Raw genomic sequence first — 72,089 nt, forward strand, 5'->3', positions numbered from 1 at the left:
ATACAATGAAGCCTTCTTAACTGTGTTAAAAAGAGTTCGTCGATGTGATTCTGTGGTAAAATTTTTAAGGTATTTGAAGCTCATTTGCCGAAGTTACGGAGGTTCAAAGCTTGAAAAGTCACGAAAGAAGTGTGTTTGTGCACATAAATTACTCGTTTTCTGGAAAACTCACCAAGATACAATGAAGCCTTCTTAACTGTGTTAAAAAGAGTTCGTCGATGTGATTCTGTGGTAAAATTTTAAAGGTATTTGAAGCTCATTTGCCGAAGTTACGGAGGTTCAAATCTTGAAAGGTCACGAAAGATGTGTGTTTGTGCACATAAATTACTCGTTTTCTAGAAAACTCACCAAGATACAATGAGGCCTTATTAGTCGTGTTAAAGTGCTCGTCGAGGTGATTCTGTGGTCAAATTTTGAAGGTATTTGAAGCTCATTTGCCGAAGTTACGGAGGTACAAATCTTGAAAGGTCACGAAAGATGTGTGTTTGTGCACATAAATTACTCGTTTTCTGGAAAACTCACCAAGATACAATGAAGCCTTCTTAACTGTGTTAAAAAGAGTTCGTCGATGTGATTCTGTGGTAAAATTTTAAAGGTATTTGAAGCTCATTTCCCGAAGTTACGGAGGTACAAAGCTTGAAAAGTCACGAAAGAAGTGTGTTTGTGCACATAAATTACTCGTTTTCTGGAAAACTCACCAAGATACAATGAAGCCTTATTTGTCATGTTAAAGAGATCGTCGAGGTGATTCTGTCGTCAAATTTTGAAGGTAGTTGGAGCTCATTCGCCGAAGTTACGGAGGTTCAAAGCTTGAAAAGCCACGAAAGTTGTGTGTTTGAGCACATAAGTTACTCGTTTTCTAGAAAACTCACCAAGATACAATGAAGCCTTATTTGTCATGTTAAAGAGCTCGTCGAGGTGATTCTGTCGTCAAATTTTGAAGGTAGTTGGAGCTCATTCGCCGAAGTTACGGAGGTACAAATCTTGAAAGGTCACGAAAGATGTGTGTTTGTGCACATAAATTACTCGTTTTCTGGAAAACTCACCAAGATACAATGAAGCCTTCTTAACTGTGTTAAAAAGAGTTCGTCGATGTGATTCTGTTGTAAAATTTTAAAGGTATTTGAAGCTCATTTCCCGAAGTTACGGAGGTACAAAGCTTGAAAAGTCACGAAAGAAGTGTGTTTGTGCACATAAATTACTCGTTTTCTGGAAAACTCACCAAGATACAATGAAGCCTTATTTGTCATGTTAAAGAGCTCGTCGAGGTGATTCTGTGTTAAAATTTTGAAGGTATTTGAAGCTCATTTGCCGAAGTTACGGAGGTTCAAATCTTGAAAGGTCACGAAAGATGTGTGTTTGTGCACATAAATTACTCGTTTTCTAGAAAACTCACCGAGATATAATGAAGCCTTATTTGTCGTGTTAAAGTGCTCGTCGAGGTGATTCTGTGGTCAAATTTTGAAGCTATTTGGAGCTCATTTGCCGAAGTTACGGAGTTTCAAAGCTTGAAAAGTCACGAAAGATGTGTGTTTGTGCACATAAATTACTCGTTTTCTAGAAAAATCACCAAGATACAATGAAGCCTTATTTGTCATGTTAAAGAGATCGTCGAGGTTATTCTGTGGTCAAATTTTGAAGGTAGTTGGAGCTCATTTGCCGAAGTTACGGAGGTTCAAAGCTTGAAAAGCCACGAAAGTTGTGTGTTTGAGCACATAAGTTACTCGTTTTCTAGAAAACTCACCAAGATACAATGAAGCCTTATTTGTCATGTTAAAGAGATCGTCGAGGTGATTCTGTGGTCAAATTTTGAAGGTAGTTGGAGCTCATTTGCCGAAGTTACGGAGGGTCAAATTTTGAAAAGTCACGAAAGAAGTGTGTTGTGCACATAAATTACTCGTTTTCTAGAAAACTCACCAAGATACAATGAAGCCTTATTAGTCGTGTTAAAGTGCTCGTCGAGGTGATTCTGTGGTCAAATTTTGAAGGTATTTGAAGCTCATTTGCCGAAGTTACGGAGGTACAAAGCTTGAAAAGCCACGAAAGTTGTGTGTTTGAGCACATAAGTTACTCGTTTTCTAGAAAACTCACCAAGATACAATGAAGCCTTATTTGTCATGTTAAAGAGCTCGTCGAGGTGATTCTGTGGTAAAATTTTGAAGGTACTTGAAGCTCATTTGCCGAAGTTACGGAGGTTCAAATCTTGAAAAGCCACGAAAGTTGTGTGTTTGAGCACATAAGTTACTCGTTTTCTAGAAAACCCACCAAGATACAATGAAGCCTTATTTGTCATGTTAAAGAGATCGACGAGGTGATTCTGTGGTCAAATTTTGAAGGTAGTTGGAGCTCATTTGCCGAAGTTACGGAGGTTCAAAGCTTGAAAAGTCACGAAAGTTGTGTGTTTGAGCACATAAATTACTCGTTTTCAAGAAAACTCACCAAGATACACTGAGGCCTTATTTGTCATGTTAAAGAGCTCGTCGAGGTGATTCTGTGGTCAAAATTTGAAGGTAGTTGGAGCTCATTTGCCGAAATTACGGAGGTTCAAAGCTTGAAAAATCACGAAAGATGTGTGTTTGAGCACATAAGTTACTCGTTTTCTAGAAAACTCACCAAGATACAATGAGGCCTTATTAGTCGTGTTAAAGTGCTCGTCGAGGTGATTCTGTGGTCAAATTTTGAAGGTATTTGAAGCTCATTTGCCGAAGTTACGGAGGTTCAAATCTTGAAAAGCCACGAAAGTTGTGTGTTTGAGCACATAAGTTACTCGTTTTCTGGAAAACTCACCAAGATACAATGAAGCCTTATTTGTCATGTTAAAGAGATCGACGAGGTGATTCTGTGGTCAAATTTTGAAGGTAGTTGGAGCTCATTTGCCGAAGTTACGGAGGTTCAAAGCTTGAAAAGTCACGAAAGTTGTGTGTTTGAGCACATAAATTACTCGTTTTCTAGAAAACTCACCAAGATACACTGAGGCCTTATTAGTCGTGTTAAAGTGCTCGTCGAGGTGATTCTGTGGTCAAATTTTGAAGCTATTTGGAGCTCATTTGCCGAAGTTACGGAGGTTCGAATCTTGAAAGGTCACGAGAGATGTGTGTTTGTGCACATAAGTTACTCGTTTTCTAGAAAACTCACCAAGATACAATGAGGCCTTATTAGTCGTGTTAAAGTGCTCGTCGAGGTGATTCTGTGGTCAAATTTTGAAGGTATTTGAAGCTCATTTGCCGAAGTTACGGAGGTACAAATCTTGAAAGGTCACGAAAGATGTGTGTTTGTGCACTTAAATTACTCGTTTTCTGGAAAACTCACCAAGATACAATGAAGCCTTCTTAACTGTGTTAAAAAGAGTTCGTCGATGTGATTCTGTGGTCAAATTTTGAAGCTATTTGGAGCTCATTTGCCGAAGTTACGGAGTTTCAAAGCTTGAAAAGTCACGAAAGATGTGTGTTTGTGCACATAAATTACTCGTTTTCTAGAAAAATCACCAAGATACAATGAAGCCTTATTTGTCATGTTAAAGAGATCGTCGAGGTTATTCTGTGGTCAAATTTTGAAGGTAGTTGGAGCTCATTTGCCGAAGTTACGGAGGTTCAAAGCTTGAAAAGCCACGAAAGTTGTGTGTTTGAGCACATAAGTTACTCGTTTTCTAGAAAACTCACCAAGATACAATGAAGCCTTATTTGTCATGTTAAAGAGATCGTCGAGGTGATTCTGTGGTCAAATTTTGAAGGTAGTTGGAGCTCATTTGCCGAAGTTACGGAGGGTCAAATTTTGAAAAGTCACGAAAGAAGTGTGTTGTGCACATAAATTACTCGTTTTCTAGAAAACTCACCAAGATACAATGAAGCCTTATTAGTCGTGTTAAAGTGCTCGTCGAGGTGATTCTGTGGTCAAATTTTGAAGGTATTTGAAGCTCATTTGCCGAAGTTACGGAGGTACAAAGCTTGAAAAGCCACGAAAGTTGTGTGTTTGAGCACATAAGTTACTCGTTTTCTAGAAAACTCACCAAGATACAATGAAGCCTTATTTGTCATGTTAAAGAGCTCGTCGAGGTGATTCTGTGGTAAAATTTTGAAGGTACTTGAAGCTCATTTGCCGAAGTTACGGAGGTTCAAATCTTGAAAAGCCACGAAAGTTGTGTGTTTGAGCACATAAGTTACTCGTTTTCTAGAAAACCCACCAAGATACAATGAAGCCTTATTTGTCATGTTAAAGAGATCGACGAGGTGATTCTGTGGTCAAATTTTGAAGGTAGTTGGAGCTCATTTGCCGAAGTTACGGAGGTTCAAAGCTTGAAAAGTCACGAAAGTTGTGTGTTTGAGCACATAAATTACTCGTTTTCAAGAAAACTCACCAAGATACACTGAGGCCTTATTTGTCATGTTAAAGAGCTCGTCGAGGTGATTCTGTGGTCAAAATTTGAAGGTAGTTGGAGCTCATTTGCCGAAATTACGGAGGTTCAAAGCTTGAAAAATCACGAAAGATGTGTGTTTGAGCACATAAGTTACTCGTTTTCTAGAAAACTCACCAAGATACAATGAGGCCTTATTAGTCGTGTTAAAGTGCTCGTCGAGGTGATTCTGTGGTCAAATTTTGAAGGTATTTGAAGCTCATTTGCCGAAGTTACGGAGGTTCAAATCTTGAAAAGCCACGAAAGTTGTGTGTTTGAGCACATAAGTTACTCGTTTTCTGGAAAACTCACCAAGATACAATGAAGCCTTATTTGTCATGTTAAAGAGATCGACGAGGTGATTCTGTGGTCAAATTTTGAAGGTAGTTGGAGCTCATTTGCCGAAGTTACGGAGGTTCAAAGCTTGAAAAGTCACGAAAGTTGTGTGTTTGAGCACATAAATTACTCGTTTTCTAGAAAACTCACCAAGATACACTGAGGCCTTATTAGTCGTGTTAAAGTGCTCGTCGAGGTGATTCTGTGGTCAAATTTTGAAGCTATTTGGAGCTCATTTGCCGAAGTTACGGAGGTTCGAATCTTGAAAGGTCACGAGAGATGTGTGTTTGTGCACATAAGTTACTCGTTTTCTAGAAAACTCACCAAGATACAATGAGGCCTTATTAGTCGTGTTAAAGTGCTCGTCGAGGTGATTCTGTGGTCAAATTTTGAAGGTATTTGAAGCTCATTTGCCGAAGTTACGGAGGTACAAATCTTGAAAGGTCACGAAAGATGTGTGTTTGTGCACTTAAATTACTCGTTTTCTGGAAAACTCACCAAGATACAATGAAGCCTTCTTAACTGTGTTAAAAAGAGTTCGTCGATGTGATTCTGTGGTAAAATTTTGAAGGTATTTGAAGCTCATTTGCCGAAGTTACGGAGGTTCAAAGCTTGAAAAGTCACGAAAGAAGTGTGTTTGTGCACATAAATAACTCGTTTTCTGGAAAACTCACCAAGATACAATGAAGCCTTATTTGTCATGTTAAAGAGATCGTCGAGGTGATTCTGTGGTCAAATTTTGAAGGTAGTTGGAGCTCATTTGCCGAAGTTACGGAGGTTCATAGCTTGAAAAGCCACGAAAGTTGTGTGTTTGAGCTCATAAGTTACTCGTTTTCTAGAAAACTCTCCAAGATACAATGAAGCCTTATTTGTCATGTTAAAGAGATCGTCGAGGTGATTCTGTGGTCCAATTTTGAAGGTACTTGGAGCTCATTTGCCGAAATTACGGAGGTTCAAAGCTTGAAAAGTCACGAAAGATGTTTGTTTGTGCACATAAATTACTCGTTTTCTAGAAAACTCACCAAGATACAATGAAGCCTTATGAGTCATGATGAAGAACTCACCGAGATGATTCTATGATCAATTTTGTAAGCAATTTGAAGCACATTTGCCGAAGTTACGGAGGGTCAAAGTTTGAAAAGTCACGAAAGAAGTGTGTTGTGCACATAAATTACTCGTTTTCTAGAAAACTCACCAAGATACAATGAAGCCTTATTTGTCATGTTAAAGAGATCGTCGAGGTGATTCTGTGGTCCAATTTTGAAGGTACTTGGAGCTCATTTGCCGAAGTTACGGAGGATCAAAGTTTGAAAAGTCACGAAAGAAGTGTGTTGTGCACATAAATTACTCGTTTTCTGGAAAACTCACCAAGATACAATAAGGCCTTATTAGTCGTGTTAAAGTGCTCGTCGAGGTGATTCTGTGGTAAAATTTTGAAGGTACTTGAAGCTCATTTGCCGAAGTTACGGAGGTTCAAATCTTGAAAGGTCACGAAAGATGTGTGTTTGTGCACATAAATTACTCGTTTTCTAGAAAACTCACCGAGATATAATGAAGCCTTATTTGTGGTGTTAAAGTGCTCATCGAGGTGATTCTGTGGTCAAATTTTGAAGCTATTTGGAGCTCATTTGCCGAAGTTACGGAGTTTCAAAAATTAAAAAGTCACGAAAGAAGTATGTTTGTGCACATAAATTACTCGTTTTCTAAAAAACTCACCAAGATACAATGAAGCCGTCTTAGTCGTGTGAAAGAGCTCGTTGAGGTGATTCTGTGGTAAAATTTTGAAGCGATTTGGAGCTCATTTGCCGAAGTTACGGAGGTTCAAAGCTTGAAAAGTCACCAAAGAAGTGTGTTTGTGCACATAAATAACTCGTTTTCTGGAAAACTCACCAAGATACAATGAAGCCTTATTTGTCATGTTAAAGAGCTCGTCGAGGTGATTCTCTGGTCCAATTTTGAAGGTACTTGGAGCTCATTTGCCGAAGTTACGGATGTACAAATCTTGAAAGGTCACGAAAGATGTGTGTTTGTGCACATAAATTACTCGTTTTCTAGAAAACTCACCGAGATATAATGAAGCCTTATTTGTCGTGTGAAAGAGCTCGTCGATGTGATTCTGTGGTAAAATTTTGAAGGTATTTGAAGCTCATTTGCCGAAGTTACGGAGGTTCAAAGCTTGAAAAGTCACGAAAGAAGTGTGTTTGTGCACATAAATTACTCGTTTTCTGGAAAACTCACCAAGATACAATGAAGCCTTATTTGTCATGTTAAAGAGATCGTCGAGGTGATTCTGTGGTCAAATTTTGAAGGTAGTTGGAGCTCATTCGCCGAAGTTACGGAGGTTCAAAGCTTGAAAAGCCACGAAAGTTGTGTGTTTGAGCACATAAGTTACTCGTTTTCTAGAAAACTCACCAAGATACAATGAAGCCTTCTTTGTCATGTGAAAGAGCTCGTCGAGGTGATTCTGTGGTCAAATTTTGAAGGTAGTTGGAGCTCATTTGCCGAAATTACGGAGGTTCAAAGCTTGAAAAGTCACGAAAGATGTTTGTTTGTGCACATAAATTACTCGTTTTCTAGAAAACTCACCACGATACAATGAAGCCTTCTTTGTCATGTGAAAGAGCTCGTCGAGGTGATTCTGTGGTCAAATTTTGAAGGTAGTTGGAGCTCATTTGCCGAAATTACGGAGGTTCAAAGCTTGAAAAGTCACGAAAGATGTTTGTTTGTGCACATAAATTACTCGTTTTCTAGAAAACTCACCAAGATACAATGAAGCCTTATGAGTCATGATGAAGAACTCACCGAGATGATTCTATGATCGCTTTTGTAAGCAATTTGAAGCACATTTGCCGAAGTTACGGAGGTTCAAAATTTGAAAAGTCACGAAAGAAGTGTGTTTGTGCACATAAATTACTCGTTTTCTGGAAAACTCACCAAGATACAATGAAGCCTTATTTGTCATGTGAAAGAGCTCGTCGATGTGATTCTGTGGTAAAATTTTGAAGGTATTTGAAGCTCATTTGCCGAAGTTACGGAGGTTCAAAACTTGAAAAGTCACGAAGGAAGTGTGTTTGAGCACATAAATTACTCGTTTTCTGGAAAACTCACCAAGATACAATGAAGCCTTATTTATCATGTTAAGGAGCTCGTCGAGGTGATTCTGTGGTCCAATTTTGAAGGTAGTTGGAGCTCATTTGCCGAAGTTACGGAGGTTCAAATCTTGAAAGGTCACGAGAGATGTGTGTTTGTGCACATAAATTACTCGTTTCTAGAAAACTCACCTAGATACAATGAAGCCTTATGAGTCATGATGAAGAGCTCGTCGAGGTGATTCTATGATCAATTTTTTAAGCAATTTGAAGCACATTTGCCGAAGTTACGGAGGTTCAAAGCTTGAAAAGTCACGAAAGATGTTTGTTTGTGCACATAAATTACTCGTTTTCTAGAAAACTCACCAAGATACAATGAGGCCTTATTAGTCGTGTTAAAGTGCTCGTCGAGGTGATTCTGTGGTCCAATTTTGAAGGTAGTTGGAGCTCATTTGCCGAAGTTACGTAGGTTCAAAGCTTGAAAAGTCACGAAAGATGTTTGTTTGTGCACATAAATTACTCGTTTTCTAGAAAACTCACCAAGATACAATGAGGCCTTATTAGTCGTGTTAAAGTGCTCGTCGAGGTGATTCTGTGGTCCAATTTTGAAGGTAGTTGGAGCTCATTTGCCGAAGTTACGTAGGTTCAAAGCTTGAAAAGTCACGAAAGTTGGGTGTTTGTGCAAATAAATTACTCGTTTTCTAGAAAACTCACCTAGATACAATGAGGCCTTATTTGTCATGTTAAAGAGCTCGTCGAGGTGATTCTGTGGTCCAATTTTGAAGGTAGTTGGAGCTCATTTGCCGAAGTTACGGAGGGTCAAAGTTTGAAAAGTCACGAAAGAAGTGTGTTGCGCACATAAATTACTCGTTTTCTAGAAAACTCACCAAGATACAATGAGGCCTTATTAGTCGTGTTAAAGTGCTCGTCGAGGTGATTCTGTGGTCAAATTTTGAAGGTAGTTGGAGCTCATTTGCCGAAATTACGGAGGTTCAAAGCTTGAAAAGTCACGAAAGATGTTTGTTTGTGCACATAAATTACTCGTTTTCTAGAAAACTCACCAAGATACAATGAAGCCTTATGAGTCATGATGAAGAACTCACCGAGATGATTCTATGATCAATTTTGTAAGCAATTTGAAGCACATTTGCCGAAGTTACGGAGGTTCAAAATTTGAAAAGTCACGAAAGAAGTGTGTTTGTGCACATAAATTACTCGTTTTCTGGAAAACTCACCAAGATACAATGAAGCCTTATTTATCATGTTAAGGAGCTCGTCGAGGTGATTCTGTGGTCCAATTTTGAAGGTAGTTGGAGCTCATTTGCCGAAGTTACGGAGGTTCAAATCTTGAAAGGTCACGAGAGATGTGTGTTTGTGCACATAAATTACTCGTTTCTAGAAAACTCACCTAGATACAATGAAGCCTTATGAGTCATGATGAAGAGCTCGTCGAGGTGATTCTATGATCAATTTTTTAAGCAATTTGAAGCACATTTGCCGAAGTTACGGAGGTTCAAAGCTTGAAAAGTCACGAAAGATGTTTGTTTGTGCACATAAATTACTCGTTTTCTAGAAAACTCACCAAGATACAATGAGGCCTTATTAGTCGTGTTAAAGTGCTCGTCGAGGTGATTCTGTGGTCCAATTTTGAAGGTAGTTGGAGCTCATTTGCCGAAGTTACGTAGGTTCAAAGCTTGAAAAGTCACGAAAGTTGGGTGTTTGTGCAAATAAATTACTCGTTTTCTAGAAAACTCACCTAGATACAATGAGGCCTTATTTGTCATGTTAAAGAGCTCGTCGAGGTGATTCTGTGGTCCAATTTTGAAGGTAGTTGGAGCTCATTTGCCGAAGTTACGGAGGGTCAAAGTTTGAAAAGTCACGAAAGAAGTGTGTTGCGCACATAAATTACTCGTTTTCTAGAAAACTCACCAAGATACAATGAGGCCTTATTAGTCGTGTTAAAGTGCTCGTCGAGGTGATTCTGTGGTCAAATTTTGAAGCTATTTGGAGCTCATTTGCCGAAGTTACGGAGTTTCAAATCTTGAAAAGTCACGAAAGTTGTGTGTTTGTGCACATAAATTACTCGTTTTCTAGAAAACTCACCTAGATACAATGAGGCCTTATTTGTCATGTTAAAGAGCTCGTCGAGGTGATTCTGTGGTCAAATTTTGAAGGTAGTTGGAGCTCATTTGCCGAAGTTACGTAGGTTCAAAGCTTGAAAAGTCACGAAAGTTGTGTGTTTGAGCACATAAGTTACTCGTTTTCTAGAAAACTCACCAAGATACAATGAGGCCTTATTTGTCATGTTAAAGTGCTCGTCGATGTGATTCTGTGGTCAAATTTTGAAGGTAGTTGGAGCTCATTTGCCGAAGTTACGTAGGTTCAAAGCTTGAAAAGTCACGAAAGTTGTGTGTTTGTGCACATAAATTACTCGTTTTCTAGAAAACTCACCAAGATACAATGAAGCCTTATGAGTCATGATGAAGAACTCACCGAGATGATTCTATGATCAATTTTTTAAGCAATTTGAAGCACATTTGCCGAAGTTACGGAGGTTCAAAACTTGAAAAGTCACGAAGGAAGTGTGTTTGAGCACATAAATTACTCGTTTTCTGGAAAACTCACCAAGATACAATGAAGCCTTATTTATCATGTTAAGGAGCTCGTCGAGGTGATTCTGTGGTCCAATTTTGAAGGTAGTTGGAGCTCATTTGCCGAAGTTACGTAGGTTCAAAGCTTGAAAAGTCTCGAAAGTTGTGTGTTTGAGCACATAAGTTACTCGTTTTCTGGAAAACTCACCAAGATACAATGAGGCCTTATTAGTCGTGTTAAAGTGCTCGTCGAGGTGATTCTGTGGTCAAATTTTGAAGCTATTTGGAGCTCATTTGCCGAAGTTACGGAGTTTCAAATCTTGAAAAGTCACGAAAGTTGTGTGTTTGTGCACATAAATTACTCGTTTTCTAGAAAACTCACCAAGATACAATGAGGCCTTATTAGTCGTGTTAAAGTGCTCGTCGAGGTGATTCTGTGGTCCAATTTTGAAGGTAGTTGGAGCTCATTTGCCGAAGTTACGTAGGTTCAAAGCTTGAAAAGTCACGAAAGTTGGGTGTTTGTGCAAATAAATTACTCGTTTTCTAGAAAACTCACCTAGATACAATGAGGCCTTATTTGTCATGTTAAAGAGCTCGTCGAGGTGATTCTGTGGTCCAATTTTGATGGTAGTTGGAGCTCATTTGCCGAAGTTACGTAGGTTCAAAGCTTGAAAAGTCACGAAAGTTGTGTGTTTGAGCACATAAGTTACTCGTTTTCTAGAAAACTCACCAAGATACAATGAGGCCTTATTTGTCATGTTAAAGAGCTCGTCGAGGTGATTCTGTGGTCAAATTTTGAAGGTAGTTGGAGCTCATTTGCCGAAGTTACGTAGGTTCAAAGCTTGAAAAGTCACGAAAGTTGTGTGTTTGTGCACATAAATTACTCGTTTTCTAGAAAACTCACCTAGATACAATGAGGCCTTATTTGTCATGTTAAAGAGCTCGTCGAGGTGATTCTGTGGTCCAATTTGGAAGGTACTTGGAGCTCATTTGCCGAAGTTACGGAGGGTCAAAGTTTGAAAAGTCACGAAAGAAGTGTGTTGTGCACATAAATTACTCGTTTTCTAGAAAACTCACCAAGATACAATGAGGCCTTATTAGTCGTGTTAAAGTGCTCGTCGAGGTGATTCTGTGGTCCAATTTTGAAGGTACTTGGAGCTCATTTGCCGAAGTTACGGAGGGTCAAAGTTTGAAAAGTCACGAAAGAAGTGTGTTGTGCACATAAATTACTCGTTTTCTAGAAAACTCACCAAGATACAATGAAGCCTTATGAGTCATGATGAAGAACTCACCGAGATGATTCTATGATCAATTTTTTAAGCAATTTGAAGCACATTTGCCGAAGTTACGGAGGTTCAAAACTTGAAAAGTCACGAAGGAAGTGTGTTTGAGCACATAAATTACTCGTTTTCTGGAAAACTCACCAAGATACAATGAAACCTTATTTATCATGTTAAGGAGCTCGTCGAGGTGATTCTGTGGTCCAATTTTGAAGGTAGTTGGAGCTCATTTGCCGAAGTTACGTAGGTTCAAAGCTTGAAAAGTCACGAAAGTTATGTGTTTGAGCACATAAATTACTCGTTTTCTGGAAAACTCACCAAGATACAATGAAGCCTTATTAGTCTTGTTAAAGAGCTCGTCGAGGTGATTCTGTGGTCCAATTTTGAAGGTAGTTGGAGCTCATTTGCCGAAGTTACGTAGGTTCAAAGCTTGAAAAGTCACGAAAGTTGTGTGTTTGAGCACATAAATTACTCGTTTTCTGGAAAACTCACCAACATACAATGAAGCCTTATTTGTCATGTTAAAGAGCTCGTCGAGGTGATTCTGTGGTCCAATTTTGAAGGTAGTTGGAGCTCATTTGCCGAAGTTACGTAGGTTCAAAGCTTGAAAAGTCACGAAAGTTGGGTGTTTGTGCACATAAATTACTCGTTTTCTAGAAAACTCACCTAGATACAATGAAGCCTTATGAGTCATGATGAAGAACTCACCGAGATGATTCTATGATCAATTTTTTAAGCAATTTGAAGCACATTTGCCGAAGTTACGGAGGTTCAAAACTTGAAAAGTCACGAAGGAAGTGTGTTTGAGCACATAAATTACTCGTTTTCTGGAAAACTCACCAAGATACAATGAAGCCTTATTTATCATGTTAAGGAGCTCGTCGAGGTGATTCTGTGGTCCAATTTTGAAGGTAGTTGGAGCTCATTTGCCGAATTTACGTAGGTTCAAAGCTTGAAAAGTCTCGAAAGTTGTGTGTTTGAGCACATAAGTTACTCGTTTTCTAGAAAACTCAACAAGATACAATGAGGCCTTATTAGTCGTGTTAAAGTGCTCGTCGAGGTGATTCTGTGGTCCAATTTTGAAGGTACTTGGAGCTCATTTGCCGAAGTTACGGAGGGTCAAATTTTGAAAAGTCACGAAAGAAGTGTGTTGTGCACATAAATTACTCGTTTTCTAGAAAACTCACCAAGATACAATGAGGCCTTATTAGTCGTGTTAAAGTGCTCGTCGAGGTGATTCTGTGGTCCAATTTTGAAGGTACTTGGAGCTCATTTGCCGAAGTTACGGAGGGTCAAAGTTTGAAAAGTCACGAAAGTTATGTGTTTGAGCACATAAATTACTCGTTTTCTAGAAAACTCACCAAGATACAATGAGGCCTTATTAGTCGTGTTAAAGTGCTCGTCGAGATGATTCTGTGGTCAAATTTTGAAGCTATTTGGAGCTCATTTGCCGAAGTTACGGAGGTTCAAATCTTGAAAGGTCACGAGAGATGTGTGTTTGTGCACATAAATTACTCGTTTTCTAGAAAACTCACCAAGATACAATGAGGCTTTATTAGTCGTGTTAAAGTGCTCGTCGAGGTGATTCTGTGGTCAAATTTTGAAGCTATTTGGAGCTCATTTGCCGAAGTTACGGAGGTTCAAATCTTGAAAGGTCACGAGAGATGTGTGTTTGTGCACATAAATTACTCGTTTTCTAGAAAACTCACCAAGATACAATGAAGCCTTATGAGTCATGATGAAGAACTCACCGAGATGATTCTATGATCAATTTTTTAAGCAATTTGAAGCACATTTGCCGAAGTTACGGAGGTTCAAAACTTGAAAAGTCACGAAGGAAGTGTGTTGTGCACATAAATTACTCGTTTTCTAGAAAACTCACCAAGATACAATGAGGCCTTATTAGTCGTGTTAAAGTGCTCGTCGAGGTGATTCTGTGGTCAAATTTTGAAGCTATTTGGAGCTCATTTGCCGAAGTTACGGAGGTTCAAATCTTGAAAGGTCACGAGAGATGTGTGTTTGTGCACATAAATTACTCGTTTCTAGAAAACTCACCTAGATACAATGAAGCCTTATGAGTCATGATGAAGAGCTCGTCGAGGTGATTTTATGATCAATTTTTTAAGCAATTTGAAGCACATTTGCCGAAGTTACGGAGGTTCAAAGCTTGAAAAGTCACGAAAGATGTGTGTTTGTGCACATAAATTACTCGTTTTCTAGAAAACTCACCAAGATACAATGAAGCCTTATGAGTCATGATGAAGAACTCACCGAAATGATTCTATGATCAATTTTTTAAGCAATTTGAAGCACATTTGCCGAAGTTACGGAGGTTCAAAATTTGAAAAGTCACGAAAGAAGTGTGTTTGTGCACATAAATTACTCATTTTCTGGAAAACTCACCAAGATACAATGAGGCCTTATTAGTCTTTTTAAAGTGCTCGTCGAGGTGATTCTGCGGTCAAATTTTGAAGGTATTTGAAGCTCATTTGCCGAAGTTACGGAGGTTCAAATCTTGAAAAGTCACGAAAGATGTGTGTTTGAGCAAATAAATTACTCGTTTATAGAAAACTCAGCAAGATACAATGAAGCCTTATGAGTCATGATGAAGAGCTCAAGGAGATGATTCTATGATCAATTTTTTAAGCAATTTGAAGCACATTTGCCGAAGTTCGGAGGTTCAAAGCTTGAAAAGTCACGAAAGATGTGTGTTTGTGCACATAAATTACTCGTTTTCTAAAAAACTCACCAAGATACAATGAAGCCTTATGAGTCATGATGAAGAACTCACCGAGATGATTCTATGATCAATTTTTTAAGCAATTTGAAGCACATTTGCAGAAGTTACGGAGGTTCAAAACTTGAAAAGTCACGAAGGAAGTGTGTTTGAGCACATAAATTACTCGTTTTCTGGAAAACTCACCAAGATACAATGAAGCCTTATTTGTCATGTTAAAGAGCTCGTCGAGGTGATTTTATGATCAATTTTTTAAGCAATTTGAAGCACATTTGCCGAAGTTACGGAGGTTCAAAGCTTGAAAAGTCACGAAAGATGTGTGTTTGTGCACATAAATTACTCGTTTTCTAGAAAACTCACCAAGATACAATGAAGCCTTATGAGTCATGATGAAGAACTCACCGAAATGATTCTATGATCAATTTTTTAAGCAATTTGAAGCACATTTGCCGAAGTTACGGAGGTTCAAAATTTGAAAAGTCACGAAAGAAGTGTGTTTGTGCACATAAATTACTCGTTTTCTGGAAAACTCACCAAGATACAATGAGGCCTTATTAGTCTTTTTAAAGTGCTCGTCGAGGTGATTCTGCGGTCAAATTTTGAAGGTATTTGAAGCTCATTTGCCGAAGTTACGGAGGTTCAAATCTTGAAAAGTCACGAAAGATGTGTGTTTGAGCAAATAAATTACTCGTTTATAGAAAACTCAGCAAGATACAATGAAGCCTTATGAGTCATGATGAAGAGCTCAAGGAGATGATTCTATGATCAATTTTTTAAGCAATTTGAAGCACATTTGCCGAAGTTCGGAGGTTCAAAGCTTGAAAAGTCACGAAAGATGTGTGTTTGTGCACATAAATTACTCGTTTTCTAAAAAACTCACCAAGATACAATGAAGCCTTATGAGTCATGATGAAGAACTCACCGAGATGATTCTATGATCAATTTTTTAAGCAATTTGAAGCACATTTGCAGAAGTTACGGAGGTTCAAAACTTGAAAAGTCACGAAGGAAGTGTGTTTGAGCACATAAATTACTCGTTTTCTGGAAAACTCACCAAGATACAATGAAGCCTTATTTGTCATGTTAAAGAGCTCGTCGAGGTGATTCTGTGGTAAAATTTTGAAGGTATTTGAAGCTCATTTGCCGAAGTTACGGAGGTTCAAATCTTGAAAGGTTACGAGAGATGTGTGTTTGTGCACATAAATTACTCGTTTTCTAGAAATCTCAGAAAGATACAATGAAGCCTTATTTGTCATGTTAAAGAGCTCGTCGAGGTGATTCTGTGGTAAAATTTTGAAGGTATTTGAAGCTCATTTGCCGAAGTTACGGAGGTTCAAATCTTGAAAGGTTACGAGAGATGTGTGTTTGTGCACATAAATTACTCGTTTCTAGAAAACTCACCTAGATACAATGAAGCCTTATGAGTCATGATGAAGAGCTCGTCGAGGTGATTCTATGATCAATTTTTTAAGCAATTTGAAGCACATTTGCCGAAGTTACGGAGGTTCAAATCTTGAAAGGTCACGAGAGATGTGTGTTTGTGCACATAAATTACTCGTTTCTAGAAAACTCACCTAAATACAATGAGGCCTTATTTGTCATGTTAAAGAGCTCGTCGAGGTGATTCTGTGTTCAAATTTTGAAGGTATTTGGAGCTCATTTGTCGAAGTTACGGAGGTTCAAATCTTGAAAGGTCACGAGAGATGTGTGTTTGTGCACATAAATTACTCGTTTCTAGAAAACTCACCTAGATACAATGAAGCCTTATGAGTCATGATGAAGAGCTCGTCGAGGTGATTTTATGATCAATTTTTTAAGCAATTTGAAGCACATTTGCCGAAGTTACGGAGGTTCAAAGCTTGAAAAGTCACGAAAGATGTGTGTTTGTGCACATAAATTACTCGTTTTCTAGAAAACTCACCAAGATACAATGAAGCCTTATGAGTCATGATGAAGAGCTCGTCGAGGTGATTCTATGATCAATTTTTTAAGCAATTTGAAGCAAATTTGCCGAAGTTACGGAGGTTCAAAACTTGAAAAGTCACGAAAGATGTGTGTTTGTGCACATAAATTACTCGTTTCTAGAAAACTCACCTAAGTACAATGAGGCCTTATTTGTCATGTTAAAGAGCTCGTCGAGGTGATTCTGTGGTCAAATTTTGAAGGTAGTTGGAGCTCATTTGCCGAAGTTACGGAGGTTCAAATCTTGAAAGGTCACGAGAGATGTGTGTTTGTGCAAATAAATTACTCGTTTTCTAGAAAACTCACCAAGATACAATGAGGCCTTATTAGTCGTGTTAAAGTGCTCGTCGAGGTGATTCTGTGGTCAAATTTTGAAGCTATTTGGAGCTCATTTGCCGAAGTTACGGAGGTTCGAATCTTGAAAGGTCACGAGAGATGTGTGTTTGTGCACATAAATTACTCGTTTTCTAGAAAACTCACCAAGATACAATGAAGCCTTATGAGTCATGATGAAGAACTCACCGAGATGATTCTATGATCAATTTTTTAAGCAATTTGAAGCACATTTGCCGAAGTTACGGAGGTTCAAAACTTGAAAAGTCACGAAGGAAGTGTGTTTGAGCACATAAATTACTCGTTTTCTGGAAAACTCACCAAGATACAATGAAGCCTTATGAGTCATGATGAAGAGCTCGTCGAGGTGATTCTATGATCAATTTTTTAAGCAATTTGAAGCAAATTTGCCGAAGTTACGGAGGTTCAAAACTTGAAAAGTCACGAAAGATGTGTGTTTGTGCACATAAATTACTCGTTTCTAGAAAACTCACCTAAGTACAATGAGGCCTTATTTGTCATGTTAAAGAGCTCGTCGAGGTGATTCTGTGGTCAAATTTTGAAGGTAGTTGGAGCTCATTTGCCGAAGTTACGGAGGTTCAAATCTTGAAAGGTCACGAGAGATGTGTGTTTGTGCAAATAAATTACTCGTTTTCTAGAAAACTCACCAAGATACAATGAGGCCTTATTAGTCGTGTTAAAGTGCTCGTCGAGGTGATTCTGTGGTCAAATTTTGAAGCTATTTGGAGCTCATTTGCCGAAGTTACGGAGGTTCGAATCTTGAAAGGTCACGAGAGATGTGTGTTTGTGCACATAAATTACTCGTTTTCTAGAAAACTCACCAAGATACAATGAAGCCTTATGAGTCATGATGAAGAACTCACCGAGATGATTCTATGATCAATTTTTTAAGCAATTTGAAGCACATTTGCCGAAGTTACGGAGGTTCAAAGCTTGAAAAGTCACGAAAGATGTGTGTTTGTGCACATAAATTACTCGTTTTCTAGAAAACTCACCAAGATACAATGAAGCCTTATGAGTCATGATGAAGAACTCACCGAAATGATTCTATGATCAATTTTTTAAGCAATTTGAAGCACATTTGCCGAAGTTACGGAGGTTCAAAATTTGAAAAGTCACGAAAGAAGTGTGTTTGTGCACATAAATTACTCGTTTTCTGGAAAACTCACCAAGATACAATGAGGCCTTATTAGTCTTTTTAAAGTGCTCGTCGAGGTGATTCTGCGGTCAAATTTTGAAGGTATTTGAAGCTCATTTGCCGAAGTTACGGAGGTTCAAATCTTGAAAAGTCACGAAAGATGTGTGTTTGAGCAAATAAATTACTCGTTTATAGAAAACTCAGCAAGATACAATGAAGCCTTATGAGTCATGATGAAGAGCTCAAGGAGATGATTCTATGATCAATTTTTTAAGCAATTTGAAGCACATTTGCCGAAGTTACGGAGGTTCAAAGCTTGAAAAGTCACGAAAGATGTGTGTTTGTGCACATAAATTACTCGTTTTCTAAAAAACTCACCAAGATACAATGAAGCTTTATGAGTCATGATGAAGAGCTCGTCGAGGTGATTCTATGATCAATTTTTTAAGCAATTTGAAGCACATTTGCCGAAGTTACGGAGGTTCAAAGCTTGAAAAGTCACGAAAGATGTGTGTTTGTGCACATAAATTACTCGTTTCTAGAAAACTCACCTAAATACAATGAGGCCTTATTTGTCATGTTAAAGAGCTCGTCGAGGTGATTCTGTGGTCAAATTTTGAAGGTAGTTGGAGCTCATTTGCCGAAGTTACGGAGGTTCAAATCTTGAAAGGTCACGAGAGATGTGTGTTTGTGCAAATAAATTACTCGTTTTCTAGAAATCTCAGAAAGATACAATGAAGCCTTATTTGTCATGTTAAAGAGCTCGTCGAGGTGATTCTGTGGTAAAATTTTGAAGGTATTTGAAGCTCATTTGCCGAAGTTACGGAGGTTCAAATCTTGAAAGGTTACGAGAGATGTGTGTTTGTGCACATAAATTACTCGTTTCTAGAAAACTCACCTAGATACAATGAAGCCTTATGAGTCATGATGAAGAGCTCGTCGAGGTGATTCTATGATCAATTTTTTAAGCAATTTGAAGCACATTTGCAGAAGTTACGGAGGTTCAAAACTTGAAAAGTCACGAAGGAAGTGTGTTTGAGCACATAAATTACTCGTTTTCTGGAAAACTCACCAAGATACAATGAAGCCTTATTTGTCATGTTAAAGAGCTCGTCGAGGTGATTCTGTGGTAAAATTTTGAAGGTATTTGAAGCTCATTTGCCGAAGTTGCGGAGGTTCAAATCTTGAAAGGTTACGAGAGATGTGTGTTTGTGCACATAAATTACTCGTTTTCTAGAAATCTCAGAAAGATACAATGAAGCCTTATTTGTCATGTTAAAGAGCTCGTCGAGGTGATTCTGTGGTAAAATTTTGAAGGTATTTGAAGCTCATTTGCCGAAGTTACGGAGGTTCAAATCTTGAAAGGTTACGAGAGATGTGTGTTTGTGCACATAAATTACTCGTTTCTAGAAAACTCACCTAGATACAATGAAGCCTTATGAGTCATGATGAAGAGCTCGTCGAGGTGATTCTATGATCAATTTTTTAAGCAATTTGAAGCACATTTGCCGAAGTTACGGAGGTTCAAAGCTTGAAAAGTCACGAAAGATGTGTGTTTGTGCACATAAATTACTCGTTTCTAGAAAACTCACCTAAATACAATGAGGCCTTATTTGTCATGTTAAAGAGCTCGTCGAGGTGATTCTGTGGTCAAATTTTGAAGGTATTTGAAGCTCATTTGCCGAAGTTACGGAGGTTCAAATCTTGAAAGGTTACGAGAGATGTGTGTTTGTGCACATAAATTACTCGTTTTCTAGAAATCTCAGGAAGATACAATGAAGCCTTATTTGTCATGTTAAAGAGCTCGTCGAGGTGATTCTGTGGTAAAATTTTGAAGGTATTTGAAGCTCATTTGCCGAAGTTACGGAGGTTCAAATCTTGAAAGGTTACGAGAGATGTGTGTTTGTGCACATAAATTACTCGTTTCTAGAAAACTCACCTAGATACAATGAAGCCTTATGAGTCATGATGAAGAGCTCGTCGAGGTGATTCTATGATCAATTTTTTAAGCAATTTGAAGCACATTTGCCGAAGTTACGGAGGTTCAAATCTTGAAAGGTCACGAGAGATGTGTGTTTGTGCACATAAATTACTCGTTTCTAGAAAACTCACCTAAATACAATGAGGCCTTATTTGTCATGTTAAAGAGCTCGTCGAGGTGATTCTGTGGTCAAATTTTGAAGGTAGTTGGAGCTCATTTGCCGAAGTTACGGAGGTTCAAATCTTGAAAGGTCACGAGAGATGTGTGTTTGTGCAAATAAATTACTCGTTTTCTAGAAAACTCACCTAAATACAATGAGGCCTTATTTGTCATGTTAAAGAGCTCGTCGAGGTGATTCTGTGTTCAAATTTTGAAGGTATTTGGAGCTCATTTGTCGAAGTTACGGAGGTTCAAATCTTGAAAGGTCACGAGAGATGTGTGTTTGTGCACATAAATTACTCGTTTCTAGAAAACTCACCTAGATACAATGAAGCCTTATGAGTCATGATGAAGAGCTCGTCGAGGTGATTATATGATCAATTTTTTAAGCAATTTGAAGCACATTTGCCGAAGTTACGGAGGTTCAAAGCTTGAAAAGTCACGAAAGATGTGTGTTTGTGCACATAAATTACTCGTTTTCTAGAAAACTCACCAAGATACAATGAAGCCTTATGAGTCATGATGAAGAACTCACCGAGATGATTCTATGATCAATTTTTTAAGCAATTTGAAGCACATTTGCCGAAGTTACGGAGGTTCAAAACTTGAAAAGTCACGAAGGAAGTGTGTTTGAGCACATAAATTACTCGTTTTCTGGAAAACTCACCAAGATACAATGAAGCCTTATGAGTCATGATGAAGAGCTCGTCGAGGTGATTCTATGATCAATTTTTTAAGCAATTTGAAGCAAATTTGCCGAAGTTACGGAGGTTCAAAACTTGAAAAGTCACGAAAGATGTGTGTTTGTGCACATAAATTACTCGTTTCTAGAAAACTCACCTAAGTACAATGAGGCCTTATTTGTCATGTTAAAGAGCTCGTCGAGGTGATTCTGTGGTCAAATTTTGAAGGTAGTTGGAGCTCATTTGCCGAAGTTACGGAGGTTCAAATCTTGAAAGGTCACGAGAGATGTGTGTTTGTGCAAATAAATTACTCGTTTTCTAGAAAACTCACCAAGATACAATGAGGCCTTATTAGTCGTGTTAAAGTGCTCGTCGAGGTGATTCTGTGGTCAAATTTTGAAGCTATTTGGAGCTCATTTGCCGAAGTTACGGAGGTTCGAATCTTGAAAGGTCACGAGAGATGTGTGTTTGTGCACATAAATTACTCGTTTTCTAGAAAACTCACCAAGATACAATGAAGCCTTATGAGTCATGATGAAGAACTCACCGAGATGATTCTATGATCAATTTTTTAAGCAATTTGAAGCACATTTGCCGAAGTTACGGAGGTTCAAAGCTTGAAAAGTCACGAAAGATGTGTGTTTGTGCACATAAATTACTCGTTTTCTAGAAAACTCACCAAGATACAATGAAGCCTTATGAGTCATGATGAAGAACTCACCGAAATGATTCTATGATCAATTTTTTAAGCAATTTGAAGCACATTTGCCGAAGTTACGGAGGTTCAAAATTTGAAAAGTCACGAAAGAAGTGTGTTTGTGCACATAAATTACTCGTTTTCTGGAAAACTCACCAAGATACAATGAGGCCTTATTAGTCTTTTTAAAGTGCTCGTCGAGGTGATTCTGCGGTCAAATTTTGAAGGTATTTGAAGCTCATTTGCCGAAGTTACGGAGGTTCAAATCTTGAAAAGTCACGAAAGATGTGTGTTTGAGCAAATAAATTACTCGTTTTCTAAAAAACTCACCAAGATACAATGAAGCCTTATGAGTCATGATGAAGAGCTCAAGGAGATGATTCTATGATCAATTTTTTAAGCAATTTGAAGCACATTTGCCGAAGTTACGGAGGTTCAAAGCTTGAAAAGTCACGAAAGATGTGTGTTTGTGCACATAAATTACTCGTTTTCTAAAAAACTCACCAAGATACAATGAAGCCTTATGAGTCATGATGAAGAGCTCGTCGAGGTGATTCTATGATCAATTTTTTAAGCAATTTGAAGCACATTTGCCGAAGTTACGGAGGTTCAAAGCTTGAAAAGTCACGAAAGATGTGTGTTTGTGCACATAAATTACTCGTTTTCTAGAAAACTCAGCAAGATACAATGAAGCCTTATGAGTCATGATGAAGAGCTCAAGGAGATGATTCTATGATCAATTTTTTAAGCAATTTGAAGCACATTTGCCGAAGTTACGGAGGTTCAAAGCTTGAAAAGTCACGAAAGATGTGTGTTTGTGCACATAAATTACTCGTTTTCTAAAAAACTCACCAAGATACAATGAAGCCTTATGAGTCATGATGAAGAGCTCGTCGAGGTGATTCTATGATCAATTTTTTAAGCAATTTGAAGCACATTTGCCGAAGTTACGGAGGTTCAAAGCTTGAAAAGTCACGAAAGATGTGTGTTTGTGCACATAAATTACTCGTTTCTAGAAAACTCACCTAAATACAATGAGGCCTTATTTGTCATGTTAAAGAGCTCGTCGAGGTGATTCTGTGGTCAAATTTTGAAGGTAGTTGGAGCTCATTTGCCGAAGTTACGGAGGTTCAAATCTTGAAAGGTCACGAGAGATGTGTGTTTGTGCAAATAAATTACTCGTTTTCTAGAAATCTCAGAAAGATACAATGAAGCCTTATTTGTCATGTTAAAGAGCTCGTCGAGGTGATTCTGTGGTAAAATTTTGAAGGTATTTGAAGCTCATTTGCCGAAGTTACGGAGGTTCAAATCTTGAAAGGTTACGAGAGATGTGTGTTTGTGCACATAAATTACTCGTTTCTAGAAAACTCACCTAGATACAATGAAGCCTTATGAGTCATGATGAAGAGCTCGTCGAGGTGATTCTATGATCAATTTTTTAAGCAATTTGAAGCACATTTGCCGAAGTTACGGAGGTTCAAAGCTTGAAAAGTCACGAAAGATGTGTGTTTGTGCACATAAATTACTCGTTTCTAGAAAACTCACCTAACTACAATGAGGCCTTATTTGTCATGTTAAAGAGCTCGTCGAGGTGATTCTGTGGTCAAATTTTGAAGGTATTTGAAGCTCATTTGCCGAAGTTACGGAGGTTCAAATCTTGAAAGGTTACGAGAGATGTGTGTTTGTGCACATAAATTACTCGTTTTCTAGAAATCTCAGGAAGATACAATGAAGCCTTATTTGTCATGTTAAAGAGCTCGTCGAGGTGATTCTGTGGTAAAATTTTGAAGGTATTTGAAGCTCATTTGCCGAAGTTACGGAGGTTCAAATCTTGAAAGGTTACGAGAGATGTGTGTTTGTGCACATAAATTACTCGTTTCTAGAAAACTCACCTAGATACAATGAAGCCTTATGAGTCATGATGAAGAGCTCGTCGAGGTGATTCTATGATCAATTTTTTAAGCAATTTGAAGCACATTTGCCGAAGTTACGGAGGTTCAAATCTTGAAAGGTCACGAGAGATGTGTGTTTGTGCACATAAATTACTCGTTTCTAGAAAACTCACCTAAATACAATGAGGCCTTATTTGTCATGTTAAAGAGCTCGTCGAGGTGATTCTGTGGTCAAATTTTGAAGGTAGTTGGAGCTCATTTGCCGAAGTTACGGAGGTTCAAATCTTGAAAGGTCACGAGAGATGTGTGTTTGTGCAAATAAATTACTCGTTTTCTAGAAAACTCACCTAAATACAATGAGGCCTTATTTGTCATGTTAAAGAGCTCGTCGAGGTGATTCTGTGTTCAAATTTTGAAGGTATTTGGAGCTCATTTGCCGAAGTTACGGAGGTTCAAATCTTGAAAGGTCACGAGAGATGTGTGTTTGTGCAAATAAATTACTCGTTTTCTAGAAAACTCACCTAAATACAATGAGGCCTTATTTGTCATGTTAAAGAGCTCGTCGAGGTGATTCTGTGTTCAAATTTTGAAGGTATTTGGAGCTCATTTGCCGAAGTTACGGAGGTTCAAATCTTGAAAGGTCACGAGAGATGTGTGTTTGTGCACATAAATTACTCGTTTCTAGAAAACTCACCTAGATACAATGAAGCCTTATGAGTCATGATGAAGAGCGCGTCGAGGTGATTTTATGATCAATTTTTTAAGCAATTTGAAGCACATTTGCCGAAGTTACGGAGGTTCAAAGCTTGAAAAGTCACGAAAGATGTGTGTTTGTGCACATAAATTACTCGTTTCTAGAAAACTCACCTAAATACAATGAGGCCTTATTTGTCATGTTAAAGAGCTCGTCGAGGTGATTCTGTGGTCAAATTTTGAAGGTATTTGAAGCTCATTTGCCGAAGTTACGGAGGTTCAAATCTTGAAAGGTTACGAGAGATGTGTGTTTGTGCACATAAATTACTCGTTTTCTAGAAATCTCAGGAAGATACAATGAAGCCTTATTTGTCATGTTAAAGAGCTCGTCGAGGTGATTCTGTGGTAAAATTTTGAAGGTATTTGAAGCTCATTTGCCGAAGTTACGGAGGTTCAAATCTTGAAAGGTTACGAGAGATGTGTGTTTGTGCACATAAATTACTCGTTTCTAGAAAACTCACCTAGATACAATGAAGCCTTATGAGTCATGATGAAGAGCTCGTCGAGGTGATTCTATGATCAATTTTTTAAGCAATTTGAAGCACATTTGCCGAAGTTACGGAGGTTCAAATCTTGAAAGGTCACGAGAGATGTGTGTTTGTGCACATAAATTACTCGTTTCTAGAAAACTCACCTAAATACAATGAGGCCTTATTTGTCATGTTAAAGAGCTCGTCGAGGTGATTCTGTGGTCAAATTTTGAAGGTAGTTGGAGCTCATTTGCCGAAGTTACGGAGGTTCAAATCTTGAAAGGTCACGAGAGATGTGTGTTTGTGCAAATAAATTACTCGTTTTCTAGAAAACTCACCTAAATACAATGAGGCCTTATTTGTCATGTTAAAGAGCTCGTCGAGGTGATTCTGTGTTCAAATTTTGAAGGTATTTGGAGCTCATTTGCCGAAGTTACGGAGGTTCAAATCTTGAAAGGTCACGAGAGATGTGTGTTTGTGCAAATAAATTACTCGTTTTCTAGAAAACTCACCTAAATACAATGAGGCCTTATTTGTCATGTTAAAGAGCTCGTCGAGGTGATTCTGTGTTCAAATTTTGAAGGTATTTGGAGCTCATTTGCCGAAGTTACGGAGGTTCAAATCTTGAAAGGTCACGAGAGATGTGTGTTTGTGCACATAAATTACTCGTTTCTAGAAAACTCACCAAGATACAATGAGGCCTTATTAGTCTTTTTAAAGTGCTCGTCGAGGTGATTCTGCGGTCAAATTTTGAAGGTATTTGAAGCTCATTTGCCGAAGTTACGGAGGTTCAAATCTTGAAAAGTCACGAAAGATGTGTGTTTGAGCAAATAAATTACTCGTTTTCTAAAAAACTCACCAAGATACAATGAAGCCTTATGAGTCATGATGAAGAGCTCAAGGAGATGATTCTATGATCAATTTTTTAAGCAATTTGAAGCACATTTGCCGAAGTTACGGAGGTTCAAAGCTTGAAAAGTCACGAAAGATGTGTGTTTGTGCACATAAATTACTCGTTTTCTAAAAAACTCACCAAGATACAATGAAGCCTTATGAGTCATGATGAAGAGCTCGTCGAGGTGATTCTATGATCAATTTTTTAAGCAATTTGAAGCACATTTGCCGAAGTTACGGAGGTTCAAAGCTTGAAAAGTCACGAAAGATGTGTGTTTGTGCACATAAATTACTCGTTTTCTAGAAAACTCAGCAAGATACAATGAAGCCTTATGAGTCATGATGAAGAGCTCAAGGAGATGATTCTATGATCAATTTTTTAAGCAATTTGAAGCACATTTGCCGAAGTTACGGAGGTTCAAAGCTTGAAAAGTCACGAAAGATGTGTGTTTGTGCACATAAATTACTCGTTTTCTAAAAAACTCACCAAGATACAATGAAGCCTTATGAGTCATGATGAAGAGCTCGTCGAGGTGATTCTATGATCAATTTTTTAAGCAATTTGAAGCACATTTGCCGAAGTTACGGAGGTTCAAAGCTTGAAAAGTCACGAAAGATGTGTGTTTGTGCACATAAATTACTCGTTTCTAGAAAACTCACCTAAATACAATGAGGCCTTATTTGTCATGTTAAAGAGCTCGTCGAGGTGATTCTGTGGTCAAATTTTGAAGGTAGTTGGAGCTCATTTGCCGAAGTTACGGAGGTTCAAATCTTGAAAGGTCACGAGAGATGTGTGTTTGTGCAAATAAATTACTCGTTTTCTAGAAATCTCAGAAAGATACAATGAAGCCTTATTTGTCATGTTAAAGAGCTCGTCGAGGTGATTCTGTGGTAAAATTTTGAAGGTATTTGAAGCTCATTTGCCGAAGTTACGGAGGTTCAAATCTTGAAAGGTTACGAGAGATGTGTGTTTGTGCACATAAATTACTCGTTTCTAGAAAACTCACCTAGATACAATGAAGCCTTATGAGTCATGATGAAGAGCTCGTCGAGGTGATTCTATGATCAATTTTTTAAGCAATTTGAAGCACATTTGCCGAAGTTACGGAGGTTCAAAGCTTGAAAAGTCACGAAAGATGTGTGTTTGTGCACATAAATTACTCGTTTCTAGAAAACTCACCTAACTACAATGAGGCCTTATTTGTCATGTTAAAGAGCTCGTCGAGGTGATTCTGTGGTCAAATTTTGAAGGTATTTGAAGCTCATTTGCCGAAGTTACGGAGGTTCAAATCTTGAAAGGTTACGAGAGATGTGTGTTTGTGCACATAAATTACTCGTTTTCTAGAAATCTCAGGAAGATACAATGAAGCCTTATTTGTCATGTTAAAGAGCTCGTCGAGGTGATTCTGTGGTAAAATTTTGAAGGTATTTGAAGCTCATTTGCCGAAGTTACGGAGGTTCAAATCTTGAAAGGTTACGAGAGATGTGTGTTTGTGCACATAAATTACTCGTTTCTAGAAAACTCACCTAGATACAATGAAGCCTTATGAGTCATGATGAAGAGCTCGTCGAGGTGATTCTATGATCAATTTTTTAAGCAATTTGAAGCACATTTGCCGAAGTTACGGAGGTTCAAATCTTGAAAGGTCACGAGAGATGTGTGTTTGTGCACATAAATTACTCGTTTCTAGAAAACTCACCTAAATACAATGAGGCCTTATTTGTCATGTTAAAGAGCTCGTCGAGGTGATTCTGTGGTCAAATTTTGAAGGTAGTTGGAGCTCATTTGCCGAAGTTACGGAGGTTCAAATCTTGAAAGGTCACGAGAGATGTGTGTTTGTGCAAATAAATTACTCGTTTTCTAGAAAACTCACCTAAATACAATGAGGCCTTATTTGTCATGTTAAAGAGCTCGTCGAGGTGATTCTGTGTTCAAATTTTGAAGGTATTTGGAGCTCATTTGCCGAAGTTACGGAGGTTCAAATCTTGAAAGGTCACGAGAGATGTGTGTTTGTGCAAATAAATTACTCGTTTTCTAGAAAACTCACCTAAATACAATGAGGCCTTATTTGTCATGTTAAAGAGCTCGTCGAGGTGATTCTGTGTTCAAATTTTGAAGGTATTTGGAGCTCATTTGCCGAAGTTACGGAGGTTCAAATCTTGAAAGGTCACGAGAGATGTGTGTTTGTGCACATAAATTACTCGTTTCTAGAAAACTCACCTAGATACAATGAAGCCTTATGAGTCATGATGAAGAGCGCGTCGAGGTGATTTTATGATCAATTTTTTAAGCAATTTGAAGCACATTTGCCGAAGTTACGGAGGTTCAAAGCTTGAAAAGTCACGAAAGATGTGTGTTTGTGCACATAAATTACTCGTTTCTAGAAAACTCACCTAAATACAATGAGGCCTTATTTGTCATGTTAAAGAGCTCGTCGAGGTGATTCTGTGGTCAAATTTTGAAGGTATTTGAAGCTCATTTGCCGAAGTTACGGAGGTTCAAATCTTGAAAGGTTACGAGAGATGTGTGTTTGTGCACATAAATTACTCGTTTTCTAGAAATCTCAGGAAGATACAATGAAGCCTTATTTGTCATGTTAAAGAGCTCGTCGAGGTGATTCTGTGGTAAAATTTTGAAGGTATTTGAAGCTCATTTGCCGAAGTTACGGAGGTTCAAATCTTGAAAGGTTACGAGAGATGTGTGTTTGTGCACATAAATTACTCGTTTCTAGAAAACTCACCTAGATACAATGAAGCCTTATGAGTCATGATGAAGAGCTCGTCGAGGTGATTCTATGATCAATTTTTTAAGCAATTTGAAGCACATTTGCCGAAGTTACGGAGGTTCAAATCTTGAAAGGTCACGAGAGATGTGTGTTTGTGCACATAAATTACTCGTTTCTAGAAAACTCACCTAAATACAATGAGGCCTTATTTGTCATGTTAAAGAGCTCGTCGAGGTGATTCTGTGGTCAAATTTTGAAGGTAGTTGGAGCTCATTTGCCGAAGTTACGGAGGTTCAAATCTTGAAAGGTCACGAGAGATGTGTGTTTGTGCAAATAAATTACTCGTTTTCTAGAAAACTCACCTAAATACAATGAGGCCTTATTTGTCATGTTAAAGAGCTCGTCGAGGTGATTCTGTGTTCAAATTTTGAAGGTATTTGGAGCTCATTTGCCGAAGTTACGGAGGTTCAAATCTTGAAAGGTCACGAGAGATGTGTGTTTGTGCAAATAAATTACTCGTTTTCTAGAAAACTCACCTAAATACAATGAGGCCTTATTTGTCATGTTAAAGAGCTCGTCGAGGTGATTCTGTGTTCAAATTTTGAAGGTATTTGGAGCTCATTTGCCGAAGTTACGGAGGTTCAAATCTTGAAAGGTCACGAGAGATGTGTGTTTGTGCACATAAATTACTCGTTTCTAGAAAACTCACCTAGATACAATGAAGCCTTATGAGTCATGATGAAGAGCGCGTCGAGGTGATTTTATGATCAATTTTTTAAGCAATTTGAAGCACATTTGCCGAAGTTACGGAGGTTCAAAGCTTGAAAAGTCACGAAAGATGTGTGTTTGTGCACATAAATTACTCGTTTTCTAGAAAACTCACCAAGATACAATGAAGCCTTATGAGTCATGATGAAGAGCTCGTCGAGGTGATTCTATGATCAATTTTTTAAGCAATTTGAAGCACATTTGCCGAAGTTACGGAGGTTCAAATCTTGAAAGGTCACGAGAGATGTGTGTTTGTGCACATAAATTACTCGTTTTCTAAAAAACTCACCAAGATACAATGAAGCCTTATGAGTCATGATGAAGAACTCACCGAGATGATTCTATGATCAATTTTTTAAGCAATTTGAAGCACATTTGCAGAAGTTACGGAGGTTCAAAACTTGAAAAGTCACGAAGGAAGTGTGTTTGAGCACATAAATTACTCGTTTTCTGGAAAACTCACCAAGATACAATGAAGCCTTATTTGTCATGTTAAAGAGCTCGTCGAGGTGATTCTGTGGTAAAATTTTGAAGGTATTTGAAGCTCATTTGCCGAAGTTACGGAGGTTCAAATCTTGAAAGGTTACGAGAGATGTGTGTTTGTGCACATAAATTACTCGTTTCTAGAAAACTCACCTAGATACAATGAAGCCTTATGAGTCATGATGAAGAGCTCGTCGAGGTGATTCTATGATCAATTTTTTAAGCAATTTGAAGCACATTTGCCGAAGTTACGGAGGTTCAAAGCTTGAAAAGTCACGAAAGATGTGTGTTTGTGCACATAAATTACTCGTTTCTAGAAAACTCACCTAAGTACAATGAGGCCTTATTTGTCATGTTAAAGAGCTCGTCGAGGTGATTCTGTGGTCCAATTTTGATGGTAGTTGGAGCTCATTTGCCGAAGTTACGTAGGTTCAAAGCTTGAAAAGTCACGAAAGTTGTGTGTTTGAGCACATAAGTTACTCGTTTCTAGAAAACTCACCTAAATACAATGAGGCCTTATTTGTCATGTTAAAGAGCTCGTCGAGGTGATTCTGTGGTCAAATTTTGAAGGTAGTTGGAGCTCATTTGCCGAAGTTACGGAGGTTCAAATCTTGAAAGGTCACGAGAGATGTGTGTTTGTGCAAATAAATTACTCGTTTTCTAGAAATCTCAGAAAGATACAATGAAGCCTTATTTGTCATGTTAAAGAGCTCGTCGAGGTGATTCTGTGGTAAAATTTTGAAGGTATTTGAAGCTCATTTGCCGAAGTTACGGAGGTTCAAATCTTGAAAGGTTACGAGAGATGTGTGTTTGTGCACATAAATTACTCGTTTCTAGAAAACTCACCTAGATACAATGAAGCCTTATGAGTCATGATGAAGAGCTCGTCGAGGTGATTCTATGATCAATTTTTTAAGCAATTTGAAGCACATTTGCCGAAGTTACGGAGGTTCAAAGCTTGAAAAGTCACGAAAGATGTGTGTTTGTGCACATAAATTACTCGTTTCTAGAAAACTCACCTAACTACAATGAGGCCTTATTTGTCATGTTAAAGAGCTCGTCGAGGTGATTCTGTGGTCAAATTTTGAAGGTATTTGAAGCTCATTTGCCGAAGTTACGGAGGTTCAAATCTTGAAAGGTTACGAGAGATGTGTGTTTGTGCACATAAATTACTCGTTTTCTAGAAATCTCAGGAAGATACAATGAAGCCTTATTTGTCATGTTAAAGAGCTCGTCGAGGTGATTCTGTGGTAAAATTTTGAAGGTATTTGAAGCTCATTTGCCGAAGTTACGGAGGTTCAAATCTTGAAAGGTTACGAGAGATGTGTGTTTGTGCACATAAATTACTCGTTTCTAGAAAACTCACCTAGATACAATGAAGCCTTATGAGTCATGATGAAGAGCTCGTCGAGGTGATTCTATGATCAATTTTTTAAGCAATTTGAAGCACATTTGCCGAAGTTACGGAGGTTCAAATCTTGAAAGGTCACGAGAGATGTGTGTTTGTGCACATAAATTACTCGTTTCTAGAAAACTCACCTAAATACAATGAGGCCTTATTTGTCATGTTAAAGAGCTCGTCGAGGTGATTCTGTGGTCAAATTTTGAAGGTAGTTGGAGCTCATTTGCCGAAGTTACGGAGGTTCAAATCTTGAAAGGTCACGAGAGATGTGTGTTTGTGCAAATAAATTACTCGTTTTCTAGAAAACTCACCTAAATACAATGAGGCCTTATTTGTCATGTTAAAGAGCTCGTCGAGGTGATTCTGTGTTCAAATTTTGAAGGTATTTGGAGCTCATTTGCCGAAGTTACGGAGGTTCAAATCTTGAAAGGTCACGAGAGATGTGTGTTTGTGCAAATAAATTACTCGTTTTCTAGAAAACTCACCTAAATACAATGAGGCCTTATTTGTCATGTTAAAGAGCTCGTCGAGGTGATTCTGTGTTCAAATTTTGAAGGTATTTGGAGCTCATTTGCCGAAGTTACGGAGGTTCAAATCTTGAAAGGTCACGAGAGATGTGTGTTTGTGCACATAAATTACTCGTTTCTAGAAAACTCACCTAGATACAATGAAGCCTTATGAGTCATGATGAAGAGCGCGTCGAGGTGATTTTATGATCAATTTTTTAAGCAATTTGAAGCACATTTGCCGAAGTTACGGAGGTTCAAAGCTTGAAAAGTCACGAAAGATGTGTGTTTGTGCACATAAATTACTCGTTTTCTAGAAAACTCACCAAGATACAATGAAGCCTTATGAGTCATGATGAAGAGCTCGTCGAGGTGATTCTATGATCAATTTTGTAAGCAATTTGAAGCACATTTGCCGAAGTTACGGAGGTTCAAATCTTGAAAGGTCACGAGAGATGTGTGTTTGTGCACATAAATTACTCGTTTTCTAAAAAACTCACCAAGATACAATGAAGCCTTATGAGTCATGATGAAGAACTCACCGAGATGATTCTATGATCAATTTTTTAAGCAATTTGAAGCACATTTGCAGAAGTTACGGAGGTTCAAAACTTGAAAAGTCACGAAGGAAGTGTGTTTGAGCACATAAATTACTCGTTTTCTGGAAAACTCACCAAGATACAATGAAGCCTTATTTGTCATGTTAAAGAGCTCGTCGAGGTGATTCTGTGGTAAAATTTTGAAGGTATTTGAAGCTCATTTGCCGAAGTTACGGAGGTTCAAATCTTGAAAGGTTACGAGAGATGTGTGTTTGTGCACATAAATTACTCGTTTCTAGAAAACTCACCTAGATACAATGAAGCCTTATGAGTCATGATGAAGAGCTCGTCGAGGTGATTCTATGATCAATTTTTTAAGCAATTTGAAGCACATTTGCCGAAGTTACGGAGGTTCAAAGCTTGAAAAGTCACGAAAGATGTGTGTTTGTGCACATAAATTACTCGTTTCTAGAAAACTCACCTAAGTACAATGAGGCCTTATTTGTCATGTTAAAGAGCTCGTCGAGGTGATTCTGTGGTCCAATTTTGATGGTAGTTGGAGCTCATTTGCCGAAGTTACGTAGGTTCAAAGCTTGAAAAGTCACGAAAGTTGTGTGTTTGAGCACATAAGTTACTCGTTTTCTAGAAAACTCACCAAGATACAATGAGGCCTTATTTGTCATGTTAAAGAGCTCGTCGAGGTGATTCTGTGGTCAAATTTTGAAGGTAGTTGGAGCTCATTTGCCGAAGTTACGTAGGTTCAAAGCTTGAAAAGTCACGAAAGTTGTGTGTTTGTGCACATAAATTACTCGTTTTCTAGAAAACTCACCTAGATACAATGAGGCCTTATTTGTCATGTTAAAGAGCTCGTCGAGGTGATTCTGTGGTCCAATTTGGAAGGTACTTGGAGCTCATTTGCCGAAGTTACGGAGGGTCAAAGTTTGAAAAGTCACGAAAGAAGTGTGTTGTGCACATAAATTACTCGTTTTCTAGAAAACTCACCAAGATACAATGAGGCCTTATTAGTCGTGTTAAAGTGCTCGTCGAGGTGATTCTGTGGTCCAATTTTGAAGGTACTTGGAGCTCATTTGCCGAAGTTACGGAGGGTCAAAGTTTGAAAAGTCACGAAAGAAGTGTGTTGTGCACATAAATTACTCGTTTTCTAGAAAACTCACCAAGATACAATGAAGCCTTATGAGTCATGATGAAGAACTCACCGAGATGATTCTATGATCAATTTTTTAAGCAATTTGAAGCACATTTGCCGAAGTTACGGAGGTTCAAAACTTGAAAAGTCACGAAGGAAGTGTGTTTGAGCACATAAATTACTCGTTTTCTGGAAAACTCACCAAGATACAATGAAACCTTATTTATCATGTTAAGGAGCTCGTCGAGGTGATTCTGTGGTCCAATTTTGAAGGTAGTTGGAGCTCATTTGCCGAAGTTACGTAGGTTCAAAGCTTGAAAAGTCACGAAAGTTATGTGTTTGAGCACATAAATTACTCGTTTTCTGGAAAACTCACCAAGATACAATGAAGCCTTATTAGTCTTGTTAAAGAGCTCGTCGAGGTGATTCTGTGGTCCAATTTTGAAGGTAGTTGGAGCTCATTTGCCGAAGTTACGTAGGTTCAAAGCTTGAAAAGTCACGAAAGTTGTGTGTTTGAGCACATAAATTACTCGTTTTCTGGAAAACTCACCAACATACAATGAAGCCTTATTTGTCATGTTAAAGAGCTCGTCGAGGTGATTCTGTGGTCCAATTTTGAAGGTAGTTGGAGCTCATTTGCCGAAGTTACGTAGGTTCAAAGCTTGAAAAGTCACGAAAGTTGGGTGTTTGTGCACATAAATTACTCGTTTTCTAGAAAACTCACCTAGATACAATGAAGCCTTATGAGTCATGATGAAGAACTCACCGAGATGATTCTATGATCAATTTTTTAAGCAATTTGAAGCACATTTGCCGAAGTTACGGAGGTTCAAAACTTGAAAAGTCACGAAGGAAGTGTGTTTGAGCACATAAATTACTCGTTTTCTGGAAAACTCACCAAGATACAATGAAGCCTTATTTATCATGTTAAGGAGCTCGTCGAGGTGATTCTGTGGTCCAATTTTGAAGGTAGTTGGAGCTCATTTGCCGAATTTACGTAGGTTCAAAGCTTGAAAAGTCTCGAAAGTTGTGTGTTTGAGCACATAAGTTACTCGTTTTCTAGAAAACTCAACAAGATACAATGAGGCCTTATTAGTCGTGTTAAAGTGCTCGTCGAGGTGATTCTGTGGTCCAATTTTGAAGGTACTTGGAGCTCATTTGCCGAAGTTACGGAGGGTCAAATTTTGAAAAGTCACGAAAGAAGTGTGTTGTGCACATAAATTACTCGTTTTCTAGAAAACTCACCAAGATACAATGAGGCCTTATTAGTCGTGTTAAAGTGCTCGTCGAGGTGATTCTGTGGTCCAATTTTGAAGGTACTTGGAGCTCATTTGCCGAAGTTACGGAGGTTCAAATCTAGAAAAGTCACGAAAGTTATGTGTTTGAGCACATAAATTACTCGTTTTCTAGAAAACTCACCAAGATACAATGAGGCCTTATTAGTCGTGTTAAAGTGCTCGTCGAGATGATTCTGTGGTCAAATTTTGAAGCTATTTGGAGCTCATTTGCCGAAGTTACGGAGGTTCAAATCTTGAAAGGTCACGAGAGATGTGTGTTTGTGCACATAAATTACTCGTTTTCTAGAAAACTCACCAAGATACAATGAGGCTTTATTAGTCGTGTTAAAGTGCTCGTCGAGGTGATTCTGTGGTCAAATTTTGAAGCTATTTGGAGCTCATTTGCCGAAGTTACGGAGGTTCAAATCTTGAAAGGTCACGAGAGATGTGTGTTTGTGCACATAAATTACTCGTTTTCTAGAAAACTCACCAAGATACAATGAAGCCTTATGAGTCATGATGAAGAACTCACTGAGATGATTCTATGATCAATTTTTTAAGCAATTTGAAGCACATTTGCCGAAGTTACGGAGGTTCAAAACTTGAAAAGTCACGAAGGAAGTGTGTTTGAGCACATAAATTACTCGTTTTCTGGAAAACTCACCAAGATACAATGAGGCCTTATTAGTCGTGTTAAAGTGCTCGTCGAGGTGATTCTGTGGTCAAATTTTGAAGCTATTTGGAGCTCATTTGCCGAAGTTACGGAGGTTCAAATCTTGAAAGGTCACGAGAGATGTGTGTTTGTGCACATAAATTACTCGTTTTCTAGAAAACTCACCAAGATACAATGAAGCCTTATGAGTCATGATGAAGAGCTCGTCGAGGTGATTCTATGATCAATTTTTTAAGCAATTTGAAGCACATTTGCCGAAGTTACGGAGGTTCAAAGCTTGAAAAGTCACGAAAGATGTGTGTTTGTGCACATAAATTACTCGTTTTCTAGAAAACTCACCAAGATACAATGAAGCCTTATTAGTCGTGTTAAAGTGCTCGTCGAGGTGATTCTGTGGTCAAATTTTGAAGGTATTAGGAGCTCATTTGCCGAAGTTACGGAGGTTCAAATCTTGAAAGGTCACGAGAGATGTGTGTTTGTGCACATAAATTACTCGTTTCTAGAAAACTCACCTAGATACAATGAAGCCTTATGAGTCATGATGAAGAGCTCGTCGAGGTGATTCTATGATCAATTTTTTAAGCAATTTGAAGCACATTTGCCGAAGTTACGGAGGTTCAAAACTTGAAAAGTCACGAAGGAAGTGTGTTTGAGCACATAAATTACTCGTTTTCTGGAAAACTCACCAAGATACAATGAAGCCTTATTTATCATGTTAAGGAGCTCGTCGAGGTGATTCTGTGGTCCAATTTTGAAGGTAGTTGGAGCTCATTTGCCGAAGTTACGTAGGTTCAAAGCTTGAAAAGTCTCGAAAGTTGTGTGTTTGAGCACATAAGTTACTCGTTTTCTAGAAAACTCAACAAGATACAATGAGGCCTTATTAGTCGTGTTAAAGTGCTCGTCGAGGTGATTCTGTGGTCCAATTTTGAAGGTACTTGGAGCTCATTTGCCGAAGTTACGGAGGTTCAAATCTTGAAAGGTCACGAGAGATGTGTGTTTGTGCACATAAATTACTCGTTTTCTAGAAAACTCACCAAGATACAATGAGGCTTTATTAGTCGTGTTAAAGTGCTCGTCGAGGTGATTCTGTGGTCAAATTTTGAAGCTATTTTGAGCTCATTTGCCGAAGTTACGGAGGTTCAAAACTTGAAAAGTCACGAAGGAAGTGTGTTGTGCACATAAATTACTCGTTTTCTAGAAAACTCACCAAGATACAATGAGGCCTTATTAGTCGTGTTAAAGTGCTCGTCGAGGTGATTCTGTGGTCAAATTTTGAAGGTATTTGAAGCTCATTTGCCGAAGTTACGGAGGTTCAAATCTTGAAAAGTCACGAAAGATGTGTGTTTGAGCAAATAAATTACTCGTTTATAGAAAACTCAGCAAGATACAATGAAGCCTTATGAGTCATGATGAAGAGCTCAAGGAGATGATTCTATGATCAATTTTTTAAGCAATTTGAAGCACATTTGCCGAAGTTCGGAGGTTCAAAGCTTGAAAAGTCACGAAAGATGTGTGTTTGTGCACATAAATTACTCGTTTTCTAAAAAACTCACCAAGATACAATGAAGCCTTATGAGTCATGATGAAGAACTCACCGAGATGATTCTATGATCAATTTTTTAAGCAATTTGAAGCACATTTGCAGAAGTTACGGAGGTTCAAAACTTGAAAAGTCACGAAGGAAGTGTGTTTGAGCACATAAATTACTCGTTTTCTGGAAAACTCACCAAGATACAATGAAGCCTTATTTGTCATGTTAAAGAGCTCGTCGAGGTGATTTTATGATCAATTTTTTAAGCAATTTGAAGCACATTTGCCGAAGTTACGGAGGTTCAAAGCTTGAAAAGTCACGAAAGATGTGTGTTTGTGCACATAAATTACTCGTTTTCTAGAAAACTCACCAAGATACAATGAAGCCTTATGAGTCATGATGAAGAACTCACCGAAATGATTCTATGATCAATTTTTTAAGCAATTTGAAGCACATTTGCCGAAGTTACGGAGGTTCAAAATTTGAAAAGTCACGAAAGAAGTGTGTTTGTGCACATAAATTACTCGTTTTCTGGAAAACTCACCAAGATACAATGAGGCCTTATTAGTCTTTTTAAAGTGCTCGTCGAGGTGATTCTGCGGTCAAATTTTGAAGGTATTTGAAGCTCATTTGCCGAAGTTACGGAGGTTCAAATCTTGAAAAGTCACGAAAGATGTGTGTTTGAGCAAATAAATTACTCGTTTATAGAAAACTCAGCAAGATACAATGAAGCCTTATGAGTCATGATGAAGAGCTCAAGGAGATGATTCTATGATCAATTTTTTAAGCAATTTGAAGCACATTTGCCGAAGTTCGGAGGTTCAAAGCTTGAAAAGTCACGAAAGATGTGTGTTTGTGCACATAAATTACTCGTTTTCTAAAAAACTCACCAAGATACAATGAAGCCTTATGAGTCATGATGAAGAACTCACCGAGATGATTCTATGATCAATTTTTTAAGCAATTTGAAGCACATTTGCAGAAGTTACGGAGGTTCAAAACTTGAAAAGTCACGAAGGAAGTGTGTTTGAGCACATAAATTACTCGTTTTCTGGAAAACTCACCAAGATACAATGAAGCCTTATTTGTCATGTTAAAGAGCTCGTCGAGGTGATTCTGTGGTAAAATTTTGAAGGTATTTGAAGCTCATTTGCCGAAGTTACGGAGGTTCAAATCTTGAAAGGTTACGAGAGATGTGTGTTTGTGCACATAAATTACTCGTTTTCTAGAAATCTCAGAAAGATACAATGAAGCCTTATTTGTCATGTTAAAGAGCTCGTCGAGGTGATTCTGTGGTAAAATTTTGAAGGTATTTGAAGCTCATTTGCCGAAGTTACGGAGGTTCAAATCTTGAAAGGTTACGAGAGATGTGTGTTTGTGCACATAAATTACTCGTTTCTAGAAAACTCACCTAGATACAATGAAGCCTTATGAGTCATGATGAAGAGCTCGTCGAGGTGATTCTATGATCAATTTTTTAAGCAATTTGAAGCACATTTGCCGAAGTTACGGAGGTTCAAATCTTGAAAGGTCACGAGAGATGTGTGTTTGTGCACATAAATTACTCGTTTCTAGAAAACTCACCTAAATACAATGAGGCCTTATTTGTCATGTTAAAGAGCTCGTCGAGGTGATTCTGTGGTCAAATTTTGAAGGTAGTTGGAGCTCATTTGCCGAAGTTACGGAGGTTCAAATCTTGAAAGGTCACGAGAGATGTGTGTTTGTGCAAATAAATTACTCGTTTTCTAGAAAACTCACCTAAATACAATGAGGCCTTATTTGTCATGTTAAAGAGCTCGTCGAGGTGATTCTGTGTTCAAATTTTGAAGGTATTTGGAGCTCATTTGTCGAAGTTACGGAGGTTCAAATCTTGAAAGGTCACGAGAGATGTGTGTTTGTGCACATAAATTACTCGTTTCTAGAAAACTCACCTAGATACAATGAAGCCTTATGAGTCATGATGAAGAGCTCGTCGAGGTGATTTTATGATCAATTTTTTAAGCAATTTGAAGCACATTTGCCGAAGTTACGGAGGTTCAAAGCTTGAAAAGTCACGAAAGATGTGTGTTTGTGCACATAAATTACTCGTTTTCTAGAAAACTCACCAAGATACAATGAAGCCTTATGAGTCATGATGAAGAGCTCGTCGAGGTGATTCTATGATCAATTTTTTAAGCAATTTGAAGCAAATTTGCCGAAGTTACGGAGGTTCAAAACTTGAAAAGTCACGAAAGATGTGTGTTTGTGCACATAAATTACTCGTTTCTAGAAAACTCACCTAAGTACAATGAGGCCTTATTTGTCATGTTAAAGAGCTCGTCGAGGTGATTCTGTGGTCAAATTTTGAAGGTAGTTGGAGCTCATTTGCCGAAGTTACGGAGGTTCAAATCTTGAAAGGTCACGAGAGATGTGTGTTTGTGCAAATAAATTACTCGTTTTCTAGAAAACTCACCAAGATACAATGAGGCCTTATTAGTCGTGTTAAAGTGCTCGTCGAGGTGATTCTGTGGTCAAATTTTGAAGCTATTTGGAGCTCATTTGCCGAAGTTACGGAGGTTCGAATCTTGAAAGGTCACGAGAGATGTGTGTTTGTGCACATAAATTACTCGTTTTCTAGAAAACTCACCAAGATACAATGAAGCCTTATGAGTCATGATGAAGAACTCACCGAGATGATTCTATGATCAATTTTTTAAGCAATTTGAAGCACATTTGCCGAAGTTACGGAGGTTCAAAACTTGAAAAGTCACGAAGGAAGTGTGTTTGAGCACATAAATTACTCGTTTTCTGGAAAACTCACCAAGATACAATGAAGCCTTATGAGTCATGATGAAGAGCTCGTCGAGGTGATTCTATGATCAATTTTTTAAGCAATTTGAAGCAAATTTGCCGAAGTTACGGAGGTTCAAAACTTGAAAAGTCACGAAAGATGTGTGTTTGTGCACATAAATTACTCGTTTCTAGAAAACTCACCTAAGTACAATGAGGCCTTATTTGTCATGTTAAAGTGCTCGTCGAGGTGATTCTGTGGTCAAATTTTGAAGCTATTTGGAGCTCATTTGCCGAAGTTACGGAGGTTCGAATCTTGAAAGGTCACGAGAGATGTGTGTTTGTGCACATAAATTACTCGTTTTCTAGAAAACTCACCAAGATACAATGAAGCCTTATGAGTCATGATGAAGAACTCACCGAGATGATTCTATGATCAATTTTTTAAGCAATTTGAAGCACATTTGCCGAAGTTACGGAGGTTCAAAGCTTGAAAAGTCACGAAAGATGTGTGTTTGTGCACATAAATTACTCGTTTTCTAGAAAACTCACCAAGATACAATGAAGCCTTATGAGTCATGATGAAGAACTCACCGAAATGATTCTATGATCAATTTTTTAAGCAATTTGAAGCACATTTGCCGAAGTTACGGAGGTTCAAAATTTGAAAAGTCACGAAAGAAGTGTGTTTGTGCACATAAATTACTCGTTTTCTGGAAAACTCACCAAGATACAATGAGGCCTTATTAGTCTTTTTAAAGTGCTCGTCGAGGTGATTCTGCGGTCAAATTTTGAAGGTATTTGAAGCTCATTTGCCGAAGTTACGGAGGTTCAAATCTTGAAAAGTCACGAAAGATGTGTGTTTGAGCAAATAAATTACTCGTTTATAGAAAACTCAGCAAGATACAATGAAGCCTTATGAGTCATGATGAAGAGCTCAAGGAGATGATTCTATGATCAATTTTTTAAGCAATTTGAAGCACATTTGCCGAAGTTACGGAGGTTCAAAGCTTGAAAAGTCACGAAAGATGTGTGTTTGTGCACATAAATTACTCGTTTTCTAAAAAACTCACCAAGATACAATGAAGCCTTATGAGTCATGATGAAGAACTCACCGAGATGATTCTATGATCAATTTTTTAAGCAATTTGAAGCACATTTGCAGAAGTTACGGAGGTTCAAAACTTGAAAAGTCACGAAGGAAGTGTGTTTGAGCACATAAATTACTCGTTTTCTGGAAAACTCACCAAGATACAATGAAGCCTTATTTGTCATGTTAAAGAGCTCGTCGAGGTGATTCTGTGGTAAAATTTTGAAGGTATTTGAAGCTCATTTGCCGAAGTTACGGAGGTTCAAATCTTGAAAGGTTACGAGAGATGTGTGTTTGTGCACATAAATTACTCGTTTCTAGAAAACTCACCTAGATACAATGAAGCCTTATGAGTCATGATGAAGAGCTCGTCGAGGTGATTCTATGATCAATTTTTTAAGCAATTTGAAGCACATTTGCCGAAGTTACGGAGGTTCAAAGCTTGAAAAGTCACGAAAGATGTGTGTTTGTGCACATAAATTACTCGTTTCTAGAAAACTCACCTAAATACAATGAGGCCTTATTTGTCATGTTAAAGAGCTCGTCGAGGTGATTCTGTGGTCAAATTTTGAAGGTATTTGAAGCTCATTTGCCGAAGTTACGGAGGTTCAAATCTTGAAAGGTTACGAGAGATGTGTGTTTGTGCACATAAATTACTCGTTTTCTAGAAATCTCAGAAAGATACAATGAAGCCTTATTTGTCATGTTAAAGAGCTCGTCGAGGTGATTCTGTGGTAAAATTTTGAAGGTATTTGAAGCTCATTTGCCGAAGTTACGGAGGTTCAAATCTTGAAAGGTTACGAGAGATGTGTGTTTGTGCACATAAATTACTCGTTTCTAGAAAACTCACCTAGATACAATGAAGCCTTATGAGTCATGATGAAGAGCTCGTCGAGGTGATTCTATGATCAATTTTTTAAGCAATTTGAAGCACATTTGCCGAAGTTACGGAGGTTCAAATCTTGAAAGGTCACGAGAGATGTGTGTTTGTGCACATAAATTACTCGTTTCTAGAAAACTCACCTAAATACAATGAGGCCTTATTTGTCATGTTAAAGAGCTCGTCGAGGTGATTCTGTGGTCAAATTTTGAAGGTAGTTGGAGCTCATTTGCCGAAGTTACGGAGGTTCAAATCTTGAAAGGTCACGAGAGATGTGTGTTTGTGCAAATAAATTACTCGTTTTCTAGAAAACTCACCTAAATACAATGAGGCCTTATTTGTCATGTTAAAGAGCTCGTCGAGGTGATTCTGTGTTCAAATTTTGAAGGTATTTGGAGCTCATTTGCCGAAGTTACGGAGGTTCAAATCTTGAAAGGTCACGAGAGATGTGTGTTTGTGCAAATAAATTACTCGTTTTCTAGAAAACTCACCTAAATACAATGAGGCCTTATTTGTCATGTTAAAGAGCTCGTCGAGGTGATTCTGTGTTCAAATTTTGAAGGTATTTGGAGCTCATTTGCCGAAGTTACGGAGGTTCAAATCTTGAAAGGTCACGAGAGATGTGTGTTTGTGCACATAAATTACTCGTTTCTAGAAAACTCACCTAGATACAATGAAGCCTTATGAGTCATGATGAAGAACTCACCGAGATGATTCTATGATCAATTTTTTAAGCAATTTGAAGCACATTTGCCGAAGTTACGGAGGTTCAAAACTTGAAAAGTCACGAAGGAAGTGTGTTTGAGCACATAAATTACTCGTTTTCTGGAAAACTCACCAAGATACAATGAAGCCTTATTTGTCATGTTAAAGAGCTCGTCGAGGTGATTCTGTGGTAAAATTTTGAAGGTATTTGAAGCTCATTTGCCGAAGTTACGGAGGTTCAAATCTTGAAAGGTTACGAGAGATGTGTGTTTGTGCACATAAATTACTCGTTTTCTAGAAATCTCAGAAAGATACAATGAAGCCTTATTTGTCATGTTAAAGAGCTCGTCGAGGTGATTCTGTGGTAAAATTTTGAAGGTATTTGAAGCTCATTTGCCGAAGTTACGGAGGTTCAAATCTTGAAAGGTTACGAGAGATGTGTGTTTGTGCACATAAATTACTCGTTTCTAGAAAACTCACCTAGATACAATGAAGCCTTATGAGTCATGATGAAGAGCTCGTCGAGGTGATTCTATGATCAATTTTTTAAGCAATTTGAAGCACATTTGCCGAAGTTACGGAGGTTCAAAGCTTGAAAAGTCACGAAAGATGTGTGTTTGTGCACATAAATTACTCGTTTCTAGAAAACTCACCTAAATACAATGAGGCCTTATTTGTCATGTTAAAGAGCTCGTCGAGGTGATTCTGTGGTCAAATTTTGAAGGTATTTGAAGCTCATTTGCCGAAGTTACGGAGGTTCAAATCTTGAAAGGTTACGAGAGATGTGTGTTTGTGCACATAAATTACTCGTTTTCTAGAAATCTCAGAAAGATACAATGAAGCCTTATTTGTCATGTTAAAGAGCTCGTCGAGGTGATTCTGTGGTAAAATTTTGAAGGTATTTGAAGCTCATTTGCCGAAGTTACGGAGGTTCAAATCTTGAAAGGTTACGAGAGATGTGTGTTTGTGCACATAAATTACTCGTTTCTAGAAAACTCACCTAGATACAATGAAGCCTTATGAGTCATGATGAAGAGCTCGTCGAGGTGATTCTATGATCAATTTTTTAAGCAATTTGAAGCACATTTGCCGAAGTTACGGAGGTTCAAATCTTGAAAGGTCACGAGAGATGTGTGTTTGTGCACATAAATTACTCGTTTCTAGAAAACTCACCTAAATACAATGAGGCCTTATTTGTCATGTTAAAGAGCTCGTCGAGGTGATTCTGTGGTCAAATTTTGAAGGTAGTTGGAGCTCATTTGCCGAAGTTACGGAGGTTCAAATCTTGAAAGGTCACGAGAGATGTGTGTTTGTGCAAATAAATTACTCGTTTTCTAGAAAACTCACCTAAATACAATGAGGCCTTATTTGTCATGTTAAAGAGCTCGTCGAGGTGATTCTGTGTTCAAATTTTGAAGGTATTTGGAGCTCATTTGCCGAAGTTACGGAGGTTCAAATCTTGAAAGGTCACGAGAGATGTGTGTTTGTGCAAATAAATTACTCGTTTTCTAGAAAACTCACCTAAATACAATGAGGCCTTATTTGTCATGTTAAAGAGCTCGTCGAGGTGATTCTGTGTTCAAATTTTGAAGGTATTTGGAGCTCATTTGCCGAAGTTACGGAGGTTCAAATCTTGAAAGGTCACGAGAGATGTGTGTTTGTGCACATAAATTACTCGTTTCTAGAAAACTCACCTAGATACAATGAAGCCTTATGAGTCATGATGAAGAGCGCGTCGAGGTGATTTTATGATCAATTTTTTAAGCAATTTGAAGCACATTTGCCGAAGTTACGGAGGTTCAAAGCTTGAAAAGTCACGAAAGATGTGTGTTTGTGCACATAAATTACTCGTTTTCTAGAAAACTCACCAAGATACAATGAAGCCTTATGAGTCATGATGAAGAGCTCGTCGAGGTGATTCTATGATCAATTTTTTAAGCAATTTGAAGCACATTTGCCGAAGTTACGGAGGTTCAAAGCTTGAAAACTCACGAAAGATGTGTGTTTGTGCACATAAATTACTCGTTTCTAGAAAACTCACCTAAATACAATGAGTCCTTATTTGTCATGTTAAAGAGCTCGTCGAGGTGATTCTGTGGTCCAATTTTGAAGGTAGTTGGAGCTCATTTGCCGAAGTTACGGAGGTTCAAATCTTGAAAGGTCACGAGAGATGTGTGTTTGTGCAAATAAATTACTCGTTTTCTAGAAAACTCACCTAAATACAATGAGGCCTTATTTGTCATGTTAAAGAGCTCGTCGAGGTGATTCTGTGTTCAAATTTTGAAGGTATTTGGAGCTCATTTGTCGAAGTTACGGAGGTTCAAATCTTGAAAGGTCACGAGAGATGTGTGTTTGTGCACATAAATTACTCGTTTCTAGAAAACTCACCTAGATACAATGAAGCCTTATGAGTCATGATGAAGAGCTCGTCGAGGTGATTTTATGATCAATTTTTTAAGCAATTTGAAGCACATTTGCCGAAGTTACGGAGGTTCAAAGCTTGAAAAGTCACGAAAGATGTGTGTTTGTGCACATAAATTACTCGTTTTCTAGAAAACTCACCAAGATACAATGAAGCCTTATGAGTCATGATGAAGAGCTCGTCGAGGTGATTCTATGATCAATTTTTTAAGCAATTTGAAGCAAATTTGCCGAAGTTACGGAGGTTCAAAACTTGAAAAGTCACGAAAGATGTGTGTTTGTGCACATAAATTACTCGTTTCTAGAAAACTCACCTAAGTACAATGAGGCCTTATTTGTCATGTTAAAGAGCTCGTCGAGGTGATTCTGTGGTCAAATTTTGAAGGTAGTTGGAGCTCATTTGCCGAAGTTACGGAGGTTCAAATCTTGAAAGGTCACGAGAGATGTGTGTTTGTGCAAATAAATTACTCGTTTTCTAGAAAACTCACCAAGATACAATGAGGCCTTATTAGTCGTGTTAAAGTGCTCGTCGAGGTGATTCTGTGGTCAAATTTTGAAGCTATTTGGAGCTCATTTGCCGAAGTTACGGAGGTTCGAATCTTGAAAGGTCACGAGAGATGTGTGTTTGTGCACATAAATTACTCGTTTTCTAGAAAACTCACCAAGATACAATGAAGCCTTATGAGTCATGATGAAGAACTCACCGAGATGATTCTATGATCAATTTTTTAAGCAATTTGAAGCACATTTGCCGAAGTTACGGAGGTTCAAAACTTGAAAAGTCACGAAGGAAGTGTGTTTGAGCACATAAATTACTCGTTTTCTGGAAAACTCACCAAGATACAATGAAGCCTTATGAGTCATGATGAAGAGCTCGTCGAGGTGATTCTATGATCAATTTTTTAAGCAATTTGAAGCAAATTTGCCGAAGTTACGGAGGTTCAAAACTTGAAAAGTCACGAAAGATGTGTGTTTGTGCACATAAATTACTCGTTTCTAGAAAACTCACCTAAGTACAATGAGGCCTTATTTGTCATGTTAAAGAGCTCGTCGAGGTGATTCTGTGGTCAAATTTTGAAGGTAGTTGGAGCTCATTTGCCGAAGTTACGGAGGTTCAAAACTTGAAAAGTCACGAAAGATGTGTGTTTGTGCACATAAATTACTCGTTTTCTAGAAAACTCACCAAGATACAATGAGGCCTTATTAGTCGTGTTAAAGTGCTCGTCGAGGTGATTCTGTGGTCAAATTTTGAAGCTATTTGGAGCTCATTTGCCGAAGTTACGGAGGTTCGAATCTTGAAAGGTCACGAGAGATGTGTGTTTGTGCACATAAATTACTCGTTTCTAGAAAACTCACCTAGATACAATGAAGCCTTATGAGTCATGATGAAGAGCTCGTCGAGGTGATTCTATGATCAATTTTTTAAGCAATTTGAAGCACATTTGCCGAAGTTACGGAGGTTCAAAACTTGAAAAGTCACGAAAGAAGTGTGTTTGAGCACATAAATTACTCGTTTTCTGGAAAACTCACCAAGATACAATGAAGCCTTATTTGTCATGTTAAAGAGCTCGTCGAGGTGATTCTGTGGTCCAATTTTGAAGGTAGTTGGAGCTGATTTGCCGAAGTTACGTAGGTTCAAAGCTTGAAAAGTCACGAGAGATGTGTGTTTGTGCACATAAATTACTCGTTTCTAGAAAACTCACCTAGATACAATGAAGCCTTATGAGTCATGATGAAGAGCTCGTCGAGGTGATTTTATGATCAATTTTTTAAGCAATTTGAAGCACATTTGCCGAAGTTACGGAGGTTCAAAGCTTGAAAAGTCACGAAAGATGTGTGTTTGTGCACATAAATTACTCGTTTTCTAGAAAACTCACCAAGATACAATGAAGCCTTATGAGTCATGATGAAGAACTCACCGAAATGATTCTATGATCAATTTTTTAAGCAATTTGAAGCACATTTGCCGAAGTTACGGAGGTTCAAAATTTGAAAAGTCACGAAAGAAGTGTGTTTGTGCACATAAATTACTCGTTTTCTGGAAAACTCACCAAGATACAATGAGGCCTTATTAGTCTTTTTAAAGTGCTCGTCGAGGTGATTCTGCGGTCAAATTTTGAAGGTATTTGAAGCTCATTTGCCGAAGTTACGGAGGTTCAAATCTTGAAAAGTCACGAAAGATGTGTGTTTGAGCAAATAAATTACTCGTTTATAGAAAACTCAGCAAGATACAATGAAGCCTTATGAGTCATGATGAAGAGCTCAAGGAGATGATTCTATGATCAATTTTTTAAGCAATTTGAAGCACATTTGCCGAAGTTACGGAGGTTCAAAGCTTGAAAAGTCACGAAAGATGTGTGTTTGTGCACATAAATTACTCGTTTTCTAAAAAACTCACCAAGATACAATGAAGCCTTATGAGTCATGATGAAGAACTCACCGAGATGATTCTATGATCAATTTTTTAAGCAATTTGAAGCACATTTGCAGAAGTTACGGAGGTTCAAAACTTGAAAAGTCACGAAGGAAGTGTGTTTGAGCACATAAATTACTCGTTTTCTGGAAAACTCACCAAGATACAATGAAGCCTTATTTGTCATGTTAAAGAGCTCGTCGAGGTGATTCTGTGGTAAAATTTTGAAGGTATTTGAAGCTCATTTGCCGAAGTTACGGAGGTTCAAATCTTGAAAGGTTACGAGAGATGTGTGTTTGTGCACATAAATTACTCGTTTTCTAGAAATCTCAGAAAGATACAATGAAGCCTTATTTGTCATGTTAAAGAGCTCGTCGAGGTGATTCTGTGGTAAAATTTTGAAGGTATTTGAAGCTCATTTGCCGAAGTTACGGAGGTTCAAATCTTGAAAGGTTACGAGAGATGTGTGTTTGTGCACATAAATTACTCGTTTCTAGAAAACTCACCTAGATACAATGAAGCCTTATGAGTCATGATGAAGAGCTCGTCGAGGTGATTCTATGATCAATTTTTTAAGCAATTTGAAGCACATTTGCCGAAGTTACGGAGGTTCAAAGCTTGAAAAGTCACGAAAGATGTGTGTTTGTGCACATAAATTACTCGTTTCTAGAAAACTCACCTAAATACAATGAGGCCTTATTTGTCATGTTAAAGAGCTCGTCGAGGTGATTCTGTGGTCAAATTTTGAAGGTAGTTGGAGCTCATTTGCCGAAGTTACGGAGGTTCAAATCTTGAAAGGTCACGAGAGATGTGTGTTTGTGCAAATAAATTACTCGTTTTCTAGAAAACTCACCTAAATACAATGAGGCCTTATTTGTCATGTTAAAGAGCTCGTCGAGGTGATTCTGTGTTCAAATTTTGAAGGTATTTGGAGCTCATTTGCCGAAGTTACGGAGGTTCAAATCTTGAAAGGTCACGAGAGATGTGTGTTTGTGCACATAAATTACTCGTTTCTAGAAAACTCACCTAGATACAATGAAGCCTTATGAGTCATGATGAAGAGCGCGTCGAGGTGATTTTATGATCAATTTTTTAAGCAATTTGAAGCACATTTGCCGAAGTTACGGAGGTTCAAAGCTTGAAAAGTCACGAAAGATGTGTGTTTGTGCACATAAATTACTCGTTTTCTAGAAAACTCACCAAGATACAATGAAGCCTTATGAGTCATGATGAAGAGCTCGTCGAGGTGATTCTATGATCAATTTTTTAAGCAATTTGAAGCACATTTGCCGAAGTTACGGAGGTTCAAAGCTTGAAAAGTCACGAAAGATGTGTGTTTGTGCACATAAATTACTCGTTTCTAGAAAACTCACCTAAATACAATGAGGCCTTATTTGTCATGTTAAAGAGCTCGTCGAGGTGATTCTGTGGTCAAATTTTGAAGGTAGTTGGAGCTCATTTGCCGAAGTTACGGAGGTTCAAATCTTGAAAGGTCACGAGACATGTGTGTTTGTGCAAATAAATTACTCGTTTTCTAGAAAACTCACCTAAATACAATGAGGCCTTATTAGTCTTTTTAAAGTGCTCGTCGAGGTGATTCTGCGGTCAAATTTTGAAGGTATTTGAAGCTCATTTGCCGAAGTTACGGAGGTTCAAATCTTGAAAGGTCACGAGAGATGTGTGTTTGTGCACATAAATTACTCGTTTTCTAAAAAACTCACCAAGATACAATGAAGCCTTATGAGTCATGATGAAGAACTCACCGAGATGATTCTATGATCAATTTTTTAAGCAATTTGAAGCACATTTGCAGAAGTTACGGAGGTTCAAAACTTGAAAAGTCACGAAGGAAGTGTGTTTGAGCACATAAATTACTCGTTTTCTGGAAAACTCACCAAGATACAATGAAGCCTTATTTGTCATGTTAAAGAGCTCGTCGAGGTGATTCTGTGGTAAAATTTTGAAGGTATTTGAAGCTCATTTGCCGAAGTTACGGAGGTTCAAATCTTGAAAGGTTACAAGAGATGTGTGTTTGTGCACATAAATTACTCGTTTTCTAGAAATCTCAGAAAGATACAATGAAGCCTTATTTGTCATGTTAAAGAGCTCTTCGAGGTGATTCTGTGGTAAAATTTTGAAGGTATTTGAAGCTCATTTGCCGAAGTTACGGAGGTTCAAATCTTGAAAGGTTACGAGAGATGTGTGTTTGTGCACATAAATTACTCGTTTCTAGAAAACTCACCTAGATACAATGAAGCCTTATGAGTCATGATGAAGAGCTCGTCGAGGTGATTCTATGATCAATTTTTTAAGCAATTTGAAGCACATTTGCCGAAGTTACGGAGGTTCAAAGCTTGAAAAGTCACGAAAGATGTGTGTTTGTGCACATAAATTACTCGTTTCTAGAAAACTCACCTAAATACAATGAGGCCTTATTTGTCATGTTAAAGAGCTCGTCGAGGTGATTCTGTGGTCAAATTTTGAAGGTAGTTGGAGCTCATTTGCCGAAGTTACGGAGGTTCAAATCTTGAAAGGTCACGAGAGATGTGTGTTTGTGCAAATAAATTACTCGTTTTCTAGAAAACTCACCTAAATACAATGAGGCCTTATTTGTCATGTTAAAGAGCTCGTCGAGGTGATTCTGTGTTCAAATTTTGAAGGTATTTGGAGCTCATTTGTCGAAGTTACGGAGGTTCAAATCTTGAAAGGTCACGAGAGATGTGTGTTTGTGCACATAAATTACTCGTTTCTAGAAAACTCACCTAGATACAATGAAGCCTTATGAGTCATGATGAAGAGCTCGTCGAGGTGATTCTATGATCAATTTTTTAAGCAATTTGAAGCACATTTGCCGAAGTTACGGAGGTTCAAAGCTTGAAAAGTCACGAAAGATGTGTGTTTGTGCACATAAATTACTCGTTTCTAGAAAACTCACCTAAATACAATGAGGCCTTATTTGTCATATTAAAGAGCTCGTCGAGGTGATTCTGTGGTCAAATTTTGAAGGTAGTTGGAGCTCATTTGCCGAAGTTACGGAGGTTCAAATCTTGAAAGGTCACGAGAGATGTGTGTTTGTGCAAATAAATTACTCGTTTTCTAGAAAACTCACCTAAATACAATGAGGCCTTATTTGTCATGTTAAAGAGCTCGTCGAGGTGATTCTGTGTTCAAATTTTGAAGGTATTTGGAGCTCATTTGCCGAAGTTACGGAGGTTCAAATCTTGAAAGGTCACGAGAGATGTGTGTTTGTGCACATAAATTACTCGTTTCTAGAAAACTCACCTAGATACAATGAAGCCTTATGAGTCATGATGAAGAGCGCGTCGAGGTGATTTTATGATCAATTTTTTAAGCAATTTGAAGCACATTTGCCGGAGTTACGGAGGTTCAAAGCTTGAAAAGTCACGAAAGATGTGTGTTTGTGCACATAAATTACTCGTTTTCTAGAAAACTCACCAAGATACAATGAAGCCTTATGAGTCATGATGAAGAGCTCGTCGAGGTGATTCTATGATCAATTTTTTAAGCAATTTGAAGCACATTTGCCGAAGTTACGGAGGTTCAAAGCTTGAAAAGTCACGAAAGATGTGTGTTTGTGCACATAAATTACTCGTTTCTAGAAAACTCACCTAAATACAATGAGGCCTTATTTGTCATGTTAAAGAGCTCGTCGAGGTGATTCTGTGGTCAAATTTTGAAGGTAGTTGGAGCTCATTTGCCGAAGTTACGGAGGTTCAAATCTTGAAAGGTCACGAGAGATGTGTGTTTGTGCAAATAAATTACTCGTTTTCTAGAAAACTCACCTAAATACAATGAGGCCTTATTTGTCATGTTAAAGAGCTCGTCGAGGTGATTCTGTGTTCAAATTTTGAAGGTATTTGGAGCTCATTTGTCGAAGTTACGGAGGTTCAAATCTTGAAAGGTCACGAGAGATGTGTGTTTGTGCACATAAATTACTCGTTTCTAGAAAACTCACCTAAATACAATGAGGCCTTATTTGTCATGTTAAAGAGCTCGTCGAGGTGATTCTGTGATCAATTTTTTAAGCAATTTGAAGCACATTTGCCGAAGTTACGGAGGTTCAAAGCTTGAAAAGTCACGAAAGATGTGTGTTTGTGCACATAAATTACTCGTTTCTAGAAAACTCACCTAAATACAATGAGGCCTTATTTGTCATATTAAAGAGCTCGTCGAGGTGATTCTGTGGTCAAATTTTGAAGGTAGTTGGAGCTCATTTGCCGAAGTTACGGAGGTTCAAATCTTGAAAGGTCACGAGAGATGTGTGTTTGTGCAAATAAATTACTCGTTTTCTAGAAAACTCACCAAGATACAATGAGGCCTTATTAGTCGTGTTAAAGTGCTCGTCGAGGTGATTCTGTGGTCAAATTTTGAAGCTATTTGGAGCTCATTTGCCGAAGTTACGGAGGTTCGAATCTTGAAAGGTCACGAGAGATGTGTGTTTGTGCACATAAATTACTCGTTTCTAGAAAACTCACCTAGATACAATGAAGCCTTATGAGTCATGATGAAGAGCTCGTCGAGGTGATTCTATGATCAATTTTTTAAGCAATTTGAAGCACATTTGCCGAAGTTACGGAGGTTCAAAACTTGAAAAGTCACGAAGGAAGTGTGTTTGAGCACATAAATTACTCGTTTTCTGGAAAACTCACCAAGATACAATGAAGCCTTATTTGTCATGTTAAAGAGCTCGTCGAGGTGATTCTGTGGTAAAATTTTGAAGGTATTTGAAGCTCATTTGCCGAAGTTACGGAGGTTCAAATCTTGAAAGGTTACAAGAGATGTGTGTTTGTGCACATAAATTACTCGTTTTCTAGAAATCTCAGAAAGATACAATGAAGCCTTATTTGTCATGTTAAAGAGCTCTTCGAGGTGATTCTGTGGTAAAATTTTGAAGGTATTTGAAGCTCATTTGCCGAAGTTACGGAGGTTCAAATCTTGAAAGGTTACGAGAGATGTGTGTTTGTGCACATAAATTACTCGTTTCTAGAAAACTCACCTAGATACAATGAAGCCTTATGAGTCATGATGAAGAGCTCGTCGAGGTGATTCTATGATCAATTTTTTAAGCAATTTGAAGCACATTTGCCGAAGTTACGGAGGTTCAAAGCTTGAAAAGTCACGAAAGATGTGTGTTTGTGCACATAAATTACTCGTTTCTAGAAAACTCACCTAAATACAATGAGGCCTTATTTGTCATGTTAAAGAGCTCGTCGAGGTGATTCTGTGGTCAAATTTTGAAGGTAGTTGGAGCTCATTTGCCGAAGTTACGGAGGTTCAAATCTTGAAAGGTCACGAGAGATGTGTGTTTGTGCAAATAAATTACTCGTTTTCTAGAAAACTCACCTAAATACAATGAGGCCTTATTTGTCATGTTAAAGAGCTCGTCGAGGTGATTCTGTGTTCAAATTTTGAAGGTATTTGGAGCTCATTTGTCGAAGTTACGGAGGTTCAAATCTTGAAAGGTCACGAGAGATGTGTGTTTGTGCACATAAATTACTCGTTTCTAGAAAACTCACCTAGATACAATGAAGCCTTATGAGTCATGATGAAGAGCTCGTCGAGGTGATTTTATGATCAATTTTTTAAGCAATTTGAAGCACATTTGCCGAAGTTACGGAGGTTCAAAGCTTGAAAAGTCACGAAAGATGTGTGTTTGTGCACATAAATTACTCGTTTTCTAGAAAACTCACCAAGATACAATGAAGCCTTATGAGTCATGATGAAGAGCTCGTCGAGGTGATTCTATGATCAATTTTTTAAGCAATTTGAAGCACATTTGCCGAAGTTACGGAGGTTCAAAGCTTGAAAAGTCACGAAAGATGTGTGTTTGTGCACATAAATTACTCGTTTCTAGAAAACTCACCTAAATACAATGAGGCCTTATTTGTCATGTTAAAGAGCTCGTCGAGGTGATTCTGTGGTCAAATTTTGAAGGTAGTTGGAGCTCATTTGCCGAAGTTACGGAGGTTCAAATCTTGAAAGGTCACGAGAGATGTGTGTTTGTGCAAATAAATTACTCGTTTTCTAGAAAACTCACCAAGATACAATGAGGCCTTATTAGTCGTGTTAAAGTGCTCGTCGAGGTGATTCTGTGGTCAAATTTTGAAGCTATTTGGAGCTCATTTGCCGAAGTTACGGAGGTTCGAATCTTGAAAGGTCACGAGAGATGTGTGTTTGTGCACATAAATTACTCGTTTTCTAGAAAACTCACCAAGATACAATGAAGCCTTATGAGTCATGATGAAGAACTCACCTAGATGATTCTATGATCAATTTTTTAAGCAATTTGAAGCACATTTGCCGAAGTTACGGAGGTTCAAAACTTGAAAAGTCACGAAGGAAGTGTGTTTGAGCACATAAATTACTCGTTTTCTGGAAAACTCACCAAGATACAATGAAGCCTTATTAGTCGTGTTAAAGTGCTCGTCGAGGTGATTCTGTGGTCAAATTTTGAAGGTATTTGGAGCTCATTTGCCGAAGTTACGGAGTTTCAAATCTTGAAAGGTCACGAGAGATGTGTGTTTGTGCACATAAATTACTCGTTTCTAGAAAACTCACCAAGATACAATGAAGCCTTATGAGTCATGATGAAGAACTCACCGAAATGATTCTATGATCAATTTTTTAAGCAATTTGAAGCACATTTGCCGAAGTTACGGAGGTTCAAAATTTGAAAAGTCACGAAAGAAGTGTGTTTGTGCACATAAATTACTCGTTTTCTGGAAAACTCACCAAGATACAATGAGGCCTTATTAGTCTTTTTAAAGTGCTCGTCGAGGTGATTCTGCGGTCAAATTTTGAAGGTATTTGAAGCTCATTTGCCGAAGTTACGGAGGTTCAAATCTTGAAAAGTCACGAAAGATGTGTGTTTGAGCAAATAAATTACTCGTTTATAGAAAACTCAGCAAGATACAATGAAGCCTTATGAGTCATGATGAAGAGCTCAAGGAGATGATTCTATGATCAATTTTTTAAGCAATTTGAAGCACATTTGCCGAAGTTACGGAGGTTCAAAGCTTGAAAAGTCACGAAAGATGTGTGTTTGTGCACATAAATTACTCGTTTTCTAAAAAACTCACCAAGATACAATGAAGCCTTATGAGTCATGATGAAGAACTCACCGAGATGATTCTATGATCAATTTTTTAAGCAATTTGAAGCACATTTGCAGAAGTTACGGAGGTTCAAAACTTGAAAAGTCACGAAGGAAGTGTGTTTGAGCACATAAATTACTCGTTTTCTGGAAAATTCACCAATATACAATGAAGCCTTATTTGTCATGTTAAAGAGCTCGTCGAGGTGATTCTGTGGTAAAATTTTGAAGGTATTTGAAGCTCATTTGCCGAAGTTACGGAGGTTCAAATCTTGAAAGGTTACAAGAGATGTGTGTTTGTGCACATAAATTACTCGTTTTCTAGAAATCTCAGAAAGATACAATGAAGCCTTATTTGTCATGTTAAAGAGCTCTTCGAGGTGATTCTGTGGTAAAATTTTGAAGGTATTTGAAGCTCATTTGCCGAAGTTACGGAGGTTCAAATCTTGAAAGGTTACGAGAGATGTGTGTTTGTGCACATAAATTACTCGTTTCTAGAAAACTCACCTAGATACAATGAAGCCTTATGAGTCATGATGAAGAGCTCGTCGAGGTGATTCTATGATCAATTTTTTAAGCAATTTGAAGCACATTTGCCGAAGTTACGGAGGTTCAAAGCTTGAAAAGTCACGAAAGATGTGTGTTTGTGCACATAAATTACTCGTTTCTAGAAAACTCACCTAAATACAATGAGGCCTTATTTGTCATGTTAAAGAGCTCGTCGAGGTGATTCTGTGGTCAAATTTTGAAGGTAGTTGGAGCTCATTTGCCGAAGTTACGGAGGTTCAAATCTTGAAAGGTCACGAGAGATGTGTGTTTGTGCAAATAAATTACTCGTTTTCTAGAAAACTCACCTAAATACAATGAGGCCTTATTTGTCATGTTAAAGAGCTCGTCGAGGTGATTCTGTGTTCAAATTTTGAAGGTATTTGGAGCTCATTTGTCGAAGTTACGGAGGTTCAAATCTTGAAAGGTCACGAGAGATGTGTGTTTGTGCACATAAATTACTCGTTTCTAGAAAACTCACCTAGATACAATGAAGCCTTATGAGTCATGATGAAGAGCTCGTCGAGGTGATTCTATGATCAATTTTTTAAGCAATTTGAAGCACATTTGCCGAAGTTACGGAGGTTCAAAGCTTGAAAAGTCACGAAAGATGTGTGTTTGTGCACATAAATTACTCGTTTCTAGAAAACTCACCTAAATACAATGAGGCCTTATTTGTCATGTTAAAGAGCTCGTCGAGGTGATTCTGTGGTCAAATTTTGAAGGTAGTTGGAGCTCATTTGCCGAAGTTACGGAGGTTCAAATCTTGAAAGGTCACGAGAGATGTGTGTTTGTGCAAATAAATTACTCGTTTTCTAGAAAACTCACCTAAATACAATGAGGCCTTATTTGTCATGTTAAAGAGCTCGTCGAGGTGATTCTGTGTTCAAATTTTGAAGGTATTTGGAGCTCATTTGCCGAAGTTACGGAGGTTCAAATCTTGAAAGGTCACGAGAGATGTGTGTTTGTGCACATAAATTACTCGTTTCTAGAAAACTCACCTAGATACAATGAAGCCTTATGAGTCATGATGAAGAGCGCGTCGAGGTGATTTTATGATCAATTTTTTAAGCAATTTGAAGCACATTTGCCGGAGTTACGGAGGTTCAAAGCTTGAAAAGTCACGAAAGATGTGTGTTTGTGCACATAAATTACTCGTTTTCTAGAAAACTCACCAAGATACAATGAAGCCTTATGAGTCATGATGAAGAGCTCGTCGAGGTGATTCTATGATAAATTTTTTAAGCAATTTGAAGCACATTTGCCGAAGTTACGGAGGTTCAAAGCTTGAAAAGTCACGAAAGATGTGTGTTTGTGCACATAAATTACTCGTTTCTAGAAAACTCACCTAAATACAATGAGGCCTTATTTGTCATGTTAAAGAGCTCGTCGAGGTGATTCTGTGGTCAAATTTTGAAGGTAGTTGGAGCTCATTTGCCGAAGTTACGGAGGTTCAAATCTTGAAAGGTCACGAGACATGTGTGTTTGTGCAAATAAATTACTCGTTTTCTAGAAAACTCACCTAAATACAATGAGGCCTTATTAGTCTTTTTAAAGTGCTCGTCGAGGTGATTCTGCGGTCAAATTTTGAAGGTATTTGAAGCTCATTTGCCGAAGTTACGGAGGTTCAAATCTTGAAAGGTCACGAGAGATGTGTGTTTGTGCACATAAATTACTCGTTTTCTAAAAAACTCACCAAGATACAATGAAGCCTTATGAGTCATGATGAAGAACTCACCGAGATGATTCTATGATCAATTTTTTAAGCAATTTGAAGCACATTTGCCGAAGTTACGGAGGTTCAAAGCTTGAAAAGTCACGAAAGATGTGTGTTTGTGCACATAAATTACTCGTTTTCTAGAAAACTCACCAAGATACAATGAAGCCTTATGAGTCATGATGAAGAGCTCGTCGAGGTGATTCTATGATCAATTTTTTAAGCAATTTGAAGCACATTTGCCGAAGTTACGGAGGTTCAAAGCTTGAAAAGTCACGAAAGATGTGTGTTTGTGCACATAAATTACTCGTTTCTAGAAAACTCACCTAAATACAATGAGGCCTTATTTGTCATGTTAAAGAGCTCGTCGAGGTGATTCTGTGGTCAAATTTTGAAGGTAGTTGGAGCTCATTTGCCGAAGTTACGGAGGTTCAAATCTTGAAAGGTCACGAGAGATGTGTGTTTGTGCAAATAAATTACTCGTTTTCTAGAAAACTCACCAAGATACAATGAGGCCTTATTAGTCGTGTTAAAGTGCTCGTCGAGGTGATTCTGTGGTCAAATTTTGAAGCTATTTGGAGCTCATTTGCCGAAGTTACGGAGGTTCGAATCTTGAAAGGTCACGAGAGTTGTGTGTTTGTGCACATAAATTACTCGTTTTCTAGAAAACTCACCAAGATACAATGAAGCCTTATGAGTCATGATGAAGAACTCACCGAGATGATTCTATGATCAATTTTTTAAGCAATTTGAAGCACATTTGCCGAAGTTACGGAGGTTCAAAACTTGAAAAGTCACGAAGGAAGTGTGTTTGAGCACATAAATTACTCGTTTTCTGGAAAACTCACCAAGATACAATGAAGCCTTATTAGTCGTGTTAAAGTGCTCGTCGAGGTGATTCTGTGGTCAAATTTTGAAGGTATTTGGAGCTCATTTGCCGAAGTTTCGGAGTTTCAAATCTTGAAAGGTCACGAGAGATGTGTGTTTGTGCACATAAATTACTCGTTTCTAGAAAACTCACCAAGATACAATGAAGCCTTATGAGTCATGATGAAGAACTCACCGAAATGATTCTATGATCAATTTTTTAAGCAATTTGAAGCACATTTGCCGAAGTTACGGAGGTTCAAAATTTGAAAAGTCACGAAAGAAGTGTGTTTGTGCACATAAATTACTCGTTTTCTGGAAAACTCACCAAGATACAATGAGGCCTTATTAGTCTTTTTAAAGTGCTCGTCGAGGTGATTCTGCGGTCAAATTTTGAAGGTATTTGAAGCTCATTTGCCGAAGTTACGGAGGTTCAAATCTTGAAAAGTCACGAAAGATGTGTGTTTGAGCAAATAAATTACTCGTTTATAGAAAACTCAGCAAGATACAATGAAGCCTTATGAGTCATGATGAAGAGCTCAAGGAGATGATTCTATGATCAATTTTTTAAGCAATTTGAAGCACATTTGCCGAAGTTACGGAGGTTCAAAGCTTGAAAAGTCACGAAAGATGTGTGTTTGTGCACATAAATTACTCGTTTTCTAAAAAACTCACCAAGATACAATGAAGCCTTATGAGTCATGATGAAGAACTCACCGAGATGATTCTATGATCAATTTTTTAAGCAATTTGAAGCACATTTGCAGAAGTTACGGAGGTTCAAAACTTGAAAAGTCACGAAGGAAGTGTGTTTGAGCACATAAATTACTCGTTTTCTGGAAAATTCACCAAGATACAATGAAGCCTTATTTGTCATGTTAAAGAGCTCGTCGAGGTGATTCTGTGGTAAAATTTTGAAGGTATTTGAAGCTCATTTGCCGAAGTTACGGAGGTTCAAATCTTGAAAGGTTACAAGAGATGTGTGTTTGTGCACATAAATTACTCGTTTTCTAGAAATCTCAGAAAGATACAATGAAGCCTTATTTGTCATGTTAAAGAGCTCTTCGAGGTGATTCTGTGGTAAAATTTTGAAGGTATTTGAAGCTCATTTGCCGAAGTTACGGAGGTTCAAATCTTGAAAGGTTACGAGAGATGTGTGTTTGTGCACATAAATTACTCGTTTCTAGAAAACTCACCTAGATACAATGAAGCCTTATGAGTCATGATGAAGAGCTCGTCGAGGTGATTCTATGATCAATTTTTTAAGCAATTTGAAGCACATTTGCCGAAGTTACGGAGGGTCAAAATTTGAAAAGTCACGAAAGAAGAGTGTTGTGCACATAAATTACTCGTTTTCTAGAAAACTCACCAAGATACAATGAGGCCTTATTAGTCGTGTTAAAGTGCTCGTCGAGGTGATTCTGTGGTCCAATTTTGAAGGTAGTTGGAGCTCATTTGCCGAAGTTACGTAGGTTCAAAGCTTGAAAAGTCACGAAAGTTGTGTGTTTGTGCAAATAAATTACTCGTTTTCTAGAAAACTCACCTAGATACAATGAGGCCTTATTTGTCATGTTAAAGAGCTCGTCGAGGTGATTCTGTGGTCCAATTTTGAAGGTAGTTGGAGCTCATTTGCCGAAGATACGGAGGGTCAAAGTTTGAAAAGTCACGAAAGAAGTGTGTTGTGCACATAAATTACTCGTTTTCTAGAAAACTCACCAAGATACAATGAGGCCTTATTAGTCGTGTTAAAGTGCTCGTCGAGGTGATTCTGTGGTCCAATTTTGAAAGTACTTGGAGCTCATTTGCCGAAGTTACGGAGGGTCAAAGTTTGAAAAGTCACGAAAGAAGTGTGTTTGAGCACATAAATTACTCGTTTTCTGGAAAACTCACCAACATACAATGAAGCCTTATTTGTCATGTTAAAGAGCTCGTCGAGGTGATTCTGTGGTCCAATTTTGAAGGTAGTTGGAGCTCATTTGCCGAAGTTACGTAGGTTCAAAGCTTGAAAAGTCACGAAAGTTGGGTGTTTGTGCACATAAATTACTCGTTTTCTAGAAAACTCACCTAGATACAATGAAGCCTTATGAGTCATGATGAAGAACTCACCGAGATGATTCTATGATCAATTTTTTAAGCAATTTGAAGCACATTTGCCGAAGTTACGGAGGTTCAAAACTTGAAAAGTCACGAAGGAAGTGTGTTTGAGCACATAAATTACTCGTTTTCTGGAAAACTCACCAAGATACAATGAAGCCTTATTTATCATGTTAAGGAGCTCGTCGAGGTGATTCTGTGGTCCAATTTTGAAGGTAGTTGGAGCTCATTTGCCGAAGTTACGTAGGTTCAAAGCTTGAAAAGTCTCGAAAGTTGTGTGTTTGAGCACATAAGTTACTCGTTTTCTAGAAAACTCAACAAGATACAATGAGGCCTTATTAGTCGTGTTAAAGTGCTCGTCGAGGTGATTCTGTGGTCCAATTTTGAAGGTACTTGGAGCTCATTTGCCGAAGTTACGGAGGTTCAAAATTTGAAAAGTCACGAAAGAAGTGTGTTTGTGCACATAAATTACTCGTTTTCTGGAAAACTCACCAAGATACAATGAAGCCTTATTTGTCATGTTAAAGAGCTCGTCAAGGTGATTCTGTGGTCCAATTTTGAAGGTACTTGGAGCTCATTTGCCGAAGTTACGGAGGGTCAAAATTTGAAAAGTCACGAAAGAAGTGTGTTGTGCACATAAATTACTCGTTTTCTGGAAAACTCACCAAGATACAATGAAGCCTTATTTGTCATGTTAAAGAGCTCGTCGAGGTGATTCTGTGGTCCAATTTTTGAACGTATTTGAAGCTCATTTGCCGAAGTTACGGAGGTTCAAATCTTGAAAGGTTACGAGAGATGTGTGTTTGTGCACATAAATTACTCGTTTCTAGAAAACTCACCTAAATACAATGAAGCCTTATGAGTCATGATGAAGAACTCACCGAGATGATTCTATGATCAATTTTTTAAGCAATTTGAAGCACATTTGCCGAAGTTACGGAGGTTCAAAATTTGAAAAGTCACGAAAGAAGTGTGTTTGTGCACATAAATTACTCGTTTTCTGGAAAACTCACCAAGATACAATGAAGCCTTATTTGTCATGTTAAAGAGCTCGTCGAGGTGATTCTGTGGTCCAATTTTGAAGGTACTTGGAGCTCATTTGCCGAAGTTACGGAGGGTCAAAGTTTGAAAAGTCACGAAAGAAGTGTGTTGTGCACATAAATTACTCGTTTTCTGGAAAACTCACCAAGATACAATGAAGCCTTATTTGTCATGTTAAAGAGCTCGTCGAGGTGATTCTGTGGTCCAATTTTGTAGGTAGTTGGAGCTCATTTGCCGAAGTTACGGAGGTTCAAATCTTGAAAGGTGACGAGAGATGTGTGTTTGTGCACATAAATTACTCGTTTCTAGAAAACTCACCTAGATACAATGAAGCCTTATGAGTCATGATGAAGAGCTCGTCGAGGTGATTCTGTGGTCAAATTTTGAAGGTAGTTGGAGCTCATTTGCCGAAGTTACGGAGGTTCAAATCTTGAAAGGTCACGAGAGATGTGTGTTTGTGCACATAAATTACTCGTTTTCTAGAAAACTCACCTAGATACAATGAAGCCTTATGAGTCATGATGAAGAGCTCAAGGAGATGATTCTATGATCAATTTTTTAAGCAATTTGAAGCACATTTGCCGAAGTTACGGAGGTTCAAAACTTGAAAAGTCACGAAAGAAGTGTGTTGTGCACATAAATTACTCGTTTTCTAGAAAACTCACCAAGATACAATGAGGCCTTATTAGTCTTGTTAAAGTGCTCGTCGAGGTGATTCTGCGGTCAAATTTTGAAGGAATTTGAAGCTCATTTGCCGAAGTTACGGAGGTTCAAATCTTGAAAAGTCACGAAAGATGTGTGTTTGAGCACATAAATTACTCGTTTTCTAGAAATCTCAGCAAGATACAATGAAGCCTTATGAGTCATGATGAAGAGCTCGTCGAGGTGATTCTGTGGTCAAATTTTGAAGGTAGTTGGAGCTCATTTGCCGAAGTTACGGAGGTTCAAATCTTGAAAGGTGACGAGAGATGTGTGTTTGTGCACATAAATTACTCGTTTCTAGAAAACTCACCTAGATACAATGAAGCCTTATGAGTCATGATGAAGAGCTCGTCGAGGTGATTCTGTGGTCCAATTTTGAAGGTAGTTGGAGCTCATTTGCCGAAGTTACGGAGGTTCAAATCTTGAAAGGTTACGAGAGATGTGTGTTTGTGCACATAAATTACTCGTTTCTAGAAAACTCACCTAGATACAATGAAGCCTTATGAGTCATGATGAAGAGCTCGTCGAGGTGATTCTATGATCAATTTTTTAAGCAATTTGAAGCACATTTGCCGAAGTTACGGAGGTTCAAAACTTGAAAAGTCACGAAGGAAGTGTGTTTGAGCACATAAATTACTCGTTTTCTGGAAAACTCACCAAGATACAATGAAGCCTTATGAGTCATGATGAAGAACTCACCGAGATGATTCTATGATCAATTTTTTAAGCAATTTGAAGCACATTTGCAGAAGTTACGGAGGTTCAAAACTTGAAAAGTCACGAAGGAAGTGTGTTTGAGCACATAAATTACTCGTTTTCTGGAAAACTCACCAAGATACAATGAAGCCTTATTTGTCATGTTAAAGAGCTCGTCGAGGTGATTCTGTGGTAAAATTTTGAAGGTATTTGAAGCTCATTTGCCGAAGTTACGGAGGTTCAAATCTTGAAAGGTTACGAGAGATGTGTGTTTGTGCACATAAATTACTCGTTTTCTAGAAATCTCAGAAAGATACAATGAAGCCTTATTTGTCATGTTAAAGAGCTCGTCGAGGTGATTCTGTGGTAAAATTTTGAAGGTATTTGAAGCTCATTTGCCGAAGTTACGGAGGTTCAAATCTTGAAAGGTTACGAGAGATGTGTGTTTGTGCACATAAATTACTCGTTTCTAGAAAACTCACCTAGATACAATGAAGCCTTATGAGTCATGATGAAGAGCTCGTCGAGGTGATTCTATGATCAATTTTTTAAGCAATTTGAAGCACATTTGCCGAAGTTACGGAGGTTCAAAGCTTGAAAAGTCACGAAAGATGTGTGTTTGTGCACATAAGTTACTCGTTTTCTAGAAAACTCACCAAGATACAATGAAGCCTTATGAGTCATGATGAAGAACTCACCGAGATGATTCTATGATCAATTTTTTAAGCAATTTGAAGCACATTTGCGGAAGTTACGGAGGTTCAAAATTTGAAAAGTCACGAAAGAAGTGTGTTTGTGCACATAAATTACTCGTTTTCTGGAAAACTCACCAAGATACAATGAAGCCTTATTTGTCATGTTAAAGAGCTCGTCGAGGTGATTCTGTGGTCCAATTTTGTAGGTAGTTGGAGCTCATTTGCCGAAGTTACGTAGGTTCAAAGCTTGAAAAGTCACGAAAGTTGTGTGTTTGTGCACATAAATTACTCGTTTTCTAGAAAACTCACCTAGATACAATGAAGCCTTATGAGTCATGATGAAGAGCTCGTCGATGTGATTCTATGATTAATTTTTTAAGCAATTTGAAGCACATTTGCCGAAGTTACGGAGGTTCAAAGCTTGAAAAGTCACGAAAGAAGTGTGTTTGTGCACATAAGTTACTCGTTTTCTAGAAAACTCACCAAGATACAATGAGGCCTTATTAGTCATGTTAAAGAGCTCGTCGAGGTGATTCTGTGGTCCAATTTTGAAGGTACTTGGAGCTCATTTGCCGAAGTTACGGAGGGTCAAAGTTTGAAAAGTCACGAAAGAAGTGTGTTGTGCACATAAATTACTCGTTTTCTGGAAAACTCACCAAGATACAATGAAGCCTTATTTGTCATGTTAAAGAGCTCGTCGAGGTGATTCTGTGGTCCAATTTTGTAGGTAGTTGGAGCTCATTTGCCGAAGTTACGTAGGTTCAAAGCTTGAAAAGTCACGAAAGTTGTGTGTTTGTGCACATAAATTACTCGTTTTCTAGAAAACTCACCTAGATACAATGAAGCCTTATGAGTCATGATGAAGAGCTCGTCGATGTGATTCTATGATTAATTTTTTAAGCAATTTGAAGCACATTTGCCGAAGTTACGGAGGTTCAAAGCTTGAAAAGTCACGAAAGAAGTGTGTTTGTGCACATAAGTTACTCGTTTTCTAGAAAACTCACCAAGATACAATGAGGCCTTATTAGTCGTGTTAAAGTGCTCGTCGAGGTGATTCTGTGGTCCAATTTTGAAGGTAGTTGGAGCTCATTTGCCGAAGTTACGTAGGTTCAAAGCTTGAAAAGTCACGAAAGTTGTGTGTTTGTGCACATAAATTACTCGTTTTCTAGAAAACTCACCTAGATACAATGAGGCCTTATTTGTCATGTTAAAGAGCTCGTCGAGGTGATTCTGTGGTCCAATTTTGAAGGTAGTTGGAGCTCATTTGCCGAAGTTACGTAGGTTCAAAGCTTGAAAAGTCTCGAAAGTTGTGTGTTTGAGCACATAAGTTACTCGTTTTCTGGAAAACTCACCAAGATACAATGAGGCCTTATTAGTCCTGTTAAAGTGCTCGTCGAGGTGATTCTGTGGTCCAATTTTGAAGGTACTTGGAGCTCATTTGAGGAAGTTACGGAGGGTCAAAGTTTGAAAAGTCACGAAAGAAGTGTGTTGTGCACATAAATTACTCGTTTTCTAGAAAACTCACCAAGATACAATGAGGCCTTATTAGTCGTGTTAAAGTGCTCGTCGAGGTGATTCTGTGGTCCAATTTTGAAGGTACTTGGAGCTCATTTGCCGAAGTTACGGAGGGTCAAAGTTTGAAAAGTCACGAAAGAAGTGTGTTGTGCACATAAATTACTCGTTTTCTAGAAAACTCACCAAGATACAATGAAGCCTTATGAGTCATGATGAAGAACTCACCGAGATGATTCTATGATCAATTTTTTAAGCAATTTGAAGCACATTTGCCGAAGTTACGGAGGTTCAAAACTTGAAAAGTCACGAAGGAAGTGTGTTTGAGCACATAAATTACTCGTTTTCTGGAAAACTCACCAAGATACAATGAAGCCTTATTTATCATGTTAAGGAGCTCGTCGAGGTGATTCTGTGGTCCAATTTTGAAGGTAGTTGGAGCTCATTTGCCGAAGTTACGGAGGGTCAAAGTTTGAAAAGTCACGAAAGAAGAGTGTTGTGCACATAAATTACTCGTTTTCTAGAAAACTCACCAAGATACAATGAGGCCTTATTAGTCTTGTTAAAGAGCTCGTCGAGGTGATTCTGTGGTCCAATTTTGAAGGTAGTTGGAGCTCATTTGCCGAAGTTACGTAGGTTCAAAGCTTGAAAAGTCTCGAAAGTTGTGTGTTTGAGCACATAAGTTACTCGTTTTCTGGAAAACTCACCAAGATACAATGAGGCCTTATTAGTCGTGTTAAAGAGCTCGTCGAGGTGATTCTGTGGTCCAATTTTGAAGGTACTTGGAGCTCATTTGCCGAAGTTACGGAGGGTCAAAGTTTGAAAAGTCACGAAAGAAGTGTGTTGTGCACATAAATTACTCGTTTTCTAGAAAACTCACCAAGATACAATGAGGCCTTATTAGTCTTGTTAAAGAGCTCGTCGAGGTGATTCTGTGGTAAAATTTTGAAGGTATTTGAAGCTCATTTGCCGAAGTTACGGAGGTTCAAATCTTGAAAGGTCACGAGAGATGTGTGTTTGTGCACATAAATTACTCGTTTCTAGAAAACTCACCAAGATACAATGAAGCCTTATGAGTCATGATGAAGAGCTCGTCGAGGTGATTCAATGATCAATTTTTTAAGCAATTTGAAACACATTTGCCGAAGTTACGTAGGTTCAAAGCTTGAAAAGTCACGAAAGTTGTGTGTTTGTGCACATAAATTACTCGTTTTCTAGAAAACTCACCTAGATACAATGAAGCCTTATGAGTCATGATGAAGAGCTCAAGGTGATGATTCTATGATCAATTTTTTAAGCAATTTGAAGCACATTTGCCGAAGTTACGGAGGGTCAAAATTTGAAAAGTCACGAAAGAAGAGTGTTGTGCACATAAATTACTCGTTTTCTAGAAAACTCACCAAGATACAATGAGGCCTTATTAGTCGTGTTAAAGTGCTCGTCGAGGTGATTCTGTGGTCCAATTTTGAAGGTAGTTGGAGCTCATTTGCCGAAGTTACGTAGGTTCAAAGCTTGAAAAGTCACGAAAGTTGTATGTTTGTGCAAATAAATTACTCGTTTTCTAGAAAACTCACCTAGATACAATGAGGCCTTATTTGTCATGTTAAAGAGCTCGTCGAGGTGATTCTGTGGTCCAATTTTGAAGGTAGTTGGAGCTCATTTGCCGAAGATACGGAGGGTCAAAGTTTGAAAAGTCACGAAAGAAGTGTGTTGTGCACATAAATTACTCGTTTTCTAGAAAACTCACCAAGATACAATGAGGCCTTATTAGTCGTGTTAAAGTGCTCGTCGAGGTGATTCTGTGGTCCAATTTTGAAGGTACTTGGAGCTCATTTGCCGAAGTTACGGAGGGTCAAAGTTTGAAAAGTCACGAAAGAAGTGTGTTTGAGCACATAAATTACTCGTTTTCTGGAAAACTCACCAACATACAATGAAGCCTTATTTGTCATGTTAAAGAGCTCGTCGAGGTGATTCTGTGGTCCAATTTTGTAGGTAGTTGGAGCTCATTTGCCGAAGTTACGGAGGTTCAAATCTTGAAAGGTGACGAGAGATGTGTGTTTGTGCACATAAATTACTCGTTTCTAGAAAACTCACCTAGATACAATGAAGCCTTATGAGTCATGATGAAGAGCTCAAGGAGATGATTCTATGATCAATTTTTTAAGCAATTTGAAGCACATTTGCCGAAGTTACGGAGGTTCAAAACTTGAAAAATCACGAAAGAAGTGTGTTTGTGCACATAAGTTACTCGTTTTCTAGAAAACTCACCAAGATACAATGAAGCCTTATGAGTCATGATGAAGAACTCACCGAGATGATTCTATGATCAATTTTTTAAGCAATTTGAAGCACATTTGCCGAAGTTACGGAGGTTCAAATCTTGAAAAGTCACGAAAGAAGTGTGTTGTGCACATAAATTACTCGTTTTCTAGAAATCTCAGCAAGATACAATGAAGCCTTATGAGTCATGATGAAGAGCTCGTCGAGGTGATTCTGTGGTCAAATTTTGAAGGTAGTTGGAGCTCATTTGCCGAAGTTACGGAGGTTCAAATCTTGAAAGGTGACGAGAGATGTGTGTTTGTGCACATAAATTACTCGTTTTCTGGAAAACTCACCAAGATACAATGAAGCCTTATTTGTCATGTTACAGAGCTCGTCGAGGTGATTCTGTGGTCCAATTTTGAAGGTAGTTGGAGCTCATTTGCCGAAGTTACGGAGGTTCAAATCTTGAAAGGTTACGAGAGATGTGTGTTTGTGCACATAAATTACTCGTTTCTAGAAAACTCACCTAGATACAATGAAGCCTTATGAGTCATGATGAAGAGCTCGTCGAGGTGATTCTATGATCAATTTTTTAAGCAATTTGAAGCACATTTGCCGAAGTTACGGAGGTTCAAAGCTTGAAAAGTCACGAAAGATGTGTGTTTGTGCACATAAATTACTCGTTTCTAGAAAACTCACCTAAATACAATGAGGCCTTATTTGTCATGTTAAAGAGCTCGTCGAGGTGATTCTGTGGTCAAATTTTGAAGGTAGTTGGAGCTCATTTGCCGAAGTTACGGAGGTTCAAATCTTGAAAGGTCACGAGAGATGTGTGTTTGTGCAAATAAATTACTCGTTTTCTAGAAAACTCACCTAAATACAATGAGGCCTTATTTGTCATGTTAAAGAGCTCGTCGAGGTGATTCTGTGGTCAAATTTTGAAGGTATTTGGAGCTCATTTGCCGAAGTTACGGAGGTTCAAATCTTGAAAGGTCACGAGAGATGTGTGTTTGTGCACATAAATTACTCGTTTCTAGAAAACTCACCTAGATACAATGAAGCCTTATGAGTCATGATGAAGAGCTCGTCGAGGTGATTCTATGATCAATTTTTTAAGCAATTTGAAGCACATTTGCCGAAGTTACGGAGGTTCAAAGCTTGAAAAGTCACGAAAGATGTGTGTTTGTGCACATAAATTACTCGTTTCTAGAAAACTCACCTAAATACAATGAGGCCTTATTTGTCATGTTAAAGAGCTCGTCGAGGTGATTCTGTGGTCAAATTTTGAAGGTAGTTGGAGCTCATTTGCCGAAGTTACGGAGGTTCAAATCTTGAAAGGTCACGAGAGATGTGTGTTTGTGCACATAAATTACTCGTTTCTAGAAAACTCACCTAGATACAATGAAGCCTTATGAGTCATGATGAAGAGCTCGTCGAGGTGATTCTATGATCAATTTTTTAAGCAATTTGAAGCACATTTGCCGAAGTTACGGAGGTTCAAAGCTTGAAAAGTCACGAAAGATGTGTGTTTGTGCACATAAATTACTCGTTTCTAGAAAACTCACCTAAATACAATGAGGCCTTATTTGTCATGTTAAAGAGCTCGTCGAGGTGATTCTGTGGTCAAATTTTGAAGGTAGTTGGAACTCATTTGCCGAAGTTACGGAGGTTCAAAACTTGAAAAGTCACGAAGGAAGTGTGTTTGAGCACATAAATTACTCGTTTTCTGGAAAACTCACCAAGATACAATGAAGCCTTATGAGTCATGATGAAGAACTCACCGAGATGATTCTATGATCAATTTTTTAAGCAATTTGAAGCACATTTGCAGAAGTTACGGAGGTTCAAATCTTGAAAGGTCACGAGAGATGTGTGTTTGTGCACATAAATTACTCGTTTCTAGAAAACTCACCAAGATACAATGAAGCCTTATGAGTCATGATGAAGAGCTCGTCGAGGTGATTCAATGATCAATTTTTTAAGCAATTTGAAGCACATTTGCCGAAGTTACGTAGGTTCAAAGCTTGAAAAGTCACGAAAGTTGTGTGTTTGTGCACATAAATTACTCGTTTTCTAGAAAACTCACCTAGATACAATGAAGCCTTATGAGTCATGATGAAGAGCTCAAGGTGATGATTCTATGATCAATTTTTTAAGCAATTTGAAGCACATTTGCCGAAGTTACGGAGGGTCAAAATTTGAAAAGTCACGAAAGAAGAGTGTTGTGCACATAAATTACTCGTTTTCTAGAAAACTCACCAAGATACAATGAGGCCTTATTAGTCGTGTTAAAGTGCTCGTCGAGGTGATTCTGTGGTCCAATTTTGAAGGTAGTTGGAGCTCATTTGCCGAAGTTACGTAGGTTCAAAGCTTGAAAAGTCACGAAAGTTGTATGTTTGTGCAAATAAATTACTCGTTTTCTAGAAAACTCACCTAGATACAATGAGGCCTTATTTGTCATGTTAAAGAGCTCGTCGAGGTGATTCTGTGGTCCAATTTTGAAGGTAGTTGGAGCTCATTTGCCGAAGATACGGAGGGTCAAAGTTTGAAAAGTCACGAAAGAAGTGTGTTGTGCACATAAATTACTCGTTTTCTAGAAAACTCACCAAGATACAATGAGGCCTTATTTGTCATGTTACAGAGCTCGTCGAGGTGATTCTGTGGTCAAATTTTGAAGGTAGTTGGAGCTCATTTGCCGAAGTTACGGAGGTTCAAATCTTGAAAGGTGACGAGAGATGTGTGTTTGTGCACATAAATTACTCGTTTTCTGGAAAACTCACCAAGATACAATGAAGCCTTATTTGTCATGTTACAGAGCTCGTCGAGGTGATTCTGTGGTCCAATTTTGAAGGTAGTTGGAGCTCATTTGCCGAAGTTACGGAGGTTCAAATCTTGAAAGGTGACGAGAGATGTGTGTTTGTGCACATAAATTACTCGTTTCTAGAAAACTCACCTAGATACAATGAAGCCTTATGAGTCATGATGAAGAGCTCGTCGAGGTGATTCTATGATCAATTTTTTAAGCAATTTGAAGCACATTTGCCGAAGTTACGGAGGTTCAAAGCTTGAAAAGTCACGAAAGATGTGTGTTTGTGCACATAAATTACTCGTTTCTAGAAAACTCACCTAAATACAATGAGGCCTTATTTGTCATGTTAAAGAGCTCGTCGAGGTGATTCTGTGGTCAAATTTTGAAGGTAGTTGGAGCTCATTTGCCGAAGTTACGGAGGTTCAAATCTTGAAAGGTCACGAGAGATGTGTGTTTGTGCAAATAAATTACTCGTTTTCTAGAAAACTCACCTAAATACAATGAGGCCTTATTTGTCATGTTAAAGAGCTCGTCGAGGTGATTCTGTGGTCAAATTTTGAAGGTATTTGGAGCTCATTTGCCGAAGTTACGGAGGTTCAAATCTTGAAAGGTCACGAGAGATGTGTGTTTGTGCACATAAATTACTCGTTTCTAGAAAACTCACCTAGATACAATGAAGCCTTATGAGTCATGATGAAGAGCTCGTCGAGGTGATTCTATGATCAATTTTTTAAGCAATTTGAAGCACATTTGCCGAAGTTACGGAGGTTCAAAGCTTGAAAAGTCACGAAAGATGTGTGTTTGTGCACATAAATTACTCGTTTCTAGAAAACTCACCTAAATACAATGAGGCCTTATTTGTCATGTTAAAGAGCTCGTCGAGGTGATTCTGTGGTCAAATTTTGAAGGTAGTTGGAGCTCATTTGCCGAAGTTACGGAGGTTCAAATCTTGAAAGGTCACGAGAGATGTGTGTTTGTGCACATAAATTACTCGTTTCTAGAAAACTCACCTAGATACAATGAAGCCTTATGAGTCATGATGAAGAGCTCGTCGAGGTGATTCTATGATCAATTTTTTAAGCAATTTGAAGCACATTTGCCGAAGTTACGGAGGTTCAAAGCTTGAAAAGTCACGAAAGATGTGTGTTTGTGCACATAAATTACTCGTTTCTAGAAAACTCACCTAAATACAATGAGGCCTTATTTGTCATGTTAAAGAGCTCGTCGAGGTGATTCTGTGGTCAAATTTTGAAGGTAGTTGGAGCTCATTTGCCGAAGTTACGGAGGTTCAAATCTTGAAAGGTCACGAGAGATGTGTGTTTGTGCACATAAATTACTCGTTTCTAGAAAACTCACCTAGATACAATGAAGCCTTATGAGTCATGATGAAGAGCTCGTCGAGGTGATTCTATGATCAATTTTTTAAGCAATTTGAAGCACATTTGCCGAAGTTACGGAGGTTCAAAGCTTGAAAAGTCACGAAAGATGTGTGTTTGTGCACATAAATTACTCGTTTCTAGAAAACTCACCTAAATACAATGAGGCCTTATTTGTCATGTTAAAGAGCTCGTCGAGGTGATTCTGTGGTCAAATTTTGAAGGTAGTTGGAACTCATTTGCCGAAGTTACGGAGGTTCAAAACTTGAAAAGTCACGAAGGAAGTGTGTTTGAGCACATAAATTACTCGTTTTCTGGAAAACTCACCAAGATACAATGAAGCCTTATGAGTCATGATGAAGAACTCACCGAGATGATTCTATGATCAATTTTTTAAGCAATTTGAAGCACATTTGCAGAAGTTACGGAGGTTCAAATCTTGAAAGGTTACGAGAGATGTGTGTTTGTGCACATAAATTACTCGTTTCTAGAAAACTCACCTAAATACAATGAGGCCTTATTTGTCATGTTAAAGAGCTCGTCGAGGTGATTCTGTGGTCAAATTTTGAAGGTAGTTGGAACTCATTTGCCGAAGTTACGGAGGTTCAAAACTTGAAAAGTCACGAAGGAAGTGTGTTTGAGCACATAAATTACTCGTTTTCTGGAAAACTCACCAAGATACAATGAAGCCTTATGAGTCATGATGAAGAACTCACCGAGATGATTCTATGATCAATTTTTTAAGCAATTTGAAGCACATTTGCAGAAGTTACGGAGGTTCAAAACTTGAAAAGTCACGAAGGAAGTGTGTTTGAGCACATAAATTACTCGTTTTCTGGAAAACTCACCAAGATACAATGAAGCCTTATTTGTCATGTTACAGAGCTCGTCGAGGTGATTCTGTGGTCCAAATTTGAAGGTAGTTGGAGCTCATTTGCCGAAGTTACGGAGGTTCAAATCTTGAAAGGTTACGAGAGATGTGTGTTTGTGCACATAAATTACTCGTTTCTAGAAAACTCACCTAGATACAATGAAGCCTTATGAGTCATGATGAAGAGCTCGTCGAGGTGATTCTATGATCAATTTTTTAAGCAATTTGAAGCACATTTGCCGAAGTTACGGAGGTTCAAAGCTTGAAAAGTCACGAAAGATGTGTGTTTGTGCACATAAATTACTCGTTTCTAGAAAACTCACCTAAATACAATGAGGCCTTATTTGTCATGTTAAAGAGCTCGTCGAGGTGATTCTGTGGTCAAATTTTGAAGGTAGTTGGAGCTCATTTGCCGAAGTTACGGAGGTTCAAATCTTGAAAGGTCACGAGAGATGTGTGTTTGTGCAAATAAATTACTCGTTTTCTAGAAAACTCACCTAAATACAATGAGGCCTTATTTGTCATGTTAAAGAGCTCGTCGAGGTGATTCTGTGGTCAAATTTTGAAGGTATTTGGAGCTCATTTGCCGAAGTTACGGAGGTTCAAATCTTGAAAGGTCACGAGAGATGTGTGTTTGTGCACATAAATTACTCGTTTCTAGAAAACTCACCTAGATACAATGAAGCCTTATGAGTCATGATGAAGAGCTCGTCGAGGTGATTCTATGATCAATTTTTTAAGCAATTTGAAGCACATTTGCCGAAGTTACGGAGGTTCAAAGCTTGAAAAGTCACGAAAGATGTGTGTTTGTGCACATAAATTACTCGTTTCTAGAAAACTCACCTAAATACAATGAGGCCTTATTTGTCATGTTAAAGAGCTCGTCGAGGTGATTCTGTGGTCAAATTTTGAAGGTAGTTGGAGCTCATTTGCCGAAGTTACGGAGGTTCAAATCTTGAAAGGTCACGAGAGATGTGTGTTTGTGCAAATAAATTACTCGTTTTCTAGAAAACTCACCTAAATACAATGAGGCCTTATTTGTCATGTTAAA

The sequence above is a fragment of the Euwallacea fornicatus genome, unplaced genomic scaffold (assembly GCF_040115645.1).
Source record: "Euwallacea fornicatus isolate EFF26 unplaced genomic scaffold, ASM4011564v1 scaffold_51, whole genome shotgun sequence".
Taxonomy (NCBI): domain Eukaryota; kingdom Metazoa; phylum Arthropoda; class Insecta; order Coleoptera; family Curculionidae; genus Euwallacea; species Euwallacea fornicatus.